Source organism: Electrona antarctica (assembly GCF_951216825.1).
Source record: "Electrona antarctica genome assembly, chromosome: 17".
Classification (NCBI taxonomy): Eukaryota; Metazoa; Chordata; class Actinopteri; order Myctophiformes; family Myctophidae; genus Electrona; species Electrona antarctica.
Window position 1 is genome coordinate 41,265,762 of NC_136798.1, and position 72,089 is coordinate 41,337,850.

At 44.5% G+C, this 72,089-nt stretch overlaps 2 protein-coding genes across 3 annotated transcripts in view; both read left to right on the forward strand.

The window, feature by feature from the left end:
• The first annotated feature begins 2,317 nt into the window (after positions 1 to 2,317).
• LOC306941502 (uncharacterized protein) lies at positions 2,318 to 45,446 on the forward strand. Its single transcript, XM_079527010.1, has 13 exons — positions 2,318 to 2,734; positions 5,795 to 6,038; positions 6,583 to 6,894; positions 19,806 to 19,873; positions 23,090 to 23,578; positions 26,468 to 26,950; positions 27,155 to 27,241; positions 28,824 to 30,510; positions 37,912 to 37,968; positions 40,092 to 40,300; positions 40,590 to 41,832; positions 42,631 to 42,845; positions 43,149 to 45,446. The coding sequence occupies exons 1-13, from the start codon at positions 2,527 to 2,529 to the stop codon at positions 43,250 to 43,252; spliced, it is 5,406 nt and encodes a 1,801-aa protein (XP_079383136.1). The 5' UTR covers positions 2,318 to 2,526; the 3' UTR covers positions 43,253 to 45,446.
• Positions 45,447 to 48,237: 2,791 nt separating this feature from the next.
• Positions 48,238 to 72,089, forward strand: part of LOC306941503 (uncharacterized protein) — a 26,351-nt gene continuing 2,499 nt past the window's right edge. The window contains exons 1-9 of one of the 2 annotated variants that reach the window (XM_079527011.1): positions 48,238 to 48,739; positions 57,095 to 57,341; positions 58,171 to 58,506; positions 63,323 to 63,369; positions 66,549 to 67,122; positions 68,375 to 68,460; positions 69,524 to 69,610; positions 69,789 to 70,677; positions 71,350 to 71,552. In XM_079527011.1, the coding sequence (XP_079383137.1) occupies positions 48,538 to 48,739; positions 57,095 to 57,341; positions 58,171 to 58,506; positions 63,323 to 63,369; positions 66,549 to 67,122; positions 68,375 to 68,460; positions 69,524 to 69,610; positions 69,789 to 70,677; positions 71,350 to 71,552 (2,671 nt within the window). In that variant the 5' untranslated portion in view covers positions 48,238 to 48,537. The remainder of the gene's footprint in view (positions 48,740 to 57,094; positions 57,342 to 58,170; positions 58,507 to 63,322; positions 63,370 to 66,548; positions 67,123 to 68,374; positions 68,461 to 69,523; positions 69,611 to 69,788; positions 70,678 to 71,349; positions 71,553 to 72,089) is intronic. The other variant, XM_079527012.1, reaches the window with a different exon arrangement.

The window sequence follows — 72,089 nt, forward strand, 5'->3', positions numbered from 1 at the left end:
AGGTGTGATTTCATTACGTCAGACATTACGTCAGACCACAGTTGATCAGTCTATATAAGACCTTACACCACTCAGTTCACACGGGTGTGATTTTTTACTAACGGGTAATGTACTGCAGTGGCTCCCAAAGTGGGGTCGGGGGGGGCCCCCAGGGGTCCTTGAGGGACCAAATGGACCCTTATATGGGTCTGTAACTCTTGAGAGTGTACACATGTATGTAATGTACATTTGTACACTCTCAGAGTTAAATTAACATTGATTTCACAATATAAATTGAGGGTCCCAGAGATAGAAGGCCTTTTCAATAAATAAGACTGGGAAAAATAGATTTACAATTTTTTTCCCGGCACCAAACGTGATTTAAAGTGCAATTTAAAAGTCAAAATATAATTGGTTACATTGGTAGTAGGGATGTACCGAATCTACCGATGAGACAATTTGGACAATATCGATATCCAATGTAATGAATTGCTATTATGGCCGATAGCCGATGTCGATATGATCTCATTCTGTATTAAAAAAGAACTGAGTGGTGCAACTACACATTTATTGTTAGTTACTGTACATTAGAACCATAGCAACCATGCTCGTTTTTTTGGTACGAACAAACACAGGTACACGGGTACAAAGCCAGTTGTTGGAGTGGTTTGCACCACTCAAAAATATAATTATTTTGGCCATTCTGAAAAAAGGCTAAATTTGAAAAGGGCAATGCCTCTTTCTTTATTACAAAACTAGGGAGCACCGTTATTGAAATGTTGGCTCATATCCCAACATAAACAGCTTGAATGTGTATATATTTTAATGTTCCAACTATTGACTCTTTCGAAAGCTTCCCCAGAAAACATTGATATAATTTGCAGCCTTCATCATCACAAAAGGCTTTTTCAGGCTTTTTTTTTTTAATTAGTTTTTCAACATAATAGAATTAAATCTCTGCTAAATCCGATATTTTATTTTACCGATAGGCTACCGATTACCGATTAATTGCCAATATCGGCCTATATATGTGTTTGCCGATTAATCTCCCATCATATTTGTTACGGTAGCCTAGGAAATATATTTACAACACTGCTTCCTGGTGATGATTGATTGATTGATTATAAATTGTATTCAGTTTGTAGAATGGGTACAGTTACACAAAAGTACAGGTCAATACAAAAACTGCTACAAGGATAAAACAAAAAAAAAGCAGACATCAGGGTGTGAAGCTAGGGAACTACTCTAATTTAAAACTGGCCCCTGTAAAAACAAAATCACACCCGTGTGAACTGAGTGGTGCAGTGACGTCACACACTAACCATAGCAACCATGCTCACATGTACGTGGGGACACATACAGGTACACACGTACACGGACACATACACAGATACAGACAAAGCTGGTTATTGGAGTGGTTTGCACCACTCAAAAATATATAAAAAAGTTTAAGTGCCCCAGCTATTTTTCTATAATGTAGGCCAACATATTTTCCCTTATTTTCTAACCGTACATATAATGTTTTTTTTTTCTTCATAGACGTGTATATCGTATAGATCTTTAAATGTTCTGATGAATTGAAAATGGACCCTGATGTAAACAAGTCTTAGTGCTTTTTTCTGTTTTCTACAAACTGAATACAAATTTCAATGAATCAATCAAGGCCTAAATATGGTGCATTAACAGTGCTTTAGTTTACACAATGTGCATTACTGGTATATTCATCCAGACAGAAAAACAAAGAATACTTTATATGCGTTAGGCTATTTGATTAGATTTGTTATCTTTGGGACCACAATCTATTAGCACTGTCCTTGTTAGACATGATTTGATCTGCTATGCCGCTATGGCCTGCCATTTGGTCCAGAATTCACTGTTATGATGTTATCACCAGTATAGACTGTTACAGGCCTACCGGTAGGCTAACTCTGGGCGTCTGGGTGAGTGACACCTCGACATGGACAAGTTTGCTCACACCAAAAATGACAACGAGCGACCAAAATCAAATCATGTTCTGTTCGGTGAGCCTCATTGATTGATTGAAATATGTAACAGTTTGCAGAATTACAGTACATTTCAAGCACAAACTCAAGGCTGTTAACTGTGAGTGGACGACCAAATTAAGCATTACACTTGTTTACAAGAGGGTCCATCATGTTCAATTAATCAAAACATTTAGAGACGTACAAATAGACACTTCTATATAGACAAAGAACAGAACAGGAATTCATCATAAAAAGAGAGGCGTCAAGCATGCCTCAGGCATGCATAGGTGGTGTCGACGTGCTTCATCAGTCATAATCAGATGCTTAATTCATCAAGATACGCCTTCCCAGAAGCTGCATGTGTTCACGCTCACTTCTCCCGTTTAAAATGAACACTACTTCTGGTCTCCGGAAGAGGCTATCCGGAACTAAAGCGGAGACGGCGTGTCTTGTGGCCCTGTTTTACTAGTCAGTCTTTGGCATGTGACCGTGCAGAGAGTCGGCCCATTTCCTGCTGCAGTCATTTGTTTTTGTTTGTAAATGTTCAGATGGCCGACGACGAATGATCGCCATGGCGTCCCCCATGCAGCAGACTCTGGCGTCTGCGATCCACGCCGTCCTCTCCGCGGCGGCGGAGCAGATCTGCGGGCTCGTGGAGTATCACGTCACAGAGTACGAGGATCGAGACGTGAGCTCCAAGCTGCAGATCGAGACACAGCGCAGGATACTGGACGAGCTGCTGAAACCACGCGTCACACTGCACAGAGCAGGTTGGTTGGGGAACAAACGTGGTACAAAGTACAACAACACACTTGTTTTAAAACCACAAGCCTAGCACGCACGCACACGCACGCACGTACACACGCACGCACTGAGGTACAACTGAGAGAGTGCAGTGTGGGTACTGGGTAGTATCTCATACAATTGACAGAATAAGTCAGGACGAAAATTGTGTTCGTCGATAAAACATGCATTTATTTACTATTTTTGTGTCCACCACCCCACTACTACTAATTACAACTTGTGTTACATCCCAGCCATAGCATGCGCCTTTGGCCTTGCTTGCATAACAACAAAACAATGAATACAATGTTACTCAATCACTTTCCCTCAGCAGTTATCAGCCACTGGAGGGCTCCGCTCACACACAAAAGACGCCTGTCTACTGCTTGTCTCCTCTGTGTGTCGGGCAGCTCGCAATTCATTCTCAATGGGAGTCATGCAGTGTTTCTGGCAGCAAATTTAGATTTTAGTTTTAGTCATAGTCTCTTGAATAGTTTTCATTCAGTTTTAGTCACATTTTGGTCACCTGGAATGTTTTAGTGCTGGTCTAGTTTTAGTCGACTAAATATCATAAGATTTTATTCGACTAAATCTACAGTTGATTGAGTCGAACAAAAGGTGTTTTGGCGGGCCTTGATGCAGTCTTAATGACTGTTTGTTTCACTTGCTGAAATTAGCCAATCTACAAGCTGCGACGCGTTGTGGGCTTGTAGATCGGCTATTTTCAGCATGCAACTAATTGTAAAATGACCATGTCCACTAGTACCTTCCTAACATTTTAGTCTAGTTTTTATTTGTTGACGAAAGTCCGTATAGTATTAGTCATCATAGCTTCGTTTTCATCCTAGTTTCCATTTAGTTTTCGTCAGTGAACAAAGGTAGTCGACGGACATTTTTCGTCTTAGTTTTAGTCGACAAACAACACTGGAGTCACGTGGTTTTGACTAGACAACCTTGTTCGATGGGGAGGAGGGCAGAACACAGCCATCGAACAGGGTTGTCTCGTCCAAACCACGTGACTCGCATTGAAAATGAATTGCGAGCTGTCCGACACACAGAGGAGACAAGCAGCAGACAGGCGTCTTTGATGTGTGACTGAGGCCGAAGAGAACTTGAAGAAAGGAGGAGAAGCAAGCACTCAAACGAGTAGTTCAAAGTAATAACGTGACGGGTGCACGGTTCAGGTAGATACAGAATACTGGCACTCGTGTTATATATCCAATAGGATTCTATTTTTCATTTAATTTACCCCAGCAGCAAACAACATAGCCTATATGTTGTTGTTTGCTGCTTGTTGTTTTCAGGAACGAAGGGGAAACGGGCAGGGAGAGCAAGGAGAAAAACGCAAAAAAGAAACAAGACAAAAATCTTGGACATATCGTCGCTGTCGGGTAGAAACCTCTTATCTCCATATTCTAACTGTTTTTCCCCCTGCGTAAACGAATGCTCTACTTCATACTACAGCGTCACACAAGAGTAGTTCCACAAGCTTGAAACGAGGCACGAAGCAATGCATTTTGAGCTTGTAGGCCTGCTACTTTTGCTACGTTTTGTATTTCAATGCTGAAAAGTAAGTTTCCACCCGATAGAGACCATATACAAACACGTAGCATAACACGTGGCAGGTATGTACATGTACCTGCCACTCTTTTATGCCAACACATTTTTACCTTGTGTTTAAACACATGTACTACAAATTACTGGCAACAGCATTTCCTGTGTCTCCACAAATAATTCGTACAGAATCTGACATTGGATTCAACAAAACGCATCATGCTAAATCATTTGTGATTCTTTGATTGTTGACTCAGTTAACCACATGCACCACTATTCGGTGGTGCGGTTCTCGGGCAAACATTCAGTGACAATAACAGATCTACAAGCTCACATCGTGATGCATTGTGACTTGCAGTTGTAGGAAAAGTTAGTGGGCCTACTACTAGTATAATTAATTAATAATTGCCATTTTTTGTTGTCATAAAGCGAAAGATATATACAGCAAAACGTATAATAACCATATTACCCTGGCACAAAACATTTTCAGATGGGGCCAAATAATATACAGTAAATGCATAGAATTTTGTATATCAATTTGGGGGTCCTTTACTTGGCACAAAAAGGTGTGAGCAACTGGTTTAGAGGGCATTTGTAGAATCAGCCTCGGGTCTGAAGGGGCTAATCACGTTGCTACCTAGGAAATGAGAGATCATTTATCAGGTGGTTTTTGCTCTTAAGTGTGAAAATATCAGTGAAGGCACATCCTTGGTAACCTGACTCCGCCAGATGGGGCAGCAGAGAGTACACTGGGTTCCCCCCTCCTGCTCCCATCTGGGAACTCTCAGGCAGACTTGATGCCCGGCCACAAAACGGCCTGGCCAATCGGCAGCAGCTAGAAGCTAGAAGCTGCTGCTGATTGGCCAGGCCGTTTTGTGGCCGGGCCCGGGCATCAAGTCTGCCTGAGAGTTCCCAGATGGGAGCAGGAGGGGGGAACCCAGTGTACTCTCTGCTGCCCCATCTGGCGGAGTCAGGTTACATCCTTGGCTGTTCAACTGAGATATTGGCCAGTATTGATTTCATCGTCAAACTATGACGAGAAATGTTCGTCGACTAGCTTTTGTTCACAGACGAAAACTCAAGACATATATTATATAATTATGATGATGATATAATATCATAAAAACTAAACTATGATGACTACAACGATGACTAAATATATTGACAATTTTGTCAACAAATAAAAACTGGAATAAAATGTTATGGAGGGACTACTGGAGAAGAGATCCAGTAGAACTAAAAGACACGTAATTTTATATTTGGTTGCGCTCGGGTGTTGCGTCCTGAAAATGGCAGATCTACAAGCGTGTCGTGCTGCAACGCGTTGTAAGCTTCTATTCAAAAGAATATAGGACTAAAACTAAATCAAAATTAGCTGTCAAAATCAACACCGATATTATTAGCCACATGAATGAGATGAGTGATTTGGGAACCTGGGGAATGCGAATGTCGCAGGTTAATGTCATTTATGGTGTCATTTGATCTTTTAAAAGTAATTTCAGAGACAACCGCCTCTGATTCCTGGAACTCGGCGAGGACCCGGCGGCTGTCCTCTGCTCTCAGCGTCCTGGGAAGAGACTGCAATGGCCGGCCTGGACGTAGAAAGGACTCCCGTTCCTCTTCCTTATCCTCCGCCCATGGTGAACTCCACACGGAAGGCCTGGCGACAAGCGCAGCAGAGGAGCGGCCCCCACCTAAACGTCCCCTCGAGCCTCCTGTGGACATCCCGTCCCTCAGGTATAGGGCCCATTACACATTTATGTTGACGACTAATTGGATCGTCAACGAACATTAGCCTCGGAAACCCAGACGTTTTTATTTCCAGGGAGAAAAAAAAAGTCCACTTCAATTCGGCATAGAGTAGCGCAAACGTCGATCACTCTCTGCTGATTTCTAATCGTCTGCACCTTTGTTGAATTGACGCACACACGTACACACACACACTCCTCTCTCTCTCTCTGTCGCTCTAATTAATTAGTCTCATGTCGCGCAGCTGCGTGTAGATTCTCCCGGCGGGAGCTGCCTATGCCATAGAAAGCATAGGTGGACCACAGGCTAACGAACATTGGAAGGTTACTATTTGTATTTTTCGGTTTGCCTTTTAGGCTTCATAATCACAAATCGCACAGAGCAGATATGACAACAAATTTTCTTTTCAAAAATTTACAAAATAGTGTGAATAGTTGATCTACAAGCTCAAAGTGACATGTTGTAGATCTGCTATTTCTGCTATATTTGAAAAAGAAACGTTCAACATGGAAATGATGCACACTTGTGACAGCCCTACCCTCAGGGCCTCTGACTGCAAGCAGTACCAGGAGCATGGTCGGACCGAGAAGGCCTCGTCCCAGACCGACACGGCAGGCAGCAGCAGCAGCCGACCCCCTGGAGTGGCGGCCGGTGCCGCAAAAGCCAAAAGTCCCTCCTTGGCCAACGCGGCAGCAGCACCTGTTGTCAAGGCGAAGGAGAGTCTGCCGCACCCGTCCTCCCTGTCGCCATGCCACGTCACCGTCCAGGACTCCATGGAAAGCACCCCGGTGGACGCCATGATGGACCGAGGAGAGGCAGGGCAGATGATGAAGCGATGTGACCGGTAAGCGGCTCAGACTCTCTCTGTCATGTTTTGTAGACTTAACCATTTTATGTAGACTAATTGTAGACTTTATTACATAGCACCGTCCTAGGCATGAGCCACAAAGTGCTGCACAACATGGACAGGAATACCAACAACAATCACAAGAAAAATAAGGAAAATAAGATTATCTATCATAATAATCGTAATAAACAAGAATTAACCATACATTCAAGCAAATTAAATTAAACAACATCAGTAGAAAGGCAGGAAAAACAAAAAAGGAATGCTTTTTGAAACACATTTTTTATAGAGATTTAAAACGTGTAAGGGAGACAGTGAGGCGATTTTCTTTTCTGGTAGCGCATTCCAGAGCTTAGGAGCTCGGATGGCGAAGGCCCGATCACCCTTCGTGACATAGTAAGCAATAAAAAAAATTAGGAGCCCCCTACTTGCGGACATCAGGCTGCGAGGAGGGTCATGAGGGGGCAGGAGCTCCGCGATATAACGAGAGCGTTAAATTCAAATCATTTTAAAATCAATTCTAAAAGCGACCGGAACCCAGTGAAGCGACATCAAGACAGGGGTGATATGATCACGCTTTTTGGTGTTGGTTAAAAGCCTAGCGGCTGCATTTTGCACTAATTGCAAGCGGGAGAGTGATTTCTGGGTTAAACCTGGATAGAGAGCGTTACAATAATCAGGAAGCAATGTACTGGACTGACGTCGAAGCCACAAGTCGACAAACCCCCGTGAGCCACAACATGGATATTAAAGACACTATTTCAAATCGCAAGTTAAGCTTCAAAGCCCTGCCATGTGGTTATCGACAGGACAAACATGATCTACTGTTGATGAGAGTTGACTTTGACTACTTCTACTTTATCACTTGTCGAGTCAACTGCTAGGGACTTTAAACAACGACTGTTTTCAGGACGGCTCCGCTAGGCGGAGCTACGGCGGCTATGACGCATTCACCGTAGCTGTCAACATCGTTAAGCAAACAGCCACCGGCGACGGTCCCATCCATTTTTTGTTCCCATAGTGACGCGTCTATGCAGCATGTGTCAAACATAAACGCATAATTTTGTTGGGACATGATCAGCAGTGAAAAGAGGAAGGTGCTGGAGCAATCTGTGCTATTCTAAAACCGTTTTAATAAACATGGTTAATATGACATATGGTATTAGTGTTATTTCTCCATTCAGAGCATGCCAACACATTACACAGCATAAGATAGGTGATGGAGCAATCGGTGTAAATGTATGACAGCTAATTTCACTACGTGTAAGTGTAGGTTCTGCCGTAGTAGAAAGGGCTGCGACGGCAAGCAGGGTTTATGTATCGAGCACTGATCCATTTCCGGTTGCCGTAGTGGACTGCCGTAGCCGTCGTTGCTTAAAGTCCCTACTGACACATCCGATGCAGAAAACCCACCGCCTGCTCGCTTAGTAGCCAGTTGGTTAGTTTGTCAGAGAGATAGATTTCAGCATTACTTTCTCCCATGCACACCATTTGTTAACTTGAAGATTCTTGACAGTATAATCATTGTTCCAATAATGGTAATAATAACAATAAACATGCATTTGCATGAATTGAACTCCAACTGCACTTCTTTAAAACCGAGTTCCCGTCCAGAATCAATTCTGGACGGGAACCCCTTTTGGTGTTTTAACTAAGCATTATGTTATACTTTAGCTATTGAAAAATAGCAGATCTACAAGCTCGTAGCGTGCCACCGAGTGGTGCGCTACGAGCTTGTAGGTCTGCTATTTTAGAACATTCGTGAAAATGCGGCACAAATCTTTGAATATATATTCTTTCAGAAGACTTTTTTATTTATTTCGACGTCAGGCCTAAATGGGTTAAGGTCAGTTCAAAGGAATGCTCCAAAACATTTTTTATCAGGATTTCTCCTATTTCAATTGAATTATTTTTGTTATGCTTGACTGGCTGAAGGTCCTTTGTAATTACCCTGATTTATTGACAGGTTGAGCCTTTCAGAAAAATCAGTCCTCCTATACAGGGTTCAAGTTGTCTTGTGTAGTACAGCGGAACTGTGAGATGACTTGAATTCTCTGTGCACCCTTTGTTCCTTAAATGTCTCCACCACAACACTGGAGGATCCAGTGAGTGGCGTAGAGGCTGGTTGGTTAAGGTAGATTGTATGGTGAAGTCAACGACTCGCTTGCAAGGCCTGGGAATCGTATTGAACTGCTGAAGGAGAGAGCGCCGCAATACCTTTAGCGTCTCGCTTAAAGGACCACTTCACCACTTTTCAACCTATCTTCATATAATAAATCCTCACTAATAATCATGAAAAATCTTTCTACTCGGTCTGTGTCTCATAGGAGGGCTGTGGGCAGTTCAGAAACCGTCTTCCAGTGACATCATTGATGGGGAATATAAGCTAATAAAAACTGCAGGCTTTCTAGTCCTGAAAAGTTGCAATGCGAAAATGGAAGCCATCGTTCTCACGATAATGAAAATCTAAACATTTTTGTAAAGAAATCTTGTTTAAAAAATAATCTGCCTAATGATGATGTCACTGGAAGACGGTTTCTAAACTGCCCACAGCCCTCCTATGAGACACAGACTGAGTAGAAAAAAATCGTGCCATTTTATCATGATTATTAGTGAGGACCTATTATATGAAGATCGGTTGAAAAGTGGTGAAGTGGTCCTTTAAAGAATAGAGCGGCCTGCCTCTTGTATTAATGACGGGACTTAGGAAAGCGTGCAAGAGCTCCTCAGCGACTCGCTTGAGGAGGCTAATGCTGCTAATTCCAAGGGTCCCGGTTCCGAATCCCTTGCCGGGGATAATGTAGTTTCTTAATTCACTGACCACTGATCACTTGTCCAGAATGCACTTGCAGGAATATGACAGAATAGGAAATGCAATAGAACGGGAAAGAACAAGGAAAACACATAACAAACCTAGTAGTTATATCAATGCAATATTGGGTATCATGTTATTATCCTAATCAGTATGTGGTTAACATTATACTTTATGCAGCTGAATTGTCTGGGCTCACAGGAGCTCTGTGTCTGGGGCACGGCTGTTGCACAGACGTTGCTTGCTTGTGTGGGGGGATTTTAGATCGCTTCATATAAGTACTGTGTTTGAAAAATAAACATGTCATCCCGGCCGTTTCACACTCAAGAATCGACTGACTTTACATTTTTGCTAGAAACAGATCATCATATATGAGTGACTGACTGTCGCAAACGATACAGAGACACCTCCCTGACAATAACGCAGAGACGGCTTGTTTATTTTTCGACCACAATGCTAATATGAAACGATTTTAAGATGACCCCATGTTGTTCTCCATAGAGAAATTACTTCTGTGAACCAGGCAGAACCAGGGGATGAGCGAGTGACGTCAGGACTTTGGCGCTCTATATGCGCTGTACCATAGTCCCGTTGACTTGAACTGAAGTTGCATTGACCTTCAGGCCTCACAGAGGCACACGTGTCCTTCTTAGTTGTTGAGTGGAGCCCCAAAAATACCCCTTAGCGGCTCCCTAAAAGGAGTATAGTTGTGTCCTAATAGTATGTTGTAGGAATGAAGAGAAGTATAGGCTACTGCTTTACCTCAGCGGCTCGCTTGAGGGGTCAGGTCGTTGAACACAGAGGTCACAGCTTCTCGCATTTGACATGAGTTGGGAGGAAAAGCAGCCTTTTAGTAGATTTCTTCTCTTTATCCTGGCCGGGCATTAGTCACTTACCAGGCCACTGACATTTTTGCTCACCAACAAGTGCATAATTATAACCTGAAACATAATTCAGAATGTGCTTACGTTCATCATTAAATTCAATATTAATTAAACAGGCTACTCACCAAAATAGACAAATACAAGACCAGGGTTTTTGATTTTCCAAAAGTTAGAAGATTTATTATAAACTTGTAGTTACTTACAGTTACAAAAATGATATAAACGGAAAAGGAAAATAAATAGAATCACAGATTTGTTCAGATAGGAAAACTATAGATATACTGTAGATAGAAGTACTAACTCTACTAAGTTACTAAACTTCATATGCTATCTACTTTCTTTGAAAGTTTTAAGGCTAAGAGCAAATTCATCAGCAGTCTGGTACTTCTCCTCGGGTTTGGAACTGGGACTTGGACACTCTCTCGTCCTGCTCTGAGGGGTTTTATATGTTACAGATTATGTTGTTGTCTTTTTTTGCTAGACCTCGATTATTTTGCTGATGGCTGGCGCCAAATAACTCACTGTCTGGTTAGTGAGGGGAAAACACACATTCCTATGTCACCTCCTAATTGTTTATGGGCCTTCACCATCGGATAAGAAATCCTTTGCCCATGTCATCTTAAATGTCTTTCTCTATATAACTAAGACATAAACTACCACATATTGATACCACTTTCACTATTCTACTTAGTCCATAAGGAGGCGAAAATAATCATCCTTTTTTTTTTTTACTTAAACTTGTAAACCATTAAAGCACAGAAAATCGGTTGCTAATCATAGTATCATTTTCAGAGGTGAACAGTAATTGAGTGTCTGTACCGTGATTAATTGTAAATTCTGAGGAATTGTACCTTTTGTACATGTATATTTCCTTTTCCAAGTTTGTTGTACAAATACTTTTCTTGTAACGTTACTGTGTACTTTAAGTGTAATCAAGTGAATTTCTACACTTTATTGTTGAACTACCCCAAAATGAGTTACTCCAATGCTGAGAGCTAGTCCTATTCACCTCTGAATCTGAATACAAAATAAAAATCACACCTGTGTGAAGTGAGGGGCGCTAATATATTAAAGTCTAACTCATGTTGATTAGGTGATGTAATGGTGATGTAAAACAAACGGTGCCAACACAAACATTAAATGCCATTAACAATAAAGAGACAATATGACGTACATTTTCCCTTCATTGTCAATGGTTTTTTTAAAACAAATATTAAACTAAAAACTAACATTAAACCTGTATATAAGAGGACAAACACAATACAATGTACTCATAGGGTCTGCCACATCAGCCTTATAGAGTGGTCCCGGCATGTGGTGCAATAAGGTAGGGGTTCTCAACCTTTTTCTCAACCTTTTTTAAAAAATTTAAAAAACTTTTTTCACGATTTTTCAAAAATAGCAGACCTACAAGCTCGTAGCGCGCCACTCGGTGGCGCGCTATGAGCTTGTAGATCTGCTATTTTTCAATAGCTAAATTATAACAATTCTTAAAACACCAAAAGGGGTTCCCGCCCAAAATGGTTTAAGGTTATTGTAGCAGTCAATTTATATTGGGGGTCGGGAGGGGGCGTGGCGGGGGTCCCGAGACATTGCCAAAGCATTTCCGGGGGTCCCCGGCCAAAAACGTTGAGAACCCCTGCAATAAGGGGTGGGGATGTAATTCTATGTGTCTCCTAGAGGCTTTGGGAAACCAGGGGGGGTCACAATAGGTCAGCCAGACGGCTTTTTAATCTCTTAATTCCGGAGGATAAAATGCAAGTTTGCTGTTTCTTTCCATTGTATCCTCATCATAGTGAGGATAAAATGGATTTAAACAAAAAACACTTTGGTGAACAAACACCAATGATCTCATCAAACCAATGACATTAATCACCACTAAAACCGCCGTCTTCCCGATTTGGCCTCTTCTTTATCAGCGTGCCTGGTGTAGATGTCTAGCAGATTTATCTTCACCCCCGGACCTTGGCACCTTTTGTCTTCAAAACTCCCCTCGACGGTGGTAGGGCCTCACAGTGGGTCCGTCTTGGCCTTGACCCCTGGCGTAACCTCGGCCGTATCTTGCTGCACATCCTTCTCTGGAGTTGTTGTTGAAGACGCCCCATAGCCCATTTCGTTGTAGAACGGGATTGAAACCCGCCTGTCAGGGATCAATGTTGTTGTTTCGTTCCCTTTGTTACATTTAGAACAGATACAAAAATATGCGATTAATTTGCGATCAATCGTGATTAATTGTTTTAACCCATTCAGGCCTGACGTCGAAATTAAAAAATAAATGTTTTCTAAATTATGACAATTTTCGGAAAGATTTGAGGCACATTTTAACGATTTTTCAAAAATAGCAGACCTAGAAGTTCATAGCGCGCCACTCGGTGGCGCGCTATGAGCTTGTAGATCTGCTATTTTTCAATAGCTAAATTAAAACATAATGTTTAAAACACCAAAAGGGGTTCCCGCCCAAAATGGGTTAATGGTTAATGTGGTTAAACGCTAACGTGACATGGATGCGTCTCAATGGATTAAACGATTGACAGCCCTAATATATACGTACTTAGCAAATAACGTCCCATAGCTGGGGGGTACGTATATATATATATATATACGTACATGGTAGAGAAATAATTAAACACTTTTGAATAGTTCAGATAGCCAATCTATAAGCTCACATCATGTCGATGTAGATCGGCTAGAAGTTTAGGGATAAGAGGTATAGTAACAGAAATAGAGCCACAAGGGCCCTATTTTGCACCACCTCTTATCCCTAAACGTATTTGTCATGTTTAATATTTTGAAAAACATTTAAAAAAAAAAAGGTTCAACGAGCCGATCTACATCGTTGGTTTTTCAAGATAGTAAAAAATGGCATAAGTTGTAGTTTTTCTTTTAGGCTTTTTAAACCAAAAACCTGGTTGAATTTAATTCATATTAAATAATGTACAATGGTATATTTAATACATTTACTGTATACCCGGATTGTTGTTTTAACTGCTCACAACGTGTCACAAGGGAGCTTGTAGATCAGCTACACCATTGTTACCTGCTCTCTGACTAAATTACATCTTTAGAAAGTCCTGTGTGAGTTCTCTGGTGGTGTTTGAGATCTCTGTTCTGGCTGAACCGTTTCTCACACTGGTCACAGGCGTAGGGCTTCTCTCCGGTATGAGTTCTCAGGTGAGTTTTGAGAGTATCGCTCTGGCGGAACCTAGTCCCACAGTGGTCACAGGCGTAGGGCTTCTCTCCTGTGTGAATTCTCTGGTGTTGTTCGAGAGTATCGCTGCGTGTGAACCTAGTTCCACACTGGTCACAGGCGTAGGGCTTCTCTCCGGTATGAGTTCTCAGGTGAGTTTTGAGTTGACTGCTCAGTCTGAACCTAGTTCCACACTGGTCACAGGCGTAGGGCTTCTCTCCGGTATGAGTTCTCAGGTGAGTTTTGAGAGTATCGCTCTGGCGGAACCTAGTCCCACAGTGGTCACAGGCGTAGGGCTTCTCTCCGGTATGAGTTCTCAGGTGAGTTTTGAGATGACCGCTCAGTCTGAACCTAGTCCCACAGTGGTCACAGGCGTAGGGCTTCTCTCCGGTATGAATTCTCTGGTGGTCTTTGAGAGTACTGCTCTGGCGGAACCTAGTCCCACAGTGGTCACAGGCGTAGGGCTTCTCTCCGGTATGAGTTCTCAGGTGTTGTTTGAGATGACAGCTCAGTCTGAACCTAGTCCCACAGTGGTCACAGGCGTAGGGCTTCTCTCCGGTATGAGTTCTCAGGTGAGTTTTGAGAGTATCGCTCTGGCGGAACCTAGTCCCACAGTGGTCACAGGCGTAGGGCTTCTCTCCTGTGTGAATTCTCTGGTGTTTTTTGAGAGTATTGCTAAGGCTGAAATGTTTCCCACACTGGTCACATGCGTAGGGCTTCTCTCCTGTATGAATTCTCTGGTGATCTTTTAGCTGACTGCTCTGGATGAAGCTTATTCCACATAGGTAACAGTGGTAGGGCTTTTCTCCTGTGTGAATTCTCTGGTGTTGTTTGAGAGTATTGCTAAGGCTGAACTGTTTCCCACACTGGTCACAGTGGTAGGGCTTCTCTCCTGTATGAATTCTCTGGTGAAGTCTGAGAGTAGTTTTTGTGCTGAACCGTTTCCCACATTGGTCACACTCACAGGTGTAGGGCTTCTCTCCGGTATGAGTGCTCTGGTGTTGTTTGAGAGTACTACTGCGGCTGAACCGTTTCCCACATTTGTCACACTCACAGGTGTAGGGCTTCTCTCCGGTATGAGTGCTCTGGTGTTGTTTGAGAGTACTACTGCGGCTGAACCTAGTCCCACACTGATCGAAGCCGTAGGGCTTCTCTCCTGTGTGAATTCTCTGGTGATGTTTTAGAGTACAGATCATGCTGAACCGTTTACCACACTGGTCACAGTAGTAGGGCTTCTCTCCTGTATGAATTCTCCGGTGTATTTTGAGAGTACCGCTCTGTCTGAACCTAGTTCCACACTGGTCACAGGCGTAGGGCTTCTCTCCTGTGTGAATTCTCCTGTGTTGTTTGAGAGTTATGCTCCGTCTGAAGCTTATCCCACATTGGTCACAGTAGTAGGGTTTATCTCCTGTATGAATTCGCTGGTGTTCTTTGAGAGTATAGCTGTGGCGAAACCTTGTTCCACACTGGCCACAGGTGTAGGGCTTCTCTCCCGTATGAATTCTCTGGTGACGTTGGAGACTACTGCTCTGTCTGAACCTAGTCCCACATTGGTCACAGTGGTAGGGTTTATCTCCTGTATGAATTATCTGGTGTTCTTTGAGAGCACTGCTCTGGCTGAACCTAGTCCCACATTGGTCACAGTGGTAGGGTTTATCTCCTGTATGAACTCTCTGGTGTACTTTGAGAGTATCGCTGCGTCTGAACCTAGTTCCACACTGGTCACAGGCGTAGGGCTTCTCTCCGGTATGAGTTCTCAGGTGAGTTTTGAGTTGACCGCTCATTCTGAACCTAGTCCCACAGTGGTCACAGGCGTAGGGCTTCTCTCCGGTATGAGTTCTCAGGTGAGCTTTGAGAGTACTGCTCTGGCGGAACCTAGTCCCACAGTGGTCACAGGCGTAGGGCTTCTCTCCGGTATGAGTTCTCAGGTGAGTTTTGAGTTGACCGCTCAGTCTGAACCTAGTCCCACAGTGGTCACAGGCGTAGGGCTTCTCTCCGGTATGAGTTGTCAGGTGAGTTTTGAGAGCACTGCTCTGGCGGAACCTAGTCCCACAGTGGTCACAGGTGTAGGGCTTCTCTCCTGTGTGAATTCTCTGGTGTTGATTAAGATGTCTATTTCTGCTGTAGATATGTTTGAGTTGGGCAGGAACGACATCTGGGATGGAGACTGAGGAGAGAGGAAAAAAACGTGAATACTATGTTTTAAAATAACATGCAAGCTGTGTTGTATGAATGAATGAATGAATTAATGAAATATCCCATATGGGATTATATGACACATTTCACAGAGTACATTGGAGTCCTTCCTATACATATTTGTATATTATTCGAGCAAAAAAAAAGAAGAAAACAAAACAAAACGAAAATAAACATAACAAGGCCATTTTACATGTAAATGGCCCTCCTCCTCATTGACCAGGGCTGCGTTCGAATTGCTAGGGTTGTTCCCTACTCCCTACTCCCCATACGGGGACCCAGACTCAGTGGACTCAAATAGTGATTAATTCGGACAATACTCCCTGTATGGGGAGCACCGACTCTGACGTCAATATCGGTAGAGGGCGCTATAGGTCCGCGGGTTCATGTACTTTTTATTTGCATTGTAATCCCCATAGGGTTTTTTCAGATCGCCTCATAAAGAACTGTATGAAAAATAAACAAATCATCCCGGCCGTTTCACTCATTTGGATATGAATAATCAACTGACTACAAGAAACCAGTCAAAACTCTGCTGCTGAATTTTCGCTAGGAATAGACTGTATCAAATTAGTGACTGCAGGCTGTCACCTCACTGCAAGGACAGTTTGTTAAATTATTTTTAAATTCATGGATGAATAAAGAAAAAATAGGTTAATGAAAATATGTTTGCAGCAGGCATTTAGGCCTATATGTCTATGATAAAAAGGTTATTATCAATAAATTAATATTATATCCATTATCCAGCAATATGAAAACAGTGCACCACCTTGACAATATGAAAATATCAGCAGCATGATTATGCCGTAGCCGGGTACAGCAAAAATAGCCGATCTATAAGCAACGCGACGTCCGTGTTGTGAGCTTGTAGATCGGGTACTTTTGGTAAATAATTACCAAAAGTAGCCGATCTACAAGCTCTGCTCACAATACGGACGTTAACAGAAACAGCAGTCCAATAAATGACTGCCTACATAATTAAGTTTTAATGTATTTATCGCAATTCAATGAAATAATGTTAGATAACATATATTTTTTAATGGCAGGAATTAATTAATATTAATAAAACATATGTTCGGAGACACAATTAATGTGTCTCACATGCATGTACAAAATATATATTGGACTTTAGCACATAGCTTTACAACCTCACCAACCTTAATCCAAAAACTATTAAAATATATTCTACAGCAAGCAACTGATTCCTCTCCTAACGTCATGCGCTGGGCCTGGGTTATACAATGAATCAATTAGTAATACTATTGCAAATGAATTGTTTTATTATAAATAAAATAAAACAATTGCAAATAAATGCACAGATCATTTGTCTCGAGATCTGTAGCTTCGAGATCCGCCAGGGAAGAAAAGAGAGGGGAAAACATAAAAAGTACATTTGTGTTGATTTTTCGCTGGTTCAACTTCTGCCTCTTCTGAGTTGGAGCGCAATGAGCGCATGCATGCAGAAGCAGCGCACGTGCGCGCAAACGCGTGCATGTGCGCTCAAGAGCGAGCTTGCGCAATGCATTATGGGACAGATTTTACTTCAGTCCACTACATTAGGGTGCAAAAATGCTCACTACATATTTGGACACTATAACAAAATGGCGGAACCCCAAAGTAGTGCACTATATAGGGCATAGGGAATGAATTTGAACGCAGTCCAGGCCTTATCATGGAATGAGGCAAATACAAAGGTGTACTTTTGAAACAGGCGACTCAGTCTCTCAACGTCCTCCAACCATACAAATTCATGGTTTGGGTCTATCTTATTAAAAAGTATTTCCCTAATAGAGTTGTAGAAAGGACAATAAAAAACAATGCATTTCATTTTCGATCACACAGACTACATAGTCTATCCTCCTCCACCGTACCTACATATCTACCTGTCTCAATATGCAGACCAAGTATGCCAGCTCTAATTTGGGCACAAAAGGATCGTTTATTTTTTGACAGATTATACAGTACATAGTTTTCTGTCTCGTAGACATGTTTTATCTCACAGTATGTGCGGAGCTTTGGTTTACACCATATGTCCAGTGCCCATCTATCCTTTACATTTTGAAAAATAATTTATTTTATTACCTTAACCGCTACTTGTTGTTTATTATAATAATGGTTGTATTATTACCAACTGATAATGTTCTACATTTAGGACTGCCAGGCAGCGATTGGTCATTGGAACATTCCTGGCCTGACCTCCTGGCCCCCGAACCCCCTCCACCCTACCAATGTGGGACTAGGTTCAGCCAGAGCAGTAGTGTCCAACGTCCCCCCCCCCCCCCCCCCCTCTCAGGAATGCAAGCATCTAGCCTGGACCAACCCCTCCCCTGCCTCTCCATACACACACACACACACACACACACACACACACACACTTGTTCTGTTTTTTATTTTAAATTGTATTTTTAGTTGTACATTTGTGTTGTATTTGTTTTATTCAGGACCCCAGGAAGACTAGAGGCTCAGTCATGTGTCTCTATTGGGATCGTTCAATAAACACACACACACACACACACACACACACACAGCTTATGTACAGGCCAGTGCTACTGTAGGAGGAAGCATTACTCTGTTACTCTAACATTTCTGTACATGTGCTTTCTGATGAAGATGTGGAATAAAAGTGACATCAAGCATGCACATACCTATTCTGTGTAACTTGATCACAGGCTGCTTCAGCATGGCTGCCTGGTAGATCTGTTTCTTTGACACAGCAGCTGAAAAGCTGTCGGGCGACATCTCTCTTTTAGAAGAAGCCCCAACTAGTCCATCTTCTTCGGTCCACTCCGATGGTCCACATTTGAGGCCCGCTTTTACCGTCTGGGATGTGACTTTACTCGTTGACATGTTGTGGTCTTGACTCAGTCCTCTGCTCCGCTTCCAGACTAAACTCTCCCAGATCGACAAAGGACAGAAGAGGGCTTACATAACCAGGACCAGCCCACTCTCCGCCCACCTTCAATAATTATATATTTATATAAAAAATACTGTATATACTATTATATCTCTGCTGTCGGGAGGAAACATCATAACTCCAAAATGTTCATTTTTCAGGAAATTAAAAATATTTTTTTTTTCTGGAAATTAAGAAAACCTTATATTTTAAAACAAAGCAATGCAGCCTCATCAAAGTTGGTGTTGTAACTTTATATATTTTCAATTACTTCCATGAGAGGGGGAGAGGTGGTGGAGTTGGTTGCTTTAGCAGACATTTTGAGGGTCCAATGGAGTTAAGAGGTTTTGTCCAAAGCACTTTTTACTACTTTCCATTGGTTCAATATTTTTGAAACAACACGCAGATGTAAAGGGTGCTCAATAGCACTGATTTATGATACAAAAAATAAAAAACCTCAAGTGGAGTTATGTTCCTCCCGACAGCAATGATATGTAATATAATTATAAATATAATATGTTGTTCAGTACATCTGACTGCTTGTGATTGACTGATGAAAAATGTGCCATGTTGTGCAGTAATATGGAAAAGTGTGATGCTTTGCAATGCATCAGAGAATCGAATCATGTCGTTACCTGGTGAATCGTAATGAGGATACAGGGACACAGGGACACAGGCAGCCAGAGGCACACAAAGCTCCGTATAGGAGTCGTTGCACCACGCAAAAAGAACAATAAATAAAAGACTCCGCCGCACAGACTCGGCCCGTTAGGGGTCTATAACTTTGTGAGGGTGCCATAGGAACCAAATGGACCCAATTAGGGCAAGCACTGAAGATTTTACACTAGTATAGATTGGGAACGCAGTATAGTTAAGTTCACCCATCTACACTGTGCTTATTGCACTCTGAAAGTCTGTGTGCATTTCCTCCCCCAGTTTCGGCTCCATCCAGACCAAGACCAAGAAGGATGCTAAGCTGGATACCAGCATCTCCAGCTGTGACGGTATGGGATTTTTATTACTGTTCTGGCAGCTTTTGATATTACTATTAGTAAGTAAACAACATCAGGAAGAAGCAGGACTCAACCATCAGGATTTGAACTCCATTATTTTATTGTATGTGTCATCACACCGGAGAGAGACTAGTGTCTCCCTCCAGAGCTTCCCCCAGCACTCCCCACACACATGTCCCACACATATTTTATACTTTCAGCAGTGTACAGAGTTTCAGGAGTAACAAGAGATGGTCATTCCTTAAATGGACTCTATTCTATAGTTCACTCACACAGTTTGAGTTTACATGAGTCTGCAGTCTCTAATGAGTTGGTCAGTGAAGAACAGGTGGTAATTAGAGTGTTAAGTATCACCTACTAGTAGGCTACATTACATTAATCAATACCATAGTGTTTATATGCATTTTCGCCACCACATTACCAAGGTGAAAACTCAGATGTCAGATGTCCCAACTCAAACCCAAAATGTGCCGTCTGCGACCATCTAAAATTCTAAATCACAGCCTAAACGTTGCATTGGAAGAGAGTTACATCAGTGTTTGAGCTCAACGATTTGCCATCGCGTTAGTTATGCATTCTTCTCGTTCTTGTTATCTCTGAGTCTGAGCACAGTGGAACGCCCTACAAACAGTCATTAAGACATGCAAATCCCTTGACTCCTTCAAAACCGCTCTCAAAGGGCACCTATGGATGGCTGCAATTCAAAACGTAAAATCTGAATCCCCCCCCATCGCCCCCCCCCCCTCCCCCTTTTTTCCCTCACTGTATATGTTTTTTTTCCCTTTTTACCTCCATTATGATGAATTCCTGTTCTGTTCTTTGTCTATATAGAAGTGTCTATTTGTACGTCTCTAAATGTGTTGATGAATTGAACATGGTGGACCCTCTTGTAAACAAGTGTAATGCTTAATTGGGTCGTCCACTCACAGTTAACAGCCTTTGTATTGAGTTTGTGCTTGAAATGTACTGTAATTCTGCAAACTGTTAATACATATTTCAATCAATCAATCTATCAAAGTGGTGTGAAATGGTACTCAAATGTTTTACTTAAGTAAAAGTCTAAATACTGCAATGTAGGAATACTCTCAATTCAAAATGTACTTGTGTAAAAGTACAGAAGTATTGGCGTCAAAATGCACTTAAAGTACCAAAAGTAAAAGTACTCATAATGCAGAATGTCTCATTTCAAGTTTTCAAGTATATAAACATCTTTTGAAAATGGCAGATCTATAAGCTCACAATGTGTCACATCGCTGTTTTCAAATGGATGAAATGTATATAGGGCTGAAGTGATTACTGTTTGTTTTGCAATAGTAATCAAAATCTACAAAGTAACTAGTAACTAAAGTAGAAGTAAAATAAATTGGAAATACTCAAGTAAAAAGAAGTAAAAAGAAAAGAAATCACACCCGTGTGCAGTGAGGGGCGCTCTTATCATCATTGTCTCTACATCATCTCATTCCGGCCAATGATAATTTGCGTCCTCACTTTGGTCTTCAAATCAATCAAGTTTGTGTTTACGCAATTTTTGCGTTTGCACAAACACTCAAAACTAGCCATTCATTGTCAATGGCATTCAATGTTCCTGTTTGCACAGACACTCAAAACTGGCCATTCATTGTCAATGGCATTCAATGTTCCTGTTTGCACAGACACTCAAAACTGGCCATTCATTGTCCATGGCATTCAATGTTTATGTTAGGACAAACACTCAAGCTGGCTTTGAGTGTGTATTCCCACTAGGCACGAGGAAGAAATGCCACTTGACAGTTTTCAAGTCAGTGTCATGTTGGTGCTACAACAGGCCAAGTTGTGACACACACACACACACACACACACACACACACACACACACACACAGACACACAAAACATGTTTATATTATTCCTAAACATTTTGCCAAACATCACAGACACTCCTATCCTCCTGGTTGTTTTTCTGCAAATATTCGTTCATTTTTAATTTGATGCCTGCAACATGTTCGAAGAAAGCTGGGACATGAGCATGTTTACTACTGGGTAGCCTGGTCCAGCCAGCGTGTTTTCTGATCTAGTAGCCGATCTACATCGACACTATTTTAACTATACCAAAATGTTTTTCAAAATAGTAAAAAATGGCAAAGTAGTTTAGGGATAAGTGGTTTAGCATGGACAAAAATAGTGCCCATGGTGTCTATTTTTGTTCTATGCAGACATTAAATTCCCATTGACAATGAATGGAGAATTCTACGTCATAGTGTCTGAGCAAATAGGCATAGTGTCTATTCTGCCTCCCTGATATATTACAGATACTGCAGTTATTGAAGAGGCTGTCTCACTAGTTTCCCGTGAAAGCGGTTTCACCCATTGAGACCTGAGACCAGATTCTACAAACGTCTTCTAAATCATGACACTTTTCTGAAAAACCTATGTTTCTATTAGAGATGTCCCAATACTGTGTCTGTATCGGGAAAAGTATCGGATCGGCCCTTATTTGTCATATCGGGTCATATCGGTATCGGCGAATATGCCAGTCTAACCACCGATCCGACACAGGGGTAAGGGGTTGACACTATGGCAGGTAAATAAAATGTTGGGACATGTGGAGTTTGCTTTCGAGTTGCCCAAACTGCAAGTGCACATATGAGTGAGGAGTCTGCTATAAACACAACACGAGATATATAGCTAGATAGCTATAAACACAACACGAGATATATAGCTAGATAGCTATAAACACAACACGAGATATATAGCTAGATAGCTATAAACACAACACGAGATCACAACACTGGTATCGGTATTCAGTATCTGTATCGGCTAACGCAGAAATTGAGGTATCGGGATCGGGTCGGAAGCGAAAGAAGTGTATCGGGACATCCCTAGTTTCTATATCAGTGGTTCTCAAACTTATTTCATGTCAAGGACCCCAACAATTATATGTAATTGGCTGCAGTTTCACATCTGAAAATGTTGTTCCAGGGACCCCCAGCAGCAAACATTTGAGTTAAAGCATTTGCGGTGAAAGAATAAATATATTCAAAGATTTGCACACGTTTTCACTATTTAAATGAGAAATCTGCTATGTTTCAATAGCTAACGTTTAAAATAATGGTTAAAGTTATTTAAAGCTAAGGTCACCTGCATTCCAGTTAGTTTTTCAGTTGTTGGTGTGTGCATATGCATACCATACCGTTAACGGTGTAAATGTGTTTTTCATACCCACCCACAGATGAGGAAACATCATTACAGAAAGATGTAGAGGACGGCCAGCCGTCGGACAGAGGCTCACCTGACAGCAACCTGACGCCAACCACGATGGTCTCTGGCATGTCGGAGACGACCTCGGCCTCTCGCGACTCCGGCATCCTGGCTAAAGACTCTAATGCCGAGCCTGGCGGTAGCATGGACTCCTGGTCCGCTTCCTCCTCTTCCTCACGGGGTGACCTCTGTGCAGAAGGGCTGACAGGTGCCGGAAAGCAGCTTCCGGCGGAATCTCCCACCGAGGTGATGATGACGCCTCAGCCGTCCTCTGCTCAGCGACGAACAGAGCAGCAGCATCCAGCAGCGGGACGTCGCTCCGAGCCTGCCGCCGACAACATCCCTTCGGCGCCGCTCACCCGCAGCAGCAGCAGCACCTCCAGCCGCAGGAAGTGCCGGCAGCCCGCCGTCCGGCCCAAGAAGGCCTCCTCTGACGCAGCAGGCAGCAGCGGTGGAAAAGGTACTCAAATGTTTCACATTAAGTAAAGTGTGTGTGTGTGTGTGCGTGTGCGTGTGCGTGTGTGCGCGCGCGCAACATTTGGGGCACCCCCAAAGGTCACTAGGTATGTGTTTGACTCCATTGTATACACAAGGGAGACATTTGATGATGTTTTCTTCTCTCCAATGTGCTCCAACTGAAGCCATGGACAGAGAACCGCATCAGCATCTCCAACAAATGTTTTTCAAAATAGAAAAAAATGGCAAAGACGTTTAGGGATAAGGGGTTTAGCATGGACGAAAATAGAGCCCATGGTGTCTATTTCTGTCCTACGCAGACATTAAATTCCCATTGACAATGAATGGATCGTTTTACATCATAGTGTCTGAGCAAATGGGCATTGGGCATAGTGTCTATTTTGCATCATGATGATGTACGATGATAAGAGCACCCCTCACTTCACACGGGTGTGAGTTTTAGCCTTTACATTTCGATATTAGCTGCATGAAAGAGTAGCATTATCTTGATCACAGCTTGTCAGAAGCCTCAACTCATCCCCCTCCCTGATATATTACAGATACTGCAGTTATTGAAGAGGCTGTCTCACTAGTTTCACGTGAAAGCAGTTTCACCCATTGAGACCTGAGACCAGATTCTACAAACGTCTTCTAAATCATGACACTTTTCTGAAAAACCTATGGTTCTATATCAGTGGTTCTCAAACTATTTCATGTCAAGGACCCGACAATTATATGTAATTGGCTGCAGGCCCACATCTGAAAATATGTTGTTCCAGGGACCCCCAGCAGCAAACATTTGAGTTAAAGCGTTTGCGGTGAAAGAATAAATATATTCAAAGCACACGCTTTCACTATTTAAATGAAAAATCTGCTATGTTTCAATAGCTAACGTTTAAAATAATGGTTAAAGTTATTTAAAGCTAATGTCACCTGCATTCCAGTTAGTTTTTCAGTTGATGGTGTGTGCAGTGTTGGGAAAGTTCATTTATTTTATGAACTAGTTCAGTTCACAGTTCAGAAATTTAAAAAGGAACTAGTTCAGTTCATAGTTAAAAATTCAACATTTTGAACTAAAGTTCATGGTTCCAAAAAATGAACTATTTTAGTTATTTTTCGTTCTTTTTTTTAAATGTTTATTATTGCCACAGCCTATAGCCATTTGCGCACCAGCTGAGAGACAGGGATTTAGAGAATGCTGACAGGCACTCAAATGAGATGTTAACGTCCTGTAAGTAGATGTGGAAATAAAACTAGTGTTGACTAATCAATACAAGTGGCTCTTATTTTGATGAGGCAGTTTCTGCACAGGAAGTCTGTTTCACTTGTAAACAAGCCACGATGGATGAGCTGTCAAAGTACTAGTCGCTAAACCACATTAGCGACCATATTTACAATATGAAAACTGTCACTTAGACAATGTAGGTTACACACGCTGGAATTAAACATGGAACCTGCAGGCAGCATTAGGTGAGTAATTTGTCCGTCTGTGACCAGCTAATCTCCGGCACCGTTAACCCGGTCGATGCCAAATTTTGCACACACACTCCCTGGATGCCAACGATGAACCTCTGCCCCAAAATTTCCAGAACGGCCTGGTATAGCGCCACCAGGAGGCCGCTTTGTGCAAAACAAGTTTTTGGACAGTACACCTACAGATTTTGTCCAAACATCACGCAAATTGGTACACAGTCTCTCTAGAGCCATTCAACGAAACGGGTCTTTCAGATTTCTCAGACTCCATCCTGATTGGCTAAGATTGGCTTCCAAAGTTCGCAGGAGTGCTCAGTTTCAAACAAAATGCTGCAAATCATGAACACATTGTGTGATTTCCGTGAAATTGTGCACGCACATTCCCACTAGGCCGAGGAAGAAATGCCACATGAACATTTTCAACTCAGCCTCATGGTGGCGCTATAACTGGCCGAAAAGTGTTTTTACCTCTAACTGCACGGATCTGTGGATAACTTTGTATGCCAACTCCCTAGAGGCCAAGGAAAACCCTTTTCCTGGGATTTTTCACATCTGCTCTTTATAGCGCCACCAGGAGGCCGACATATGTAAAACACATTTTCTAATATTACTCCTTCAGATTGTATCCAAATTTCACGCGAATCGGTACACATGCTCTCCATAGTCATGTGATCAAGACAGGTTTGTTTGATTTCTCATAATCCACCCTCATTGGCTACGATTGGCTTCTAAACTTGGCTTGTACCCGTTTTGTACAAATCGCCACAACTACTCAACGCAGCGTCCGATTGTGGTGAAACTGTGCATGCTTATTCCCACTAGGCTTTGGAAGAAATGCCAATTGACAGTTTTCAAATCAGCCTCATGGTGGCGCTACAACAAGCCACGACACACACACACACGTTTATATTGCTCCTAAACATTTTGCCAAACATCACACTCACACTCCTATCCTCCTGGTGGAGACCTGTGCCCAGAAGGGCACTTTTTCTAGTTGTATATGTGTTGGACGTTTGTGGTTGTGCTAATGATAAACGGACAGCTGCTGCTAGTGGGATCCTAGGCTCCTGCTGCTTAACGACGACACTGTGACTACTGTAGGTGTACTAGTGTAGCTTTGCATCTGTTGCATCTGCCCGTGTGAAAGCAGCATAACGTTGTGGCAGGATACGAATGTCTGTAACCCCCCCACTCACTCTTGAACGAAGTTGAACAAGAAAAAGTGACGTTCACACACGCCAGAAATGAACGCGTTCACAATGACGTTCATCAGGCAGAAATACAGTACGTTCAGTTCACGTTCAGCCCAACGTGTTCGTGAACTATCGTTCTTTGAACGCGTTCGGGTACAACACTGGGTGTGTGCATATGCATACCATACCGTTAACAGTGTAAATGTGTTTTTCATAACCACCCACAGATGAGGAAACATCATTACAGAAAGATGTAGAGGACGGCCAGCCGTCGGACAGAGGCTCACCTGACAGCAACCTGGCGCCAACCACGATGGTCTCTGGCATGTCGGAGACGACCTCGGCCTCTCGCGACTCCGGCGTCCTGGCTAAAGACTCTAATGCCGAGCCTAGCATGGACTCCCAGTCCACTTCCTCCTCTTCCACACGGGGTGACCTCTGCGCAGAAGGGCTGACAGGCGCCGGAGAGCAGCTTCCGGCAGAATCTCCCACCGAGGTGATGATGACGCCTCAGCCGTCCTCTGCTCAGCAACGAACAGAGCAGCAGCATCCAGCGGCGGGACATCTCTCCGAGCCTGCCGTCGACAACATCCCTTTGGCGCCGCTCACCCGCAGCAGCACCACCTCCAGCCGCAGGAAGTACCGGCGGCAGCCCGCCGTCCGGCCCAAGAAGGCCTCCTCTGACGCAGCAGGCAGCCACGGTGGAAAAGGTACTCAAATGTTACTTTTACTTAAATTAAGTAAAAGTAAAAAGTCCATCCGCGCGTCTCTAGTGTGTGTGTGTGCGTGTGCATGTGTGCGTGCGCAACATTTGGGCCACCCCCAAAGGTCACTAGGTATGTGTTTGACTCCATTTTAGACACAAGTGAGACATTTGATGATGTTTTCTTCTCTCCATTGTGGTCCAACTGAAGCCATGGACAGAGAACCGCATCAGCATCTCCAACACTTGTTTGCAGAGGACGACAACGAGGAGGATTTCCTTGGATTCCCTGCCACTGGTATGGAAGAGTATTGTTCTTAGTGGAACTGGCCCGAGTTAGCTTTGCACTTGGTCTTCTATAGGGAAAAGAACGGGCTGACGTCACTGGTAGACTGACGGCCTACCGCCGCCATCTCGGATGTGTCTAGCCTACATCGTGTAGGATATGTAGGCTGAAAATACAGCAAGTAGGCTTTTCATCATCGACAAATTCAGAATAAAGGGGCTGTAGAGAAAATAGAATCCCACACACTGTCTTCACTTGAGTTAGATTTATTGAGCAACGTTTCGAACATGCCTGATGAAGGTCTGACGACCGAAACGTTGCTCAATAAAGGAAGAAAGGCGCAACAGTTTCCCTCGTGCTTTATATTGTACAAACCCCAATTCCAATGAAGTTGGGACGTTGTTTAAAACATAAATAAAAAAAAGAATACAACAATTTACAAATCCTCTTCAACCGGGGCGGTGGTGGCTCAGGGGTAGAGTGGCCGGATGGTAACCGCAAGGTTGCCAGTTCGAACTCGGGCTCCCCCAGAGTTGGTGTCGAAGTGTCCTTGAGCAAGACACCTGAACCCCAGCAAATATTCATTCATTTTGAATGTGATGCCTGCAACATGTTCGAAGAAAGCTGGGACATGAGCATGTTTACTACTGGGTAGCCTGGTCCAGCCAGCGTGTTTTCTGGTCTAGAGGGGCGAGCGTGCATGGAGCAAGCGGTGGAGAAATATTGGTTCACCGATTAAACGTTTTTGAATAGTTCAAGTAGCCGATGTACATCGACACTTATTTTAACTATTCAAATTATTTCAAAATAGTAAAAAAAAAAAAAAAAAATGGCAAAGAAGTTTAGGGATAAGGGGTTTAGCATGGACGGAAATAGAGCCCATGGTGTCTATTTTTGTCCTACGCAGACATTAAATTCCCATTGACAATGAATGGAGAATTTTACGTCATAGTGTCTGAGCAAATAGGCATAGTGTCTATTTTTGCGTCACGATGATAAGAGCACCCCTCACTTCAGTTTTAGCCTTTACATTTGGATATTAGCTGCATGAAAGAACTAGCATTATCTTGATCACAGCTTGTCAGAAGCCTCTATCAACTCATCCCCCTCCCTGATATATTACAGATACTGCAGTTATTGAAGAGGCTGTCTCACTAGTTTCACGTGAAAGCAGTTTCACCCGTTGAGACCTGAGACCAGATTCTACAAACGTCTTCTAAATCATGACAGTTTTCTGAAAAACCTGTTTCTATATCAGTGGTTCTCAAACTATTTCATGTCAAGGACGACCAACAATTATATGTAATTGGCTGCAGGCCCCTATCAGAAAATATGTTGTTTCAGGGACCCCCAGCAGCAAACATTTGAGTTAAAGCGTTTGTGGTGAAAGCATACATATTAAAAGATTTTCACACGTTTTCACTATTTAAATGAAAAATCTGCCCTTTTTCAATAGCTAACGTTTAAAATAATGGTTGAAGTTATTTAAAGCTAAGGTGACCTGCATTCCAGTTTGTATTTCAGTTGATGGTGCATGCACATGCATACCATACCATTAACAGTGTAAATGTGTGTTTTTCATACCCACCCACAGATGAGGAAACATCAGTACAGAAAGATTCAGAGGACGGTCAGCCATCGGACAGAGGCTCACCTGACAGCAACCTGACGCCAACCACGATGGTCTCTGGCATTTCGGAGACGAGCTCGGCCTCTCGCGACTCTGGCATCCTGGCTAAAGACTCTAATGCTGAGCCTGGCGGTAGCAAGGACTCCCAGTCCTCCTCTTCCACACAGGGTGACCTCTGCGCAGAAGGGCTGACAGGCGCCGGAATGCAGCTTCCGGCGGAATCTCCCACCGAGGTGATGATGACGCCGCAGCCGTCCTCTGCTCTTAGTATGGACTCTAGCGTCCTAGCTAAAGACTCCATTGCCGAGCCGGGAAGTAGCAAGGACTCTCGGACCTCTTCCACCCAGGGCGAACTGTACTCGGAAGCCGCAGAGCAGCAGCTTCCAGCACATTCTCTCTCTTCGGCTGAGGTGATGGCCGCGCATCCACCGCCTGCTCTGGTCATAGACTTCAGCATCCTGGAAAAATACTCTAATGCCGACCCCGGGGGTAGCGAGGAGTCCCAGTCCTCTTCCACCCGGGGTGCACTCTTCTCAGACGGGCTGACACGCACTGAAAAGCAGCTTCCTGTAGAATCTCCCGCTGAAGTGATGACCCCGCAGGTGTCCCCTGCTCTCATCATAGACTTCAGCGTCCTGGGAAAAGCCTCCGAGCCTGGAGGTAGCTCAGTCGAACCGCAGTCCCCTTCCACCCGGGGTGAACTGTACTCGGACGGGCTGACAAGTTTGGACCGCCAGCTTCCAGCGGAATCTCCCACTGGGGTGAGGGACCAGCAGCCATTCTCTGATCTCAGTGTAGACCCCAGCATCCTCGGTAAAGACTCTATTGCTGAGCCTGCAGGTAGCAAGGACTCCCAGGCACCCTCAGCCCAGGGTGAATTCTACTTGGAAAGGCTGGGAAGCACGGAGCAGCAGCTCCCAGCGGAATCTGCCGCGGACATCCCGCCGGCAACGTTCGCCCGCAGGGCCTCCAACTGCCGGGCGTACGGTCGGCCCAGGAATGCCTCACCCGACACGGCAGGTAACGGCAGCCAACCCCCTGTCGCAAACAGAAGGGGGAGGCCGAGGAATACAGCAGCAGCAGTAGCAGCAGCAGCAGCGCCTGTTGTCAAGTGGAGGGAGAGCTTGCAGAGAGACTGCACATTGCTGAAGCCAATGGCTAAATACTCTAATGCTGAGCCTGGCGGTAGCATGGACTCCCAGTCCGCTTCCTCCTCTTCCACACGGGGTGACCTCTGCGCAGAAGGGCTGACAGGTGCCGGAAAGCAGCTTCCGGCGGAATCTCCCACCGAGGTGATGATGACGCCGCAGCCGTCCTCTGCTCTTAGTATGGACTCTAGTGTCCTAGCTAAAGACTCCATTGCCGTGCCGGGAAGTAGCAAGGACTCTCGCCAACCTGTCGCAAACAGAAGGGGGAGGCCGAGGAATACTGCAGCAGCAGCAGTAGCAGCAAGAGCAGCTGCAGCAGCAGCAGCTGCTGTTGTCAAGAGGAGGGAGAGCTTGCAGAGAGACTGCACATTGCTGAAGCCAATGTCACCATCTACGACTACGTTCACCGACCTGGACTCCATCATGGGGCGCAGCATGGACCTGGTCAGAGAGGCAACCAGAGCAACAGAGAATATGTTCCCTCCACCGGTCAAACGCAGCCGGTAAACAGCACACATCTGTCATGTTATGTCGACTTTTTTGGTTGGCGTCCTCTGTAATGTCAGTCTTCTCACGGCTGCCCATCGTTCAGCATAGCAGAAAAAACGTTTCTATCCAAAATTACTTAAAGGACAACTTTTGTTTTTTTCAACCAAGGTTCATGTTTTAGGTTGTTGAGTGTTATTTATTTTTTCATTTGCTGCTTTCTTTCGTTTTAGGGCATGGGGTTAAATGTCTTTTTTTTTTCAAAATATCATGGCGATTTAATTTTGTATTATTTACTATAGTCCTACTAGACCTACTGAAGGTAGCCTACTGGGGGAAGCCACACTGTGTGTCATATAGGCTCAATATGTCAGTTTGACACATTCAGTAGATCTCGTGATCTTTTGTGGCCAGATGTAATTTCTAGTAAATGGTGCATTTTTATATAGCGCCTTTATCCAAGGCGCTTTACATAGATTGTGCATTACATTCACCCATTCACACACACACATTCATACACCGATTGTGGCGGAAGCCATGCAAGGTACCAACCAGCACATCGGGAGCAATTTGGGGTTCAGTGTCTTGCCCAAGGACACTTCGACATGTAGCCAGGAGGAGCCGGGATTCGAACCGCCGACCCATGGATCATTGGACGACCTGCTCTACCTCTTGAGCCACAGTCGCCCTAGTAGACCCCAAGAAATTACTGCGAAAAAAACAAGGATTTCGGGCAGATATACTAAATGTAGAGGCCATGCAAATCCAGTGAGTACGGTTGTTTACCAGCCTGTAATCAGCAAATCTACCGGTATGTAGAGGTCCGAATTGTACCAACTTAAATCTGCAAGGCCCCCTGCTGTGGCTGCTTCCTAGTCACACCTCTTGGGCAAGAATCCCCCCCACCCCCCACAACCCCCTCCCAATTCAATGCAGCTTTATTGGCATGAAGAAAACATACATTTACATACTATTAAAGCACTTCTGGGCATGCTCAAAAAAACACATCTGATTGGAAGTCTGTTTCATGCCCCCATGGTGGTTCATAGCCACTGAACCCCCCCCCCCCCCCCCCCCTATACACTGAATCCCCCCCCCCCCCCCCCCCCATATATATATATATATATATATACACACACACACACACACCATGTAGAAAATGGGCAGATGTCATGAAATTAAGTTTATTGAACTAAAACAGAAAAAAATGAATACAAAATAAACAATATAAATGAACAGCCCTTGGGTGAAAACGTATATATAACCTGAGCTTGTACAAGCACTTTAAAATGTTGGTGGTCCAGGGTGGTCCCCAGCCAGGCTGGTCCAGACGATGGCTTCTTTTCAAATACAATTAGGATTTATTTAGTTTATCTATACACACAAACACAATTCAATGTCTATTCAAAACCGCTCAATACTAAGTCTACGCTTATCACTGGAATGCCTTGATGAATTGAATACACAGCTAGAGCATTAATGGGGAAAAAACAAAAGTCTATATATATTTTCTTACCTGTTATAATGTTTATGTCGGCCGAAGCAATGCATGACGACCTGCTCCTATGCTGTTGAGCAGAAGATAGACGCATATTAGTTTGATTCCAGGAAAAGCATTTCTGTTTATGTATAAATCAGGAGACACGAGACAGTAGTATGTACTCTAGTATGACTGTATTAGAACTGGTGCACGGATGTAAACATGACAACTTCCCCCAATGCTGCTGGGGCATACCATTCTAAAGGGGGGTGGTTTCCACTCCCTGTAACATCTCCCCTTTTATAGATGATAACTTATACATTGCTGAAATCCCTGGCAGTGCATGTACACTAGCAAACATTCTTTAGTGCAAAAATCCACATCTCTTCTTTTCCATTTTTTTCCCACATTCAACGAGACAGCAGAGCAGTCAACAAATGTAGTGTACAGACATTTTACAACCTCCCAACTCTTTTCTTTCCATTTCCTTTTTCCTATTTCTTTTCTTTTTTTTAATGTTTTCTTTTAAACAACAAACAAAAGCAGTCGCAGTGAGTCATCAAACCCAACGTCAGAGTTCAGTCCCTCCTATAGATCCAGTCTTTTTGGCACCTTCACCAGCCTCCCACTGGCCGTCCTGTGCCCTGGCACTGGTGGTGGGCCAGCCCTAGGCTGATGCACGACACCCTGACTGGGCGACTCGACGTTCTGGGCACCCGTGTCAGAGTCATTATTAGTGTCCGTCGTGTCGACGAGCGGACTGCTGATTTGCCCCTCGGGTGGGCTGTCGTGCTGCACACTGTCGCTCAGTGTGGCGCTCTGTAATGTCCCTCTCCGCTGGCCGCAGGTCCACCCGGTTACGGCGGTAGAGTGTCCCCTCGACATCCACCAGGTACGATCTGGGGCCCACCAGCTGTAGGCAGACTCCTCTTCGCCACCTGCCCGTCCTGTCCCCAGGCAGTGGCTTCACCCTTATGTCCTGTCCGATACACAGCTCAGGCAGATCCCTGGCCGATTTATCATACCAGAGCTTGGCTGTCTGATGTTTCATCCGCAGCTTGTCCGGGACCCCCGTAACCACGCTCGGCTCCAAGAGCGCGTCAGCAACCGGGAGTGGGGTCCTCAGCCTACGAGACATCAGTCTCTGTGCAGGGCTGCTGAGCAGGCCCTCCGTCGACGTGTTCCTCTACTGCAAGATTGCCAGCCACGGGTCATTACCCGCACTGGCTGCTTTCCTGCATCGGCTTTTCACTATCTTCACGGCCGACTCAGCCTTTCCATTTGACTTTGGGTATCTGGGCGAGGACTTGACGTGTTCAAAGTCCCATTCTTTAGCAAACCTCCTGAACGTTTCGCAGTCAAACTGAGCACCACAGTCAGAAATCACCCGGTCCGGCTGACCATGACGTGCAAACTGAGCCTTGCACCTCAGCACTGTAGTCCCTGCCGAAAGATCTGGGAGCAGCTCTATTTCCCAGAAATCTGAATAATGGTCAACCATGATCAAGAAGTCCTTGCCAGCCTGTTTGAACAGATCCATGCTTAGTATCTGCCACGGTCGTGTTGGGAGTGCGTGGGACATCATTGTCTCCCGCTGTTGTTCATGTGCGTACTCATTGCATGCTGAGCACTGGCTCACATAGTCCTTGATCTCACCGTGCATGTTGGGCCAGTACAGCGTGTCCCTGGCCTGTCTGTAGCAGGCATCTCTCCGTGCATGTTGGGCCAGTACAGCGTGTCCCTGGCCTGTCTGTAGCAGGCATCTCCGCCTACATGGCTGGCATGAATGCGTTTCAACATTTCTGCACGCATTGACTTAGGAACTATGACACGCTGGCTTTTGAAAAGCACACCATCCCCTGTGCGCTGATCTCGTCCCTGATCGACCAGTATTCCCTGATTGCCAGAGGAGCATCCTCCCGGCAATCTGGCCAGCCCCGGAGCACCACCGCTTGCAGTAACTGAAGATTCCCATCATCCTGAGTGTGTCGCTGCCTGGTAACGTTGAGATACTCTGCTTGATTAATTCGTTCAGCGTCCGCCTGTGCCCTCTGCAGGCAGCAGGTGGTTTGTTTTGTGTATTTAGCGCCTGCCCCCTGCGATGGAGCCGTGGCCCTGCTCAAGGTGTCGCTGATGTGCATATCGGGGCCCTGGTTTGTACACCACCCTGAGATTGTATGCTTGAAGTGTGAGCAACATGCTCTGGAGTCGTTTGGGTGCTGTGAGAAGGGGCTTGGTGAATATCGAGATGAGTGGCTTGTGGTCCGTTTCTGCTGTTATCTCCTCCCGCCCATACAAATAATAATAAACGCTGGCATGCGAACACTATACTCAGACATTCTTTCTCTAGTTCTGCTCAGTCTGAGTAAGTGCTCGCGACGCAAAGCTCACTGGCTGACTCTCCTGTAGCAAGCAGCAGCCCAGTCCCTTCTGACTCGCGTCACTCTGGATGGTGACCGGCTTGGTCACGTCGTAGTATCGCAGGATCGGGGCTGTAGTAACGAGTCTCTTGATCTCCTCGACTGCAGCGTCGTGTTTGGGCAGCCATTGCCATGGAACGTCCTTGTCCAACAGCCTCCGCAGCGGCTCGCATACCTCAGAGAGGCGGGGCATGAACCTAGCAATGTACGTCACAAACCCGATAAACCGTTGCACGGCCTTGGCATCTTCGGGGTGAGGCATGTCACGGACTGCCATAATTTTCTCCGGGTCCGCTCCGAGTCCATCCGCCGATAGAATGTGTCCATGAAACTTGACCTCTCTGACCCTGAATTGTAGTTTCCTTAAAGGGGAAAACCACCCATTTTCAACATTTTACTATGTAATTAATATACCTTAGAGCTGTTGTGTGGACATAATAAAAAAGTCCCCCCATTCTGTGTTTCCTAGAACTGTAAGTATGAAAAAAATCATTAACATGGTGAAACACATCTTGATGATGTCATCAAGATGCGTTTCACCATGGGGGGAGCATATAGAGAGTGAAAAGGGTGGGGCCGAGGACGGAACCTTGGGGTACGCCGCAGGTGACAGGGTGTGATCGTGAGTGAACACCTCCCAGGGAAACGCGCTCGGTTCTGTCAGTGAGATATGAGGTGAACCAGTTTAGTGCAGTGTCCAGTGCAGTGGTGAGTCCTATAGTGGAGTGGAGTCGGTTGAGGAGGATGGTATGGTCGACTGTGTCAAATGCGGCTGACAAGTCCAGGAGGATGAGGAGGGAGGGGGAGCCGTTATCAGCTGCCATCAGCAGGTCGTTGGTGACTCTGACCAGTGCTGTTTCTGTGCTGTGGGCTGAGCGGAATCCTGATTGGAATTTGTCAAAGAGGTTATTGTTTTTTAGGTGTTGTTGAAGTTGAGCAGCTACTACCTTTTCCAGTACCTTGGAGAGGAAGGGCAGGTTGGAGATGGGCCTGTAGTTGGCATGAACTTCCGGGTCAAGAGTGGGTTTTTTCCAGGAGAGGTGTAATGATGGCTGATTTTAAGGCAGGTGGAACACAGCCGGCTTGGAGGGAGAGGTTGATGACTGTGGTGATGAGGGGGCTTATGGCAGTAATGTGGGTTTTTAACAGTGCTGTGGGGAAGGGGTCAAGGGCGCATGTTGATGGTTTCATCTTGGAGATGATGGCCTCAACCTGGTGTTGTGAGATGTTGGCAAAGCAGTGGAAAGGCTGGGGGATCCCTGGCAGTGGGGTGACAGACAGGGAAGTTGAAGTGGAGGAGTGCGATAGGGTGGAGCGGATGTTATTGACTTTTGACCTGAATGAGTCTAGGATGCTGTTGCATTGGTCCTCTGTGGTGTCGCTGTGAGTGGTTGATTGTGGTTTGAGGATGTTATTTATGGTGGTGAAAAGTTGCTTGGAGTTACCGGAGTTGTTATTGATGATATTGGAGTAGAAAAGTGACCGGGCATCTCTGAGGGCCTTTGCATAGGCTTTTTGATGCTCCCATGAAACGGCGCTCAAGGACACGGCCCGCTGCCTTCGCTTTCCGCAGCTCACTGGTGAACCAGGGGGAGGAGCGTGAGAAAGTGACTGTTTTTGTTTTGACAGGGGCGTGAAGATCCAGGAGACGGCTCAGGGTGTTGTTGTAGAGGTCAACTGATTCAGTGGCTGATGAGGGGGTTGCAGAGGAGAGGTCATGAAGGTCCAGGGCAAAGGCGTCGGGGTTGATGTTTTTGATTTGTCTGAAATGAATTTGACGTTTTGGCTTATTGTGGGGGGAGGGGAATGGCAGCTCCATAGAGATGACTCTGTGGTCAGACACACCCATCTCGTACACCTGCAGGTTGCTGATCAGGCCAGGGTCACTGATGACCAGATCAAGTGTATGTCCCCTGTCATGTGTTGGGACGTGCACGTGCTGTGTGAGGTGGAGGCAGTCCAGTAGTTGTAGTAGTTCAGCTGCGGGGGGTGAGGTGGGGGTGTCCATGTGAATATTCAGATCTCCTAGAATTAAGGTGTTGGTGGATGTAATACAGAGTGTTGTGAGGAGATCATGCAGTTCTGAAATAAAAAGTGAGTTTGGTTTTGGTGGCCGGTAAATGAGTATTGCTGTCATAGTGGAGGGGGGTTTGCATTTAAAACCGAGACATTCAAATGAAGAGAATGCTGGCAGAGGGAGGGGAGACAGGTCCAGATGGCCTTTGTGCAGGATGGCTAAGCCACCACCTTTACCACCAGTGCTACGTGCTTTCTCCAGGTATTTGTAACCAGGAGGGCAGGCTTTGTTGAGCGATGAATAAACCCCTGGCTGGTGCCAGGTCTCAACAAGGCACATGATGTCTAATTGTTTTTCCAGAATGTGGGTGTGAATGAGAGAGGATTTTTCTTTGAGGGTTTGTAGGTTGAAAAGTTCAATTTTGACTGTTGATGGAGTCGTGAATTTCTGCAGTGGCCGGAGTAAGGTGGAATCCACTCCACGTGTTGTATGCCACCTGCAGTAAAGTGGTCTCGCGACGATCCCAGCGCTGCTGTATTGGCTAGCTGGGAGTGTGCTCTGATGACGCGTCACACATGCGACAGAGCGTTTGGTTGAACAGATGGAGTGAATGGAGTGACAGGATTGAGAGAAGACAAATTTACGACGGGAACTTCTGTGGATATAGCGGGGACGGCGGATAATTCCAATCCGTCGGATGACTGAAGTGGATAACGGAGTGGTGAAGTTGTTGAGCCGAAGCAGTTGCGAGATGGAATATTGTAGCATACTGCCCGGTAGGAGTATGGACTGTGAAGATGATGTGATCCTGTTAGCCGGGCCGGCTGCAGCCACCAGTTGCTTGCTGGCTAGCAAGCAACTTCGTGCCCCACTGACAGCACAGGAGCAACTGCACGTTACTGGTCGCCGGCTAGCCCTGAGGTCGCCAGCTAACCAGAACGACGAGAACACGGGGGGGATGGCTGCCTATGTTTTGGTTGTCAGCTAGCCCTAAAGCCGCCAACTAACCGCAACGTTGAGAAGCAGCCAACACACCAGGACAGTAAATCCAGTAGATCCCCCAGGACAGGGGGATGGCTGCCTATGTTTTGGTTGTCAGCTAGCCCTAAAGCCGCCAACTAACCGCAACGTTGAGAAGCAGCCAACACACCAGGACAGTAAAAACAGCCCGAAATATTTCCAGGGTGGAGGTCCAGAAAGCCGTTCTCTTGCAGTAAAACGCTCCTTGGTAGTGGGACAGTGGAGTTAGCAGGTGAGTGAACACAACAACAGTAAAAAGTCCAATCGGGGAGGCAATGTCAAAAAAGCTTTAAAAATAACTAATCTAAAACTAGAGGTAAAAGGCAACTTTAAAATAGGCTTAAACTGAACTAATCTAGCTCAGATGGAGAAGCGGCGAACAAACTGACGCCAGCATCCTCTCACATCCCACAGATAGTCAGCATCAGTTATTAAGCTCTCTCTCTCTCTTTCTCTCTCTCTCTCTCTCTCTCTATGTCAGTCCTGCACTCATACCGGGCTCCTCGCTGGAGAGAATGATGTCCGTGTGCAGCTCGTGGTAAAGTACCTCCTTTGCCTTTTCTGTTAATCCTGTTGCAAGTAAATAGTCTTCAAATTCTGCTCTGAAATTATCCCAGTTACTTGCCAGATCGCCGCTCATCTTCATCTCCTCCGGTGGTGGTATGTTTGCTGCCATCGTGGTGTTATTTTACGCTAGCTTGTTGCTAACAGCTGTTCTGCCGGTCTTTTCCTTCTCCGTCTTTTTCTATTTTTTTTCAACTTCACGCCGGGTCCCGCACCGAAGCACAATACTCTTCACGTAAACTGCACTTGGGTTTAGCCGCTTCTGACACCATGTTTGTGTATGTATAAATCAGGAGACACGAGACAGTAGTATGTACTCTAGTATGACTGTATTAGAACTGGTGCACGGATGTAAACAATCATGACAACTTCCCCCAATGCTGCTGGGGCATACCATTCTAAAGGGGGGTGGTTTCCACTCCCTGTAACAATTTCCTGTGAAGGAATACACACAAACATTAGGATTTATTTAGTTGTTTAAACAAACACAATTCAAAAGTCTAATCTTATCACCGGAAAGACACTTATGGGGGGAAAAGAATTACCTGTTATAATTGTGTGTGTGTGTGTGTGTGTGTGTGTGTGTGTGTGTGTGTGTGTGTGTGTGTGTGTGTGTGTGTGTGTGTGTGTGTGTGTGTGTGTGTGTGTGTGTGTGTGTGTGTGTGTGTGTGTGTGTGTGTGTGTGTGATTTTTTTATTAGATCCCCATTAGCTTGCTGTGAGACACAGCAGCTATTCTTCCTGGGGTCTTAAAACATATCATTACATTATTTATTTTATATTATTACATACATTTACATACAACATTCATCCAACACACAATACAACACAAAACTCATGATCCGTCTACTACATTGATAGCTAGCTCCACAGTACAATTAAATCTTCAACATTGATAATAAAGTAAATATACATTATAATGGGATATATACTATAATATATAATATAATATACACACTATAACAATATATAACACACAATATATTATATATTATATAATGTATATATATATATTATATCACAGCTCACATGCATCTCCTTCACATCTCCTGAGTGAACAAAAACAACTTCAGCTTCTTCTTAAAACTCAGTTATCTTCATAAACAAAAAACTGTGTGTGTGTGTGTGTGTGTGTGTGTGTGTGTGTGTGTGTGTGTGTGTGTGTGTGTGTGTGTGTGTGTGTGTGTGTGTGTGTGTGTGTGTGTGTGTGTGTGTGTGTGTGTGTGTGTGAGAGAGCGAGAGAGAGAACCCGGAACCATCCCCCCCCCCTCTCCCTGCCCCTCTTTAAACAAAGGGTCAATGTGCAAGGATCAGACCCCTGCTGTGTCTTTGTTGAGTCAGGGGAGTAGATTCCATGTAGATGTCCACAAATCTTCAGTAAATAGTTTTTCCGGTAAATGTCCACAGATGTCCGTTAACATCCCGCAATCAGGGAATTAAGCGGGAAAATGCATTTGGCATTAATGCCTGTTTTTGCCTACTTTCACCCTGTGATAGTAAATAATAAAAAAACCGCTATACAATTTTGTAAAAAAAATATTTTCCTCATGCTCGAAAGCCCCCCCCCCCGCCCCCCTGTCAAAAACAGCTAAAATCCCTAAAACGAAAGAACGCAGCAAATGAAAAAAAAATAACACTCATCTTTTACTTTCTCTAATAACAACCTAAAGTTGTCCTTTAACAGCACAGGAATACTCTTCAGCTTGGTCTGACATAAATGCCAGAGCTTAAATCGGCATGTAAGAAAGGCAAAGGAAATGCAACCCCTGCTAATGGCCGCTATGCATGATGGGATAGATAGATAGATCAGTAGTACTAAATCTGAATGTGAGCCATTCAATTAGTGTTTTCTCTACTTAAGAGTTTTAACTTGACTTCAGTTCTATAAGCTGTAGTCTCAAACCTATTCACTAAATCTAATTAACCAATATATCATTATTTGATTCCCTGCTTTCATATGAAATGCAAAAACCCTGGATGACTCGGCTCTAGACAAAATAGGTCACATACTGTACACTCTAATATTCAAGATAGATCTGGACATATCTTTTTCAACTTGGTCCCAAGTCATTTCAAACTCTATTTCTCTGAGTTACAGCTTGGCCATCGAGGACAAGGAGGGCGGCGGGCTGGCTGTCGATGGCAGCCGTAGAAAAATTGAATACTTTGGCTTTGAGGACCTAGGCAAGAGTGACAGTGACGAGGAGAGAACCCAGGCCAAGGTGACGATGGAGGCAGCCCTGAGCACCAGCATGGACGTCCTCCAGACACAGGACTCTCAGGACAACCAGTCCAGCAGCAACACAGGTGGGCCTGAGACAGCAAACTACCGAACATTTGTCGTAGAAACGTGCAGCTACCGTTAACTACATATAGACTATGGGAACTTGACCAACCAGAAAATCGGTTATGAGTCAACCGGTGGTTGTCTGTCCTTATCGCTCACTATAATCAAAACTTGGTCCAAAGAACAAATATAGGTGTGGAAACAACAGTAGAAGTTCACCTTCAACTACCACAACTACAAAAATGAATGAATGCATGAATGAAAAGGTGGATAAAGTTCACTCTCATTTATTCTTATGTTTTTGCCTAGACTTCCTGCACCTCCCTGTCTGTAAAGAGGTGGTGTCCACGGAACGAAAAGAGCAGCGCAAGGAGGAGGAGGAGGAGCTAGCCAAAAGGCCAGAGGAGGCTCATTGCTCAACGTTGACATTACCGGCGGCGAACAGTTCGACAGAGCCTCTGTCCAGCACCTCCAGCGAAACACAGGACGGTGGAGCGCCGCAACCGACTGGCGAGGGGCAGCCCCTCCGTCTGCGCTGGTCTGAATCCGACAGCGACAACAGCGACGAGTGGGAGGAGACCGGAGGCGGGACCTCCTCGACCGGACGCGGGAAAACACGAGCTGTAACTTCGCACGGTGCCGAACCGGAGTGGGCGGAGACCAGGGAAGCACCGCCGGCTGTACAATCGCTGAGATCACGCGGGAGACAACAATTAAAAGAACAAAGCTTGTCTTTGAGCAACAATGAACCCACGATGAGGATTAGAGGGGAGACCCGTTGTACGGTTTGTGGCAAACAATTTCGTCATAAGAGTGACCTGATCAGACACACGAAGAGTATGCACACAGGTGAAACACCCTTTGGTTGTAAAATTTGTAGCGCAAGCTTTAAAAAAAATGCGTATCTTCATAAACACATGACCACCATGCACACAGGCAACAAGCCCTTTAGTTGTACAGTTTGCGGCGAAAGCTTTACTGTAGGTGCATATCTGGAAAAACACATGCTCAGTCACACAGCCTTTGCTTGTACAGTTTGTGATAAAGTCTTTGGTCTAAAGAAGGCTCTGACCTCACATATGAGCACTCATACAGCAAAACCCTTTAGTTGTACAGTTTGTGACAAAGTCTTTGGTCTAAAGAATGCTCTGACCGCACATATGAGCACTCATACAGCAAAACCCTTTAGTTGTACAGTTTGTGACAAAGTCTTTGGTCTAAAGAATGCTCTGACCGCACATATGATCACTCATACAGCAAAACCCTTTAGTTGTACAGTTTGTGACAAAGTATTTGGTCTAAAGAATGCTCTGACCGCACATATGAGCACTCATACAGCAAAACCCTTTAGTTGTACGGTTTGTAACAAAGGTTTTGGCCGCAAAAGTGCTCTGGACGGACATATGTCCATTCATTTCCGGAAAAAAAAGAGAAAGACGGCATCTAGGGTCACCATCCTGGACTCCAACGTGGGGCGCAGCATGGACCTGGCCAGAGAGGCAACCAGAGAAGCAACCGAGAAGATGTCCCCTCCACCGGTCAAACGCAGCCGGTAAACAGCACACATCTGTCATGTTATGTCGACTTTTTCGATTGGCCTCCTCTGTAATGTTGTCAGTCTTTGTTCCTGCCCATTGTTCAGCAAAGCAAAAACTCAACAATATTTTTCTGAGCACAGGAAGGCTCTTCACATACTTAGAGCATGGTCTGGCATAAACGTAAGATATATGAATCGAGCTAGCAATCGCTAGCATTGCTAACACTTGCCTCAGTTTCGTCCATAATGTTGCAAACTCACAGTACAATCTGATTTCTACCCGATCGTTTTAAAAGTTACTAGTTTGTCCACTTTGTCTAATGTAAATCTCAAAGAAACATGTATTAACAATGATATTTTGTTAAAACTGTAGCTGTTTCAATATAAGAAGCCATTTATATCCTCCTGGGGCACTAGTTCCGAACGCTTGGACTCAGAGAGCATACACGGAACAAAGAGAGCCCAGTAAACAAAGGAAATGCAACCCTGCTATGCATGATGGGATAGATAGATCAGTAGTACTAACTCTGTATGCGAGCCATTCAATTGGTGTTTCCGGCACTTAAGAGTTTTAACTTTACTTCAGTTCCATAAGCTGTAGTCTAAAAACTATTCACTCAATCTAATTAACCAATCTATCTATCATTATTTTGCTATGATTCCCTGCTCTCATATGAAATGCAAAAACCTAGGACGACTCAGCTCTAGACAAAATAGGTCACATATTGTAGTGTACACTTTAATATTCAAGATAGATTTTTTTTTTAACTTGGTTCCAAGTCATTTCAAACTCTGTATTTTCTTGAGTTACAGCTTGTCCATCGAGGACAAGGAGGGCGGCGGGGTGGCTGTCGATGGCGGCAGCAGCAGCAGCAAAATGGAATACTTTGGCTTTGAGGACCTGGGCAAGAGTGACAGCGACGAGGAGAGAACCCAGGCCAAGGTGACGATGGAGGCAGCCCTGAGCACCAGCATGGACGTCCTCCAGACACAGGACTCTCAGGACAACCAGTCCAGCAGCAACACAGGTGGGCCTGAGACCGCATGGGGCATAAAACTACAGAACATTTGTCGTATTAACGTGCAGCTACCGTTAACTACGTATAGACTATGGGAACTTGACCAGCCAGAAATAGGTTAGAAGTCAAACGGTATCTTATCTCTCACTATAATCAAAATCCAAAGAACAAAGATAGGCATGGAAACAACAGTAGAAGTTCACCTTCAACTACAACAACTACAACAAATAAATAAATAAATGTATAATTAAAGGTGGATAAAGTTCAAACGTTTAATGGTTCACTCTAATTTATTATTCTGTTTTTGCCTAGACTTCCTTCACCTCCCTGTCTGTAAAGAGGTGGTTTCCACGGAAGGGCAGCAGAGGAGCCCCATTTTGGTCCAGGAGGAACCGGCCCCTCCTCCCCAGAGTTGAGGGCAGCGGGAGGAGGAGGAGCTAGCCAAAAGGCCAGCGGAGGCCCATTGCTCAACGTTGACATTACCGGCGGCGACGAGTGAAGATTACAACGACAACAGTTGGACAAAGCCTCTGTCCAGCACCTCCAGCGAAACACAAGATGGTGGAGCGTCGCAACCGACTGGCGAGGGGCAGCCCCTCCGTCTGCGCTGGTCTGACTCCGACAGCGACGAGTGGGAGGAGACCAGAGGCGGGACCTCCTCGACCGGACGCGGGAAAACACGAGCTGTAACTTCGCACGGTGCCGAACCCGACACTGAAGACAATGGGAGTGAGTGGACGGAGACCAGGGAAGCACCGCCGGCTTTACAATCGCTGAGATCACGCGGGAGACAACAATTAAAAGGACAAAGATTGTCTTTGAGAAACAAGGAACCCACGATGAGGATTAGAGGGGATACGCCTTGTACGGTTTGTGGCAAACAATTTCGTCATAAGAGAGACCTGATCAGACACGAGAAGAGTAGCCACACAGGTGAAACACCCTTTGGTTGTACAATTTGTAGCGCAAGCTTTAAAATAAATCGGTATCTTCATAAACACATGACCACCATGCACACAGGCAACAAGCCCTTTAGTTGTACAGTTTGCGGCGGAAGCTTTACTGTAGGTGCATATCTGGAAAAACACATGCTCAGTCACACAGCCTTTGCTTGTACAGTTTGTGATAAAGTCGTTGGTCTAAAGAAGGCTCTGAATGCACATATGAGCACTCATTCAACAAAACCCTTTAGTTGTACAGTTTGCGGCGAAAGCTTTACTCAAGTTGCATATTATAAACACATGCTCAGTCACACAGCCTTTGCTTGTACAATTTGTGATAAAATCTTTGGTCTGAAGAAGGCTCTGACCGCACATATGAGCACTCATATAGCAAAACCCTTTAGTTGTACAGTTTGTAACAAAGGTTTTGGCCACAAAAGTGCTCTGGACGGACATATGTCCAGTCATTTTGGGGAAAGAAAGAGATTGTAGTTTGTCAGAAGGTTGCTCTGGAGAGACAGGGGCATCCATACAGGGGGACGGTGGGAGGATATTTGTGGCAATGGTTGGGGATATGTTTAGAACCACATGGGGATTCATATAGGAGAAAAGAAAACCTGTTGGTTAAATAGTAACACATGCTTTTTATTAAAGACGGCACCTGGATTGACACCTGGTACTGTAGCTTATACAGAACAAACATGATCATAATTAACACCAAAGCAGAAAAGTCTGTGATGGACCCGAGGTCACAACGAGAGCTGGATAGTTTAGAGGACTTTAGGTTGAAGGCTCTCGGGTAACTAAAGTTTTGCATAATGAACAGAACACAGTTTTATCAATATTTGCCATATTGATCATGCCACATGGGGTGGCTTGTCTTCGTCGCTATGTTCCATGTGGATGAAGTGGCTGCATGAGTTCCTCAGGGATTCCAATGCCTTGCTCTGAGGCTTGTCCACTGTCTTCAGATCGGTTAGTAACCCTCCTGAGCATGACTCAGGCGGCATATACTGTACCTTCTTCTAATAATATATTACCTTTAATAGTTGTATTTGTCGCTATACTTGGCACAATTTGTCCCCACATTTACCCAAACTGTTAGGAGCAGTGGGCTCCAAATAAATAAGACGGCGCCTGAGTATTAGCAGTAGTTGGGGGTTGAGTATCTTGCTATGGGACTCTTCGACACATAGACTGGGCGGGCAAAGGGGTGAATCTTCTGATTTCCCAGGTGGTTGGATCTCTACCCATTCAGCTATGGCAGACTCCACCCTTTTGTGTATTAGAAGTAGAACACATTCACACGTGCCTTCAGTCTGATCACTGATGCTGCTCTATTTCCCGTCCGGTGTGTCAGCATTTGTCTTGAACATAAGACCAGAGCTGGTCCGTAGGGCCCTGGGCGAGATCTTGAAAATTGGGCCCTTTTTATTGACTTTGAACATGGCAATTTGTTCCCTTTTTATTTACATGAACGTGGTCTATGTAGAGCCATAGAAGAGATCTTGAAAATGGGCTCATGCTTTTTTTGTTGTGTTTGAACATGATTTATTTTCTGAGCATTAATCTGATTTTGTTGTGTTTTGTTGTGTTTTTTTTTCATTGAAAGACTCATTTTTATTTGTATAGGCTATTTAGTTTTATATAAAGTTTGAGCCTCTCTTGCCATTGTTTCCTCAGAACAAAACAAAGTGTGATATATATGCCACAAATGTCAATTTAACATAATTTGTTATATTTTTGACACTTTTGATATACTCTTAACACGATGGTAGTTGCTGTAAGCCGCAAAACGCGTATATCTAGTTTGCGTCCGAGCATAGACATGGTTTATTTTCATACATTGTGCACTACTCGTTAATACCCAATAGGTCTATTTTCTATTTTTTGGGGGGTTGTTTAGTTTAAGTTTATGACCGATGTATTTCAAAGAATTGGAAACGAAGGGTAAAGTGATCGTCAAAGACAAAGCAATTGTTTACATTTATTTTGCCATGTCATGGATTTCCTTCAGCTAAATAGAGGGTATGCGCATGCTTAAAGTGAATGGCACATCGAGTGGCAAATCAACATGCAAAGTGAGTTTAACATTGTTTAACATTGTTTAATGCAATCAAATAGGACTTTTCTGTGTGGATGTATAGGCTGTCGAGGCCAGCAAGTAGTTTTTTGCCACTCAGTAGGCATTCCTGCATAACTTCCTGGTTTGATGATGATGTCACACGCATACCCTCTATTGTCAAAAAGAATCAGAGCAGTGGTACTCAATCTTTTAAATGTCAAGGACCCCCAATAACTCTGAGTGAACTGTAAGGGCTGATTTGGAATCTGAATATGTTTTGATTGGGTTTTGATGTTCCCTCATAATAGAAAAGAAAAACGCCATCCCAAATTAAACCCCATGATGTTGGGGGGGTCCCCGGAAGGGTAGGGTGGAGTGTCCTGCCTCAGCTGGGGCAGTTTGATTTACAAGAGGGGCAGGCTGGAAACCGTGCCTTTGGGCCCCAAAGACTTGCATCCACAGTGTTTATTTGAACATCCGACTGTGCTCTCCCTTGTACTGTAAATGTGAACGTACCTCATAAGCAACCGTTCTCAAGCTTTACATTACACTGACCTATGCGTTTCTGCGGCGAATAAATACTGATCCATGTTGGTTTCAGAGAAATGTCCTTATTCAAGAATGAGAAATATCCTTATTCAAGAATGAGAAATGTCCTTCTTCAAGAATGAGAAACATCAGTGGTTATGGTGTTTGACACTAGTTATCTTTTCGGATGCATGTATTTTGGGATGAGTGAAAAGAGGGTTGAGGTGTATATAATAGGCCTACCTGTAGGGTTGAGGGAACGTAAGTAACTAATTTGGCTTTAAAAAAAGTTTGGGATTGGCCTGGGCCATGGCTCAGCGGTCCAGGCACCTTAATTGGCTGGTAATCCAGTCTGGCAGTGTGCCACGGGTTCGACTCCCGATCCCGACGGCCTTTACTGCATGTCACCCCCCCATCTCTCTCTCCCCATTTCCTGTCAGCCTACTGTCTATCCCTCCATAAAACAATAAAATACAAAAAAAAAGGTTTGGGATTGAGGGAACATAGGGCTGAAGGAACGGCATGCCAACCCCCACCCCCCCCCCCCCCCCCCCCAACCACCCGCTCGCGTTTCATGCCAGAATCGCAATTTATTTGATTTAGGCCCAAACATGAAACCATTATAATGCATTGGTGTGACATGTCCTTAAAACTGTATGCAAGGAGTTGCATTGGTGAGGACTGGGCCTTAAAGTGCAATTTAAAAGTCTAAATATAAAATACATACATTGGTAGCATTGCATAGTAACATGCATTAGGACATTTACAACACTGTGCTTCCTGGTGAGGATGTGTGTTATTTAGTGTAAAAGCTAGGGGAAAGTGTTTCTAAATGGTGCATTAACAATGCTTTACCATGTGCATTATATTCATTAATGGAAGGCCCGCGCACCATTCTTTAGGCAAAGGAATTACTTTATTGAAGAGAAGACAACGTTTTGAACTCACAGGATCTTCATCAGGTCAGTATCCTGTGATATTGAAAGTCTTCTCTAAGTTCTCTTCAATCAAGTAATTCCTTTGCCTATAAAGAATTGCACTCACTGTCGAGGTGGGTGTACATGGGTATGCTCTCATTGTTCATTAAGACAGGAAAACAAAGCTTTATACGCGTTAGGCTAATTAAGGACCCCCATTTGATTAGATTAAGTTTTCTTTTGGACCATATTCTATTAGCACTTTCATTGTTAGACATGATTTGATCTTCTGTGGCCTGCCATGGCCAATACCCCATTGGTTCAGAATTCACTGTTATGATTGTTATCTCTAGTGTGTATAGGCCTATGTGTAGATAGGCCTATAACAGTGAAACTAGCCAAAATAGTCATTCAAATATTCTGTAGTTGTATTTACTTGAATGTAAATAATAATAATGCTGATTTAGTAGAGGACCGGCTGGAACCCGAACCCCATATAAAGGACCACTGGTGGTCCCCGTGCGGCGGGCCCGGACCCCAGGTTGGGAATCACTTCATCTAGTGTTTCCATTGGCAGCCCTTACGTTTGAAAACAGATTATCTGGCACCATCTCCTGGCGAGTGTGAGTTGGACAGTTGGAAAAACACCATTACAGTCTTTCTTTCTTTCTTTCTTTCTTTTTAAATGGCTGTCGATATTTTTGCCATACCTCTGGGGACAGTGGGGAGTCTGTCTGGGTGCTATATAATTATCATGGACATACACTTTTGCTGACTTTTCTCACGCCAACGAGCGACCAAAATCAAATCAAATTCGGTGTGTGAGATGCATATAGTTGCATAGGTGTACTGTCGACTCGAGACGTGCATCATCAGATGCAATTAAGAAGATACAATGTTATCACGCTCACTTCTCCTACTTCTGGTCTCCGGAAGAGGCTATAGGCCTACGTCACACACAGAAGTTTCGTGTCTTGTTTCACTAGTCAGTCTTTGCTCTTTGGTGTGTGCGTGTGGTGACTCTGAGCAATGCATGCGGTATTTACTATCTATGTGTGTGAGAGTGCGTGGGTGACAGTCAGAGACGGTGTACGTGTTTATTGACGAATCTTAACTTCCGTCTTCCTCAAGTCTTTCGTGGGTGTCTTCCGTGTTGTTATTGCCAGCTACTTTTACCCGTAGCTTTATTTGTTAGCCCTTCTTTCCATGCATATATTAGTTGACTGATCACTGAGTGATCAGTGATCGCTATGGCATCCGTGATGCAGCAGCAAACTCTGGCGTCTGCGATCCACTCCGTCCTCTCCGCGGCGGCGGAGCAGATCTGCGGGCTCGTGGAGAGAACCGTGACAGAGTACGAGGATCGAGACGTGAGCTCCAAGCTGCAGATCGAGACTCAGCGTAGGATACTGGACGAGCTGCTGAAGCCACGCGTCACACTGCACAGAGCAGGTTGGTGGAACATGGTGCAAAGTACAACTGTACAACACACCACACTTCAAAGTATAACTTTAAAGTAAAGTATAACTGCAGCAGCAGAGAAGAGGTTGGTTGGTAGGCTAATGGTGCGCAAATCAGTGCTTATCTTAAATTGTGTGTGTGTGTGTGTGTGTGTGTGTGTGTGTGTGCGTGCGTGCGTGCGCGCGCGCGCGCCACGGAGGCACGAGCCCCCATCCAAAAAGTGTTTGCCAGGGCCCAGGAGGGAACTCCAGGAGAGAAGATTTATGTTTAGACAAAATATCAAACATTTTTCCAAAATAGCACATGTACTGCAGCTTGTGCAGTATATCTGCTATCTTTTGAATAGGCCAACATAACACATGAAATTATTTTGATGATGCTTTATTAACACATTTAGGTGGGAAGTTAGCCCCTCTCGGAACCCTACGTAAAGTTTGCTGACATTTGGATGACTTTACGTAGGGTCCCTCTCCAGTTCGTAAGCCCACTATAGGACGCAGCTGTACATAACCTCCGTTGCGGCCGTGCTGCGCTGTTTGAGTGCTCGTGATATGTTTCAAAAGAAGCATATATAGGAGCTATAGGAGACAACGGAAACCTCAACGAATTTTCCTTTGGCGCAGAAGCCGTTAAGTATTTTAAATCTTTGTTTGACCGTTTTGGCTGCTGTGAAATTCTCTCTTCCTTCCTTCCTTGATTTCCTTATTGACATTGTACCGCATCCAGCCTCCCGCTTCGAATGGGATCAGTGTATTGAAACGGGGAAAATCAGGTGCAATCAGGCCTTTCAATAGACTGAGTAGACGTCTACCCGTCTACTCAGGTGCTCAGTAGGTTGATTCCTTCCGATTGTGTCGGTTGATCTGTGCAGTTTAATGCATCGCATGCAGCTACTGGAGCTCAGTAGGTGATCATTCCTTTCAATGCAGCCGTAACATCGAACATGCACTGCTCCCGTGCTTGCGGTTATGTTTAGGTTAGGATTAGAGATGCACTGCTCCCGTGCTTGCGGTTATGTTTAGGTTAGGATTAGAGATAGGGATAGTAATTTCGGAACAAGGAACCTTCTGACTAACGACACGGCACCGCTCCAGTAGCTGCATGCGATGCATTAAACTGCACAGATCAACCGACACAATCGGAAGGAATCAACCTACTGAGCACCTGAGTAGACGGGTAGACGTCTACTCAGTCTATTGAAAGGCCTGATTGCACCTGATTTTCCCCGTTTCAATACACTGATCCCATTCGAAGCGGGTGATCCAGCACGGGGCTGGCTAGCTGCGACAGAGTAGATCAGAGGCAGGAACGTAGGGACGCGCAGCTCGCCAGCCCCGTGCTGGAGGCGGTACAATGGGATGTCAATAAGGAAATCAAGGAAGGAAGAGAGAATTTCACAGCAGCCAAAACGGTCAAACAAAGATTGTTTAAGATTAAAAATACTTAACGGCTTCTGCGCCAAAGGAAAATTCGTTGAGGTTTCCGTTGTCTCCTATAGCTCCTATATGCTTCTTTTGAAACATATCACGAGCACTCAGTGTCAGCAAACTTTACGTAGGGTTCCGAGAGGGGCTAGTGGGAAGTCTACTGTGTACCTAAGCTGTGTACACACACACACTAGGGATGCAACGATACAGGCTTAATTTGTATATTTCCTGATATTTTGCCGATATCCAATATTTTACATAGCAAGAAATGTAAATACAACACGTGCATTAGCATTATTTTTGAAGGGCGCTAGCCTCTCCTATATTCAGCTATTAGTGTAGATTTCCGTCCTACACAAACATTACATTCTCATTGACAATGTTGAATGGAAAATGTTACGTCATAGTCTGAGCAAATCGGCCTGGTGTCTATTTTTGTCCTACACAGACTTCAAATTTCCATTGGCAATGAATGGAGAATTTTAGGTCATAGTGAGCAAATAGGCATAATTTACGTCTATTTTCCATCATGATGAATGCATGTAAGAGGGCCCCTCACGGGTGTGTGTGTGTGTGTGTGTGTGTGTGTGTGTGTGTGTGTGTGTGTGTGTGTGTGTGTGTGTGTGTGTGTGTGTGTGTGTGTGTGTGTGTGTGTGTGTGTGTGTGTGTGTGTGTGTGTGTGTGTGTGTGTGTGTGTGTGTGTGTGTGTGTGTGTGTGTGTGTGTGTGTGTGTGTGTGTGTGTGTGTGTGTGTGTGTGTGTGCATGCGCGCGTGCGGTTAAAATGGAAACTCATACTTCCTGGCCCCCTTAATGCTGCTGCACAGTGCACACACACACCCCCTCCCCCACCTGCACCGCTGATGGCCCATTAAGAGACACTCTCGCCAGCTTTGGCATGCGGTCATTGATTCTATTCTATTCAACTACTCAGTCCTTGCCACTTTTGAGACACATGTTGCTCACACAGGAGTAGTTCCTAACAGCTGTAGCATCGCCAGGGCATGGAGAGGCTAAGTAAACAAACTCACTTTTTGTGAGCTGTTCCTCAGTTTGATAACTGAGCCAATTATATTTAGTCAGATTTTGACTACGCCCGACCACTTCATCATCATCATCATTTTTCACACATTTGCGTGTTAATACAGGACAGAAGATGTACTATTGGTACTATACTTGTAAGGACACCGGCATTTTAGGAATTATTTTGTATGAGAGCAAACATCTCTTCATCGTACGATAATAGATACAAAGGACTTTGATTTCATTTTAGACACATAGCGGCAAGCAGCACACATAGCTACATGTACAAGTTAAATAAAGGAGGGCAGAAGAATGAATTTTACAAGACGATCTCGTCAATGTCACACCGCACAGCTGTGGAGCCTCCACACAACTCAACAGTTGTACTTTTGTGGCTTTCTGTAGTCGCGTTTGTATAGTCTCTACTCACTACACATACCGCATACTGTAGGACCATTGGCAACAAATACTTTTTTCCCTCTTGTATCGGGGCGTGGATTGGTAGCCGATCTCCGATACGTTCATGAAGGCGTATCGGAGGCCGATACTGATATATATATATATATATATATATCGATCGGTATCGGTTGCACCCCCGACACACACACACACACACACACACACACACACACACACACACACACACACACACACACCTAGGGTACCACTGATAGAGTAAAGTGTATAGTATATCAAATGGTGCATTTATATAGCGCCTTTATCCAAGGCACTTTACAGAGATTGTGCATTACATTCACCCATTCACACACACATACATACACCGATGGCAGCGGAAACCATGCAAGGCACCAACTAGCACATCGGGAGCAATTAGGGGTTCAGTGTCTTGCTCAAGGACACTTCGACAGTAACTCTGCGGGAGCCCGGGTTCGAACTGGCAACCTTACGGTTACCATCCAGGCACTCTACCCCTGAGCCACCGCCGCCCCTATCACACAATTGACTTAATAAGTCAGGACGAAATGGTCGAGTTAGTCGATAAAACATGATTATTAATTAATCAATTTATTGTCTCCACCACCATGACCCATATGTACTTTAATTACTAATAACAACTTGTGTTACATCCCAGGAATAGCATGTGCCTTTGGCCTTGCATAACAAAACAATTATTCAATGTTGTATAGGCCTATACACCAATCGTTTCCCTCAGCAGTTATCAGCTACTGCATGGAGGAGAGCCACTGTTGGTGTTTTCACTGTTTGTTTTGGTAAAACATCCCCGGCTATCTACCAAAGCAAACGTGAAAACCGAGAGGGCAATGTGTTTCTGGAGCAGAACACCAGAGAGAAATTATGGGTGAAATGTAATGATTGTTTTGTTATGTACAACACAGTAGGGCAAAGTTACATAATTATGCCTTAAAAGACTGTTGAAAAATAAATAAACCTGACAAAAACAACACAACGGAGTTGCACCAAATTGCAAATGTAATATTGTTACTATCCAGAAGAAACCACCCAACTCAAATATATATATTTTTTTCTTTTCTAACCATAAATCAATATTGAATAGGCTACCCTTTACTATCTATGTGTTGGTTTAAAAAAAGGTTAGGAGGTTCAAAAACCTCCTAACTCTTGAGCTGATCTATATTTTTTCCATTTCCTGAAAAATGAACATGTTGTGGTTTCTTCCAGACCGCAGAGATAGCGCTATGTAAAATACATTACATACTCTAAGGTTTAGTTGATAATCAACAAAGTTTGGTCAAATTGATAATTCAATTCAATAAGCCCCTCATTGACTACATTATGCTGAAACAGCTCCTTAAAGTCACTCTTTTAGTATTTAAACAAACACAAAGAAAGTTGATTTGATGAATTGAACAAGGTGGACCCTCTTGTAAACAAGTGTCATGCTTTATTGGGTCGTCCACTCACAGTTAACAGTCTTTGTATTGAGTTGTGCTTGAAATGTACTGTAATTCTGCAAACTGTTAATACATATTTCAATCAATCAATCAATCAAAAGAATATTCAGACATCATAGAGCAACACCAAACCCAGTTTGTTTTCTTTTATAAAAATGTTATCTTCCTGTTAATTTTGCCATTTTAATTTGGAAGACAACCCGGACTGGACTCAGGTCTTCAAATAGTAAATCGTACTAAAAGAGTGACTTTGGGAGCCATTTCAACATACAATATAAGCATATTTTGAATTATCAATTATTTTTGATTTCTTGTCCACATTTGCATTTACAGTACATCATGGCAATGTACAACTCAAACATTAAAAAAAAAGAAGAAAATGTTAGTGTTCACACTTTCAGGGCTATGCTGAATCATGCTATAGGCTAATGCTTAGATGATTTATATTAATATTAGGATAAATTTGCGCGACTTTAAAGACGAAATGGAAGTGGGGAGGAGTCTCCACTTCCGCTTTATATTTTACTCATGACGGGCAGCTCCTCCGTTGCTCCAGACGGTATGATGAAAGCATTTGGAAATTTAGAGAGGCAACAGTCTGGTAACGCGAGACTACAGTTGGGTGCCACCGATATTGTCCCTTATTATTTGACCCATTTAGGCCTGACCTAAAAAATTTAAAAAATCCTTCTAAATCCTCCAGTTTTCTGAAATAAATATTTTCACGATTTTTCAAAAATAGCAGACCTACAAGCTCGTAGCGCGCCACTCGGTGGCGCGCTATGAGCTTGTAGATCTGCTATTTTTCAATAGCTAAATTATAACAATGTTTAAAACACCAAAAGGGGTTCCCGCCCAAAATGGGTTAACTGTCCTTTTGCGCAGATCACGCAAACCTCAGCAAAAAGAAAAGGACAATATCGATGGCCTCCAACTGTAACTGTCGCATGATTCACACAGCCAGGTTTAGCGGTGTAAACCGGAGGGTGAGATAACGTTTTTGTGCGAGCTCTGTCATTCTGTTGGTTTCAGGAACGAAAGGAAAACGGGCAGTGGGGGCAGTGAGAGGGAGAGCAAGGAGACAAACACACAAAACAAAAACTAGAAATATCTTCTGTGTTTTGTCGCTGTCGGGCAGAAACCTCTTATCTCCATATTCTAACTTTTTGTGTTTTTCTTTCTTTTTTTCCTAAATTAATGGCCTACTGCTTCATACTACAGCATCACACAAAAGTTAGTATCAAAAGTAGCAGATCTACAAGCTTGAAACGAGGCACGAAGCAATGCATTTTGAGCTTGTAGATCTCCTACTTTTGCTATTTTTTTTTCTATTTGGATTCTGAAAAGTTTCCACCCGATAGAGACCATTATACACACACACATAGCATAAAAAAACGTGGCAGGTATATACATGTAACTGCCACTTTGTTATGCTAACGTGGAAACAGCATTTCCTGTCTCCACAAATAAAGGCTTAAAAAATGCCACCCGAAATACCATATTCGTACAGAATCTGACATTGGTCCACCTTTTTTAATTCATCATAACATATAGAGACGTACAAATATACACTTGTGTATATAGCCAAAAACAGGAAATCATCATAGAGGGGGTAAATAACGGGGAGAAAAAAAAACATATACAGTGAGGGGGAAAAAGGAGCGGGTGGGGGATTCAGATTTTACGGGGGCCATTTTCGAATTGCAGCCGTCTGTATAGTGCCCTTTGAGAGCAGTTTTGAAGGAGTCAAGGGATTCACATGTCTTATTCTACAAAACAAATCATGCTACATCATTTGTGATTGTTGACTCGGTTTAACCACATGGTGGTGTGGTTTTCGCCTCGGGCAAACATTCAGTGAAAATAACAGCTCCACAAGCTCACAATGTGATGTACTGTATGCTTGTAGAAAGAGTTAGTGGGCCTGGGCCGTGGCTCAGCGGTCCAGGCACCATGGCTGGTAATCCAATCTGGCAGTGTGCCGCGGGTTCGACTCCCGATCCCGACAGCCTTTACTGCATGTCTTCCCCCAATCTCTCTCCCCATTTCCTGTCAGCCTACTGTCTGTCCCTCCATATAAAATAAAGGCAAAAACCACAAAAAAAACATTAAAAAAATAAAAGAAAGAGTTAGTGGGCCTACTACTAGTAGGCTACAATTAATGAATTGGTCATGGTGAGAACTTTTGTTATCAGAAAGCAAAACATATAATAGCCATATTACCCTGGCACAAAACATTTTCAGGTGGGGCCAAATAATATAAATGTATATCAAGTTGGGGGTCCTTGGCACAAAAAAAGCGTGAGCGACTGATTTTAGAGGGCATTTGTAGAATCAGCCTCAGGTCTGAATGGGTTAATCTGGTTAATCACGTCACCTAGGAAAGGAGAGATCATTTATCAGTGTTGTTTTTTTAAGTGTGGAAATATCAGTGAAGGCACATCCTATGAATGTCCGTCGGCTAGCTTTTTTCACAGACAAAAACTTAAAGGTATATTCAGTGATTTCACTTAATTCAAATATCACTTATTTTTTCTTATTTTTTTGGATAATCCTCCCTACTATAAAGTGTGCTGACCACATAAGTTCCTCCCTGTCCCCAGTGAGCCCCTGGGGTCAAAAAACCCTAGTTTCGGTTTGGGCTTTGGGTGGCAAAGCCTTCATCCAATCAGGATGAGAGGAGCCTTTCTCCAATCATGATCGAGTGGGGCGGGCATTGGTGCACGTGCTGTTGGTCTGTTGTACTTCCCCCACTGTAGAGCGTGTGCATGTGCACATCTTGTTACCGGGTGGACCAGGGTTTTTTCCAAATCACTGAATGCTCCTTTAATATACAGTATATATTATATAATTATGATGAAGTAATATCATTTCAGTCAGATAACTCGCGAATAGATTTAACCAATATTTATGATAGAATGAGAATACAAGTGGGCATATAATATTTTATCTTGGCGTTCGGCTCTGCTAAATATATCTAGGGAGATAGATATACAATAACAACCCCCCCATGGGGAAGAGAAATAGCAGAGCCCACCGGTGGTGCTGGGGTGGCGGTGGGAGCAAACATCACATAACAACCAGGAACCATAAGCAGAAGGAAGGCAGGAAGAAGCATGTAGTCTATCCCCCAGACCTTAGCGCACAGCCGTGGACAGAAGAAGCTGTCTTTTACGTCATTTCCGAGTTTTTAGACAGCTGGTGGATGGAAAAGAAGCTCCACCTCGGAGGAGAGCGTTTCCGGGAATCTGTCCGTCGCGTCAGTCAGCTGCGGGGGTGGAGTTTCGTTTCCATCCACCAGCTGTCTAAAAACTCGGAAATGACGTAAAAGACAGCTTCTTCTGTCTGTCTTCTTCTGTCTTCGGTCTGCCCAGGGCGACTAGGTGAGCTTAAATACACCGCCCAATTGGTCAGCTGACTGCGAATGACATGTGGGCCTTCCACACTGAATACACCCACATAGTAATGCAGCATATTAACCCCTTCCCCCTTTTTGAAACTAGCTTTGAACATGGATATATAAATAATAGAGAGGGCGTGTGTGTAGGACGATTGGCGAGGAGCTAGTTTCAAAAAGGGTATAGTATGCACCCTTGAGCACAGCATGAAACCCCTCGGGTATATCTGACTGAACTAACTCACCTACAATGACTAAAACTAAGACTAAATATATTGACAATTTCGTCAGCTATAAACTGGAATACCGTAAAATGTTATGGAGGGCCCTACTGGAGAAGTGATCCAGTATAACTAAAAGACAAGTCATTTTATATTTGGTTGCGCTCTGGTGTTGCGCTCTGAAAACAAAATAGCAGATCTACAAGCTCCATCGTGTCGTGCTGCAACACGTTGTGAGCTTCCATTTTAAAGACGACGACTAAAACTCAATCAAATTTTGCCGTCAAAATCGACACCGACATCATTAGCCGCATGAATGAGTGTGATTTGGGAACCTGGGGAACGTCGCAGGTTAATGTAATTTATGGTGTCGTTTTATCTTTAGTAATTTCAGAGACAACCACCTCTGATTCCTGGAACTCGGCGAGTACCCGGCGGCTGTCCTCTGCTCTCAGCGTCCTGGGAAGAGACTGCAACGGCCGGCCTGGACGTAGAAAGGACTCCTGTTCCTCCTCCTCCTCCTCCTCCTCCCAGGGTGAACTCCACCCGGAAGGCCTGACGTCGAGCGCAGAGCAGCAGCTTCGAGCGTCACATCGTCCCCCCGAGCCTCCCGTGGACATCCCATCCCTCAGGTAGGACTGTCGCGATTACACATTTAATACTTTAACCGCCAGCATTAATTAATCCCTCGCTAGCGTATTGCCAACACTTACTTTGAAGATCCAAATATCCAAAATCGCATGTTACAATGACAAACTGCTATGTGTGGTCTCATGCCCGGATGTTGTTGTCGGTCGGTGGTGGAAAAAGGCGACCGCGAGTGTCAGCCCGCCTGCTACAGCCCATTGAAAACCCTTGTATTCACCAGAAACGGCCCCTCAATGTCGTTTCTGAGATACAGAGCTGTGAATGGTGGGCTTAGACTGGAAGTGGATGCGCGCGCATGTTCAAAATGGCCGCGGCCACAGTGTCCCACTGTGTTGATGCGGTTAGCAACAGCAGCTAGCATTACGATCCGATCAAAAAATGGATTAAACAATACAAACCCGAGAATCTCGGGTTTGGCGGACTAGGGTACTCATTTACACCCTCGTGTTCCTCGTTTGCGGCGGGCAGGCGGTTAAGTTGAGGATTCATTGTTGATTGTTGTTAATTGATTAATGATTTTATTGTGTTTTTCTTTTTTTTTTGCATTGAACATTGCAACGTTAGAATTTGTGTTTCTTTTTGGCTTTGTAGTCACAAATTGCACAGGGCAGATCATGACAAATCATGTTTCTCCTTTCCAAAAATTAGCAAAATAGCGTAAATAGTTGATCTGCAAGCTTACAACACATCACTTTGTAACATGTTGTAAGCTTGTAGATCTGCAATTTATGCTGTTTTTGAAAAATGTATGGACATTTTTCAACATGGACACGATTCTGACGATTACCGATTTATCTCCAATAATTGTGACAGCCCTACCCTCAGGGCCTCCGCCTGCAAGCAGTACCGGGGGCATGGTCGGCCCGAGAAGGCCTCGTCCGAGACCGACACGGCAGACAGCGGCAGCCGCAGCAGCAGCCCACCCCCTGCAGTGGCGGCCGGCGCCGCAAAATCCAAAAGTCCCTCCTTGGCCAACGCGGCAGCAGCACCTGTTGTCAAGCCGAAGGAGAGTCTGCCGCACCCGTTCTCCCTGTTGCCATGCCACGTCACCGTCCAGGACTTCATGGAAAGCACCCCGGTGGACGCCATGATGGACCGAGGAGAGGCAGGGCAGATGATGATGAAGAAGAAGAAGAAGCCGTGTGACCGGTAATCGGCTCAGACTCTCTCTGCCATGTTTTGTAGACTAGGGCTTATCGGTAGGACTACCGCTTTTTTACTATTTTCAAAAACATTGTTGAATAGTTCAAATAGCCAATCCACAACCTTACAACGTTTTGATGTAGATTGGCTATTTGAACAATTTTTCAATGTTTTTAAAATGGTAAGTTTAGGGATAAGAGGTATAGTAACAGAAATAGAGCCACAAGGGCCCTAATTTGCACCACCTCTTATCCCTAAACGTATTTGTCATGTTTTACTATTTTTTTTTTAAATAGTTCAACGAGCCAATCTACATCGTTGGTTTTTCAAAGTAGTAAAAAATGGCAAATAAGTTTATGGGTTTGAAATTACATTTCTAGTTTTCTTTTAGGCTTTATTAACCAAAAACCTGGTTGAATTGAATGAATATTAAATAATGTACCATGGCTAAAATAGGACATATTTAATGCATTTACTGTATACTCAGATTGTTGTTTTTTGTTTACGCAAATAGCTGATGTGCAAGCTCATGTCACGAGGGAGCTTGTAGATCAGCTACACCAGTGTTGCCTGTTCTTTGACTACATGACATCTTTTGATAGTCCTGTGTGAGTTCTCTGGTGTTTTTTGAGAGTACTGTTGGTGCTGAACCTTCTCTCCTGTGTGAATTCTCCGGTGTTGTTTGAGAACCCTGCTGGTGCTGAACCTAGTTCCACACTGGTCACAGGCGTAGGGCTTCTCTCCTGTGTGAATTCTCTGGTGTATTTTGAGATCACTGCTGTTGCTGAAGCTTATCCCACATTGGTCGCATTGGTATGGCTTCTCTCCAGTGTGAATTCTCTGGTGAAGTGTGAGCTTGCTGCTTGTGCTGAACGATGCACCACACTGGTCACAGTGGTAGGGCTTTTCTCCTGTATGAATTCTCTGGTGACATCTGAGCGTAGTTTTTGTGCTGAACCATTTCCCACATTGGTCACACTCACAGGTGTAGGGATTCTCTCCGGTATGAGTTATCTGGTGTTGTTTGAGGTTACTGCTGCTTCTGAACCTAGTCCCACACTGGTCACAGGCGTAGGGCTTCTCTCCTGTGTGAATTCTCTGGTGTTCTTTGAGAGCACTGCTGTGCCTGAAGCTTATCCCACATTGCTCACAGTGGTATGGCTTCGCTCTAGTGTGAATTCTCTGGTGACTTGTGAGCTCGCCGCTTGTGTTGAACGATGTCCCACACTGGTCACAGTGGTAGGGCTTCTCTCCTGTATGAATTCTGTGGTGAATTTTGAGAGTACTGCTCTGTCTGAAGCGCATCCCACATTGGTCACAGTGGTAGGGCTTCTCTCCTGTGTGAATTCTCTGGTGATTTTTGAGAGTACAGATCATGCTGAACCGTTTCCCACACTGGTCACAGTAGTAGGACTTCTCTCCTGTATGCATTTTCTGGTGGTGTTTGAAAACACTGTTGTGGCGGAACCTAGTTCCACACTGGTCACAGGCATAGGGCTTCTCTCCTGTATGGATTCTCTGGTGAATTTTTAGATGACTTCCCTGTCTGAAGCGTATCCCACATTGGTCACAGTGGTAGGGCTTCTCTCCTGTGTGAATTCTCTGGTGACTTGTAAGGTCACTGCTTCTGCTGAACGATGTCCCACACTGGTCACAGTGGTAGGGCTTTTCTCCTCTATGAATTCTACTCTGGTGATGTCTGAGAGTAAAAATGGTGCTGAACCATTTCCCGCACTGGTCACACTCACAGGTGTAGGGCCTCTCTCCGGTATGAGTTATCAGGTGGTGTTTGAGATGGTGGTGGTTTCTGAACCTACTCCCACACTGGTCACATGCGTAGGGCTTCTCTCCTGTGTGAATTCTCTGGTGACTTGTGAGATCACCTCTTCTGATGAACGATTTCCCACACTGGTCACATGCGTAGGGCTTCTCTCCTGTGTGAATTCTCTGGTGACATTGGAGATTAAATTTCCTGCTGAACCTTCTCCCACATTGGTCACAGTGGTAGGGTTGCAAGCCTGTATGAATTATCTGGTGTTGGTTGAGATGTCTTTTTCTACTGTAGATATGTTTGAGTTGGGCAGGAACGACATCTGGGATGGAGAATGAGGAGAGAGGAAAAAAATGTGAAGAATCTCTTTTAAATGCATTATTACTACGAGCTCTGCACATAACTGGTACGCCAGTACGCATACATCGTCAAAACGTTTGCTGCGCGGCAGATCAAATGCACACAAGGCGCATTTGCGTATACCAACAGCTGAGACAGGAATTTAGAGAATCCTGACAGGCACTCAAAAGGCCCTCAAGTGAGATGTTAACGTCCTGTAAGTAGACTTGGAAATAAAACTAGTGTTGACTAAACATTACAAGTGACTCTTATTTTGAAGAGGAAGTCAGAGCACAGGAAGTTTGTTTCAGTTGTAAACAACGTACCGGTAATCACATGTGAAACTGAAAGGGAAAGTGACGGTGCTGTCAAAGTGCTAGTTGCTAAACCACGTTAGCGACCATATTTACAATTAGACTAGTTCCCAAATTAAGAAAAAAAAAACGTTCAGAAAATGACCCTGATGACATTTGAGGAAAGTTACTTAATGTGTCTTTTCTATATGATTTTGATGTGCTGAATTCATTTCTGCAGTATGCCGAGTGATACGACACACCGTTTAGTCAGAAATTGAGTCATTAGCATAATTAATCACTATGTGGGAACTGGCCAAGAGGAAGAAATAAAATTACACTTCAATACCACATCGTCAATGTTACATTTTGGACCAGCAAATACAACATCCAAAATACACCTCAAAGTACCTATGAATAAATACAACACATCACCAAAGTCCTACTTTTTAGTAGCAGGGCAAAATACACAATATACACGATCTGAACAGACATAATAAATAAATAGGCATGAACATAGGCTAGTACATATCCAAACATGTGCAGGTGTTTGACTGTACATCTAAGATGATCCTTTTGAAACTGGAAATGGCTATAATTCTGATAAATAATTGTACACAATGTGTTGTTTCTATATGATTTTTATGTGCTGAATCCATTTCTGCCGTATGCCGAGTGATACAAGTCACCGTTTCGTAGTTAGTAATTAATCACTAAAAACTGGAAATAGATATAATTTTGATAAATAAATCTTATAAAAGCCCTGTGCGCCTGGTTTCCAGAGTAATTTTCTGCGTTCCATGATTATTTCTTTTTCACTTTGCTTGACAAAACAAATGAGTACCACAGACGAAAAACAGTCTAAGTCCAAATTTCAGACTGACCCCTCCACGAAAAGGCCTTGTTGTCCTGAACCCTTATCTATCATTTATATATTATGGATCAATAGTGTGGACTTAGACTGTTATTCGTCTGTGGTACTCACTCACGGAATACAGTGAATCAGGCTGGGAACCATGCTAGAGCCCTGGGGCTCTGCTGGAGATTCTTGCTGTCCATCGAGAAAGTGTTGTTCCAAACTGGAATCCTCAGCCCATGTGCTCTGGTGGAGACTCCAGCCACACATGCAGCTGTTGTGGTTCCAAAGAACTGGGACCCTCACTGAGAGGGTAGAAGACCCTCGGCTGCGCCTCGGGTCTGCCTACGCCCCCAGCCATTGTAAAATACCCGGTAACCTGAGACCTCTCGTGGCTTTTTGCTTTAGTATATGTGTTGGACGTTTGTAGTGGTTTCAGTGGTTGAGCTGCTAAAAAACATCGTCCTGCTGCTTTACAAAGAGATCTTTGTCCAAAAGACATAGATCTCTAATATGTGTGTGTGTGTGCGTGCGTGCGTGCGTGCGTGCGTGTGCGCGCGCGCGCACACACACACACACACACACACAGTCTGTTGAAGATTAAATAAAAGTGACAAAACATTCACATACCTATTCTGTGTAACTTTATCACAGGCTGCTTCAGCATGGCTGCCTGGTAGATCTGTTCCTTCTCTATTCTGTGTAACTTTATCACAGGCTGCTTCAGCATGGCTGCCTGGTAGAGCTGTTCCTTTACTTTACTCGCTGACATGCTGTGGTCTTTTACCGTCTGGGATGTGACTTTACTCGCTGACAATTGTTGTGGTCTTGGCTCAGTCCTCTGCTCCGCTTCCTGTCTACCCTCCCCCAGATCAACAGTGGACAGAGCAGTGCGCACATAGCCAGGAGCAACCCACTCTCTGCCCACTCTCCTCCCACTCTCTCCGATAGCTGCCTAACACGACACCACTTGCATGTCGCTCTTTAATGGATCACAGTTGTGACCCAGTGCATGCTGGGAAGCAGTAACTCATTCCAACGGGTCACAGTTCTCTGTGCAACATCCCCGCGCTACCCTCACATCCTCAGAATGACAAACTTCAATACATATACATCAATAATAGGATTAGGATCTATTACATTGCTGTACCCACACTGTACATAATTCATATATTTGAACGGGTATAAGGACTAGTAATATATAATTAATGTAATTGTAATGCTGTATATAGGTCTACTGTACTATTATGTAATATAATTATTATAAATAAAATATGTTGTTCAGTACATCTGACTGCTTGTGATTGAATCAAATCCGGTCTGTAACTTTGAGAGGGTGCCAAAGCAACCACATTGAGTCATTTAGAGCAAGCACTGAAGTTGTTACACTATAGTAGGCCTATAGATTGGGATTTCAGCATAGTTTAGTTCAGCGATTCTCAATCTTTTTTTCCAATTTCTGACATTTTTGATACACATTTATATTTCTACACTGTGTTTATTGCACTCTGAAAGTTATAACTCCGACTTACAAGTTTGTCTGTGTGCATCTCCCTCTCCCAGGTTCAGCCCCATCCAGACCAAGAAGCACGCCAAGCTGGATACCAGCGGTATGGGGTTTTCACTACCACCACGTTTATGTTGTCTTGCCTATTTCTCCCACCTTCTTTTGATTGATTGATTGAAAATGTTATTAACAGTTTGCAGAATTACAGTACATTTCAAGCACAAACTCAATACAAAGGCTGTTAACTGTGAGTGGACGACCCAATTAAGCATTACACTTGTTTACAACAGGGTCCACCATGTTCAATTCATCAAAACATTTAGAGACGTACAAATAGACACTTCTATATAGACAAAGAACAGTACAGGAATTCATCATAATGGAGGTAAAAGGGGAAAAGGGGTGGGGGGGGGATTCAGATTTTACGGAGGCCAGTTTCGAATTGCAGCCATCCGTAGGTGCCCTTTGAGAGCGGTTTTGAAGGAGTCAAGGGATTTGCATGTCCTAATGACTGTTGGTAGGGCGTTCCACATTTTGGTGGCATAGGAGCGAAAAGAATTTAGTCCCTTGTTTGTGCCGAATCTGGGTTGAACATGGTTCGTTGCACTCCCTCTGGTGTTGTGGGTGTGGACTTCGTTAACATTAAGGAAGTATCTACACAGGTACATGGGTATCTTGGTGGAGTATCGAATCTTGTGGACCAGACCCATTGCAAGATGCTGTACTCTGTCGCCGACCCTAAGCCATGACAGTCTGTCAAAGTGGGCAGGGGTGAGGTGGGTTCGGGGGGTGAGGCCAAGTAGGAGCCTGACCAGTTTGTTTTGGGAGGTCTGGATTCTAGTTTTAAGGGCCTTTGAATGTGTGAGCGCTCACCAAAACCAAATTAAGTGTTGCAACTTCACCCCTGACTAGAGATTTGGTCCGAGGTATTTTGTTCAAAATGAGCCACTCCTGCAAACTTTTGTTGGCCTGTTTGCGGCCGACTACTAGAAATCATGATTGTGTGGTTGGCCCGTCACACAATCATGCATATGGGCGAAACACTTCTGGTCGTCATATTCCACACAATTAACCCATTTTGGGGCGGGAACCCCTTTTGGTGTTATGCTTTAGCTATTGAAAAATAGCAGATCTACAAGCTCATAGCGCGCCACCGAGTGGCGCGCTATGAGCTTGTAGGTCTGCTATTTTTGAAAAATCAAAGAACCACTGACATAGAAACATGGGTTTTTCAGAAAACCGTCAGGATGTAGAAGACATTTTTAGAATCTGATCTCAGGTCAGAATGGGTTAACACATCGGATGCTGCCAGCATCTTTCACAATAAGCGAGTGCCAGCGGATCTTATTCTGAAAAGCCCTTCCTTCCGTTCCCCACCAAAACCGGGAGGCATAATCTTCCATTCTTATCTCACACCGGTCACACTAAAGTCTCTCTAGAAGCGTTACTATTCCAAACTAGAGGCATCCTTAAGTCAGAAATGAAGACGGAACATTGCCCCATCTGGTCAAAACCATGGAGAGTTCCCTAGATTAGGAGAGATTATTTTCGAGCCGCAAACAAGGAAGTGAACGGCAGTGCGCATGCGCAAATCATCAAGGAGTACTGTTGCAGATCGCAGAAGGAGCACAGGGAGAACAGTGTACCGTATATGATGTGATGTTTATTATATTTTAGTTTCTTAAGGATCCCCATTAGTCTACACCGTAGTGGAGACTATTCTTCCTGGGGTCCAGGCAATAACATCACAATACAAATCATAAAATGCAGTACAGCATGATCAATGTTGGTGAACGAACACACAAACCTAGAGAACAAATTTTATATTAACAGTCAAATTAAAAGAAAAAAGAAAAAAACTGATTTGTCAGTCTGAAAATACCAAAAATAATAATAACCTATTCTAATATAATTTCCTTTCTGACTATTGCTGCCTTAAGTTTCCTTTTGAAACAAAACGTATTTCTTGTTAGAGTCAAATGTGGGGGGACCACTTGCCAGTATGCAATGGCTCTGTACATGACTGTTTTCCTAAGTGTACTGGTTTTGGGCAGAGGGAAAGTAAAGTGGCCATTTAGTGCATGTCTAGTATTATAATCATAGGATCCAGCGGGAAAGCACGCACATTTCAAAACATTCTACGGGTGCTGAACAAAAATACGTACAGGTGAGAGGAGATGCAGTTCGCACACCAGGTCTTGAGCTCCAAACTTTTATTTCAGGTATCTCTATGAAACAAAAGACCTGGTGTGCAAACTTAATCTCCTCTCACTAGTATTATAATCATGTCTTTCATTTGCAGGTAATAGCTGTAGAAACAAACTGAAGGGTTTCTGTGAGGAATGCACATCCTTTAAAAACAGAATAAGGCTGTATTCCAGTCCTTTCCTTTCATTCACCCTCATCCACCATGACAGACAGGAATGCATAGCATCCACACTAGCAGGGCCGCGGGAAGATGTTTACACTAGGAGGTGCTGAACGTTCAGTAGGGGGTGCGCACGTTAGAGCGCGCCGCAAAATGCGCGTGCACGCGCCTCGTGCACACGCATTTTTGTGCAATTTCACGCAGAAAAGTGGCTTTTACTTTCCCTCTCCACATGCATGAGCAAACTGACACAGGCAATTAACCAGGATAAGGTGCTGATACTGTGATACAGCATATTTATTAAGCCTAGTAACAGAAATCTGTTTTGATTAAAATTATTATTATTTCCCCCCTCCTGTCCGAGGGGAGGCTGTGCCTGGGGGGAGGGGGTGCTCCAGCCCCCCCAGCACCCCTACTTCCCTCAGCCATGCACACTAGTCCTAACAAAGCAATGAAGTGCTAGTCTTGCCACTTTGTTCTGAGCAAGCTGAAGTTTACTAAGTTCTTGCTTTGATGCACTAACAGGACAGTAGTCCTTTGACAGAGCTATAGATTCTATGACTAGTCTGATTGTTGTATTAGGCAGCAGATGAGCACTCCTTCTAATAGTAATCTAATGGCATAGATGCCATTACTCATCCTCACCACTGTATTATTGATCTGAGTGGACCATGACTGTTCCGTCAATAGTGACACCTAACAGTTTAACTTCTTTAACCTGCTCAATCATAGCACCCTGCAAAGTGAGGCTTAATTAGTTTAAAAAACATTCAGCTTCAGCTCATTTTCCATAATCCATTCAGAAACCAGGTTTAACTCTAGTTGAAGCACCTCATTGACATGTTCAGTACTCTCTGACGATGCATACATACATAGTCGTGTCATCATGTGTTTTTCTTCATGTCCACCCACAGCTGAGCAGACATCGGACAGAAGCAGACACGTCGTCGGCAACCCAAAATCAACGCCGCCGACTGGCTCCGACGACTCGGTGAGAATCCGGCAGCAGCCGTCCTGCTACGGCAGGGGACAGTTCTACACAGAAAGGCTGAGAAGAACAGAGCGGCAGCCTCCGGCCGACAACATCCCTTCCGCGCCGCTCACCCGCAGCAGCAGCACCACCTCCAGCCGCGAGAAGTACCGGCGGCAGCCCGGCGGCGTCCGGCCCAAGAAAGCCTCCTTTGACGCAGCAGGCAGCCGCTGGCGCCTACGACCCTCTGGAGTGGCGGCCGGAAATGCCGCCGCCGCCGGTAGCAACGCGGTGGCGAAGCCGGCCACGCTGGCGGCGCTGGCCGCGAGGGGATGGAGGGGCATGAAGTTGGGTGGCGGCAGGAGGAGGGTGCGCGTGCGGGACCACACGGTGCTGCACCCGTCCCTGCTGTCGCTGTGCCACGTCACCATCAAGGACATCATGGAGCGCAGCATGGCCCTGGCCAGAGAGGCAGGCTGGAAGAGGAAGAAGTGGTACCCTCCACCACCACACAACAGGTAAACGGCATACATACATACTATACATACGTATACATACGTATACATACATACATACATACATACATACATACATACATACATACATGCATACATACATACGGCCTCTTTGTCATGTCTTGCTTTTTGGTCACAAACCATTGACGACCTCTAAATATTGTGGAATATATTGTGATATAATTAAATACAGGTAATCTGATTCTGAATCTTTTCCAGCCTCAGACATGGTCCTAATGTCTTCAATCTTGAGTCTTGATGACGGTATCAATTTATGTCCTTTTCTTTCTTTGAATTACACCTCAAACTTTATCACAGATCACCTTTTCTTTTTGCTGTAGCATGTAGGAAATCACTGTATCGGCTGTATTCCTTTTGGAGCCGGTTGTTTGTCAGGCATGTGTCTATTCTCCTCTCTGTCTCCTCCTGTGTCTGTGGCCTCATCCGCCCCTGCCGAGGCCAAGTCACTAAAACCACCACCACCACCTGCCTCTCCTCGCCACCCGATTTGAATGTTATCAACCCGTAATCACCAGTAGGTTACTCATCAAGACCACCAAGAGCCAGTATAGGCTGTACTGGAGCCTACTGGCTGCGATTAGGAAACGCGGAAGTGAAATGACTGCCGCCGAAGCGAAAAACATAGTGAAATTGCGCTATACAACAACTTTGCTTTATTACTGTATGTTTACCTATGTGGCCAGTAGGGTTAAAGGGGAATTTCTTCCTAACTGTTTTTTTTTACAAAATCATGTTGATAATATGTATATTGACCAAAAAAAAGATATATATATATATAAAAAAAAAAAAAAACATATAGGGCGCTGGTCCTTTAAGAAAAGCGTAGGAGGGGTCTAACGTCTGCACACGTAGAAGAGGAAGCGGTCACTGCATGGAGTGTTGCTGACGGATGTAAACAAAAAGTAAAACAAATTGCGCGATTGAATAAGATTTGGTATGGAGCGCTCGGCATGTTTTGTTTAGTTTTTTTGGTGACAAATGGATACGTGTCTTCATATACGGTAAGAAAACAGCCTGTGCGAAACTCCCCTTTAAGACTGAGGTTAGGGTTAGATACTTGGAGTTAGGGTTAGGCTTAGTAATAGGCGTTAACAGTCGGACAACGCGCCAAACGCGATGTCCGACAATGACGACAAGATCAGTAGGTCCAGTAGGCTCCATTGCATGGTCTTGATAAGTAACCTGCTGGTGATTTTGTGTTGATATAACATTCGAGTCCGCTCTCCTCTGCCAGGTCCTGGGCCACCCGAGCCAAGGCCAAGAAGGACACCACGCCGGATGCCAGCGACAGTCGGGACAGCCAGGCCAGCAGCGACACCGGTAAGGCTGTGACCGTGTGGAATTGATATTGCCACAACGATGAAAAGGCAAAGTGGGCGTGTTCCCTCCTCCGCGTCATCAGTGCCCATACCCGAGGTGGGGTTGGCGAAAGGGCCTTTCTGTGTGGAGTTGGCATGTTCTCTCTGTGTCCCCTAGGGTAGGTACCCTCACAAAAACATGCAGTAATCCTGGTCTCTAGACTACCTCCCCCTGGCCAGCCGGGGCGCCTGATGGAGGGGAAAGGAACTGGTTGGAATAACGTGTTCCTTCCACGCGCTACGTCCGGTCAGGGAAATTCCCCCCTGTCAGGTGAAAAGAAGCAGCTTGGTATCCTCATGCATGGAAGGAGGCATGAGGTCAGTCCGCTGCCCCCCCCCCCCCCCCCCCCCCCAGGTTGGCAGAGGAAGTGTAGCGCTCAGGATTACATTAGATAATTGGCACTGGGTGAAAAAACTGGGTTGCAAAATCGTGGGATAAAAATAAAAAAAGGCAAAGTGTGTCACGATGTGCCTCAGAAACTAAGTCAAACACTGTACGGCTGGACGGAAATGTTAGTTACCACATAGACGTGTAGCTGTTTATCAAAGAGCCAGACTTTACTAATTAGAAAAAAAACATTTTTGAATAGTTTAAATAGCCAATCTACAAGCTCACAACGTGTCATTGTAGATCGGCTAGTTGGAACTATTCAAAAATGTTTTTCAAAATGGTAAAGAAGTGTAGGGATAAGGGGTTTAGCGTGGACAAACATATAGGGCCTATAAGTCTCATAGAAGACAAAGAGGTTCCCTTCCATGTTCTCCCACCTCCCATCTTTTAGGCTGCAATGTACTGTATATACCGGTAATAGGCGCCAACTTTGACCACTTGGGGTCACACTTATCTTTTTTTAATAAAATAAATAATACAATTTGTTGTATTTGTTGGATAAGAACAACAACACTACACGCGCGCGCTGCAACAACGCGCTGCAACACAAAACAGCGTGTGTTTGTGTGTGTGTCTGAGACACAAGTGAGACATTTGATGATGTTTTCTTCTCTCCAATGTGCTCCAACTGAAGCCATGGACAGAGAACTCCATCAACATCTCCAACAAATGTTTGAAGAGGACGACAACGAGGAGGATTTCCTTGGATTCTCTGCCTCTGGTATGGAAGAGTATTGTAATGTTAACCACCTGTTCTTTGCGAAACGGACTCAAGTTAGCTTCGTACATGTGAAAGCAGTTTAATAATTAGTTTTTCAATCGATGGTGGTTAGCATCTGCGTACCACGCCGTTAACTGCGTAATCTATGTTAAACTGTGTTTTTCATACCCACCCACAGATGAGGAAACATCAGTACAGAAAGATGTAGAGGACGGCCAGCCATCAGACAGAGGCTCACCTGACAGCAACCTGACGCCAACCACGATGGTCTCTTACATTTCGGAGACGACCTCGGCCTCTCGCGACTCCGGCATCCTGGCTAAAGACTCTAATGCCGAGCCTGGCGGTAGCATGGACTCCCGGTCCGTTTCCTCCTCTTCCACACGGGGTGACCTCTGCGCAGAAGGGCTGACAGGCGCCGGAAAGCAGCTTCCGGCGGAATCTCCCACCGAGGTGGTGATGATGACGCCGCAGCCATCCTCTGCTCTTAGTATGGACTCTAGTGTCCTAGCTAAAGACTCCAAATCCGAGCCGGGAGGTAGCAAGGACTCTCTGACCTCTTCTGCCCAGGGCGAACTGTACTCGGAAGCCACACATCCTCCTCCAGTTGAGGTGATGGCCGTGCATCCGCCGCCCGCTCTCATCGTGGACTTCAGCATCCTGGAAAAATACTCTATCAAGCCCGGAGGAAGCGAGGAGGACTCCCAGCCCCTTTCCTCCCCGGGTGCACCACTCTTCTCAGAAGGGCTGACACACACCGAGCAGCTCCCAGCGGAATCCGCCGCGGACATCCCGTCTGCATCGTTCGTCCGCAGGGCCTCCGACGGCCGGTATTTGCCCAGGAATCCCTCACCTCATTTTGAATGCCTCGAACTACGGGGGAGGCGGAGGAAAACCCCAGCAGCAGCAGCAGTGTCCGTACATTCCGTCACCATCCCGGACATCCCGGAGCGCAGCATGGAAGACCTGGCCAGAGAGGCAGCCGAGATTAAGAAGAAGGTGTTGGACAGACAGGCGAGCGACCTGCACCTCGAGGGTTTGACCGCTCCACTGGTCAAACGCAGTCGGTAAACAGCACACATCTGTCATGTTATCGTTATGTCGACCTTTTTGGTTGACCTCTGTAATGTCAGTCTTCTCGCGGCTGCCCATTGTTCGGCAAAGCAGAAAAAACTCAAAAATATTTTTCTATCCTAAATGCCAGAGCTTAAATCGACATGTAAGATATAAGAATAGAGCTAGTTTCGTCCATAATGTTGCAAACTCGCGCTAAAATCTGTGATTTCTACTCGATCGTTTTAACACTAATTTAGCCTTGGACGCGTTTTTTGGCATTTGTGACCAATAACACCATAAACCATCCGCCATTACCCTTTTCATGTCACGCACCCCCTACTGGTCATCCGCGCACCACAGTTTGGGAAAGCCTGGGATAGATAGATTAGTAGGACTAACTCTGAATGTGAGCCATTCAATTGGTGTTTTCTCCACTTAAGAGTTTTAACGTGACTTCAGTTCCATAAACTGTAGTCTAAAAACTATTCACTCAATCTAATTAACCAATATATCATTATTTTGCTATGATTCCCTGCTTGCATATGAAATGCAAAAACCCTGGACGACTCAGCTCTAGACAAAATGGGTCACATACTGGACACTATAATATTCAAGAACTATCTGGACATGTCTTTTTCAACTTGGTCCCAAGTCATTTCAAACTCTATTTCTCTGAGTTACAGCTTGGCCATCGAGGACAAGGAGGGCGGCGGGGTGGCTGTCGATGGCAGCATCAGCAAAATGGAATACTTTGACGACAGTGAGAGTGACAGTGACGAGGAGAGAACCCAGGCCAAGGTGACGATGGCGCTCGCTGCTCTGAGCACCAGCATGGACGTCCTCCAGACCCACGACTCTCAGGACAACCAGTCCAGCAGCAACACAGGTGGGCCTGAGACAGCATGGAGCATAAAACTACCCAACATTTGTCGTAGAAACGTGCAGCTACCGTTAAAGGACCACTTCACCACTTTTCAACCCATCTTCATATAATAGGTCCTCACTAATAATCATGATAAAATGGCACAATTATTTTTCTACTCAGTCTGTGTCTCATAGGAGGGCTGTGGGCAGTTCAGAAACCAGTCCACCAGTGACATCATCGATGGAGAATCCAAGCTAATAGAAACTGCAGGGTTTCTAGTCCTGAAAAGTTGCAATGCGAAAATGGAAGCCATTGTTCTCACAATAATAAAAATCTAAACATTTTTGTAAAAATAGAGCCATTCTGATAGACATTCTGATAGACATTCTGATAAAGACATTCTGATAGACATTCTGATAGACATTCTGATAGACATTCTGATAGAGACATTCTGATAGACATTCTGATAGACATTCTGATAGACATTCTGATAGAGACATTCTGATAGACATTCTGATAGAGTTCTGATAGAGACATTCTGATAGACATTCTGATAGA

Coding starts and splice junctions, on each gene's coding strand:
- LOC306941502 (XM_079527010.1), top strand. CDS start 2,527: ATGATCGCCATGGCGTCCCCCATGCAGCAGACTCTGGCGTCTGCGATC. Junction 6,039..6,582: donor GTGGACATCCCGTCCCTCAG/GTATAGGGCCCA, acceptor CACTTGTGACAG/CCCTACCCTCAGGGCCTCTG. Junction 26,951..27,154: donor AGGCAGCCACGGTGGAAAAG/GTACTCAAATGT, acceptor GTCCAACTGAAG/CCATGGACAGAGAACCGCAT.